Below are 72,089 nucleotides of genomic sequence, written 5' to 3'. Positions count from 1 at the left end.
CGTTCGCATTTGGGTAAATTGTGTGTTTGTGTGAATCCGGCATCTGAGTCGCTCCGAGTGCCGAGTCCATATTGTGAACGTGTGTTGCCGAACGAGCTAAAGTTGCCGACCGGCTGTGTGTTTCTGCACGTTGAGGTTAGTTATGTCGTCTCAACATTCTTCAAATAGGATAGTGAATATAGAGTCATCTGGGAGTGAGGACTCTTCGTCCGGGAGTGGTGAGAGTACAAGTGGGTCGAGGGGTCCAACATATGATTGGGTGGATATTAGTGTTAAGAACTTCCCTACAATTTTTAGAAAACCGGACGACCTAGATAAGGTGATAGCAAGGGCGCCGGTTGTGCGGTCGGGTTTATCCTTAGATATTTTAATAGCTGAAATATGTGGGTATACCGACCGGGTTTGCCATGGGAGGGAGAATGCGCCGGTAGATTTCTTCTATGTGTATACAACTTTATTTACTGATTTGAGAGTGACCTTGCCGTTTGATGATTTTACCATGGACGTGCTACGAATCCTTAACTTAGCTCCGACGCAACTTCACCCGAATTCATGGGCGTGTTTACAAGCCTTCCGAATGGTGTGTCAACTTTTTGAGTTGACACCCATGGCGGAAGTGTTTTTGTTTTATTATAGTACGTATCCGGTTAGTCTGGTAAGTTGGATTTCCTTGGTGAGCCGCCCGGGGAATGTGCGATTTGCGGCATTTACCACCTCTTACAAGAATTTCAAAGAGAGGTATTTTAAGATATTCGTGGAACCGGACGACTGGGATTATTTTTATACTGCTAAGGGTGGAACGAGGTTCCCATTTCATTGGATGCAGAATCCCGTTGCCCTTAATTCTAATTTTCGTCCGGCCGTGTCGGTGCTGGGTAAGGCTGTAATGGCGATATTCGACCAGCTCCCACATAAATTGCCAACAAGGGAAATAATTGCCTTATATGCGTCGTCCGATCCCTGGGCGGATTTTATTGGTATGTGATTGCAAATTTGTTGTGATTGAATAACTTCATTAATAGTGTTTAATTCTTGTGTGTTTTGCAGAAATCATGACACGGACGGACGCATCCTTGAATGAGTACATGAACAACTTGCGCCAATAGAGGAACCGACAGGGGGGTTCGCTCGAGACAAGTGGGGCGTTGGCCGCCCGATCGACTTCAATGGTGCCTGCTGCGGGGGCCACGGCTGCGGCCGCAGCGAAGAAAAGGGGTCGACCCCCTAAGGGAAATCAAGAAGGCCGACCGGGGCCCTCTCGAACGGTTGCTGAACCGTCTCTGCTGACGGCCTGCCTGGAAATAGCGGCCCATTTACAAACAGAGCTGACGGTCGAGGAGAACGAAGTGCTCTCCACCATCCCTACGACAAAGTTGATGGTGGAGACATTAGAATTGCAAAGCCGGGCGCTCGTGGCGAGCCGAACGGTGATTGAAGAGCTCGAAAGGGTTACGACCGTCACCGTTCCTCGTTTGAAGAAGGAAGTAACTGAGGCCAATCAAGCTGCAAAGGCGTCGGCCGAGATGGTCGAAAAGTTGAAGGCCCAACTGGAGGAGAAACAGGCGGCCGTGAGAGCGCAAGAGGGACTGACGAAGAACCTCGAGGCGCAACTAAAGGAGGGTGCCGACCGGGAGGAGGCGTTGAAAGCGGAAGTGGCTAAGTGCCAAGATTTCATGCTTCGCATTAGTGAAGAATATTTTCGGTTAGGCATCGGTCAAGCGGCCTGCCTGCATGGAGCACCCTTGGAGGACGACCGGTACGATATAGAGAAAATAGTAGTTGATGGAAAGTTGGTGCCGGCCAACCCCGATGAAAATTTAGATGAGGAGGCCGAGGCGGAGATCCCCGGCCCACAGCCGGACGCCTCTTTTGAAGAGTTGATGAACAATGTGCCATAAAAATTGTTGGGCCCGGCATGTGGGCAATACACACTTGCATTTTGAATATTTAATATTTTCAGCTAGTATGTATAGTGCGTATGCCGAACGATTATTTATAATTTCTATACGTGGTTTGGTTTATATAAGTAATGATGTATGAATGCGGGTGCCGAACGAGACATAGGTAATTTCGGTTTTCGAAGGAATAAGGTAATTCGAATACCGAACGAGACATAAATGATTTGGATTACGCGAATGTTAATTCAGATGCCGAACGAGGCATAAATAATTTCGATTACGTTAATTCTGATGCCGGACGAGGCATAAATAAATTCGATTACATTAAAGTAATAAGTTAATTCTGATGCCGAACGAGGCATAAATAATTCTGATTACATTAATGTTAATTCTGATGTCGGACGAGGCATAAATAAATTCGATTACATTAAAGTAATAAGTTAATGATGCCGAACGAGGCATAAATAATTCTGATTACGTTAATGTTAATTCTGATGCTGGACGAGGCATAAATAAATTCGATTACATTAAAGTAATAAGTTAATTCTGATGCCGAACGAGGCATAAATAATTCTGATTACGTTAGAGTAATAAGTTAATTCAGATGCCGAACGAGGCATAGATAATTTTGATTAAGATAATTCTGATGCCGAACGAGGCATAAATAATTCCGATTACGTTAAAGTAATGATAATTCGGATGTCGAACGAGGCATAAATAATTCTGATTACGTAAGTAATAATGTAACGAGGCATAGATTGAGAGTAATAAAAGGAATAGGGGACTTGGGTTTTAATTTATAGTGCCTCGTTAAAATCTTCTCGGTCGTAAACCCTCCTTAGGGAAAAACCGACCGAGCGAGGAAAGAGTACACTTTTATTAAGTTCAACTGTAATAAAATTTGAGATGCGTGGCATTCCACGTTCTCGGTATGTCCTTCCCAGATAAATGTTCTAAGTAATAGGCTCCACCAGCTGCCATATCTGCTATGCGGAACGGTCCTTCCCAATTGCTAGAGAACTTGCCTCATTCCTTCCTGGCGCTACTCCGCATTCGTCATACTAAGTCGCCTTTGTGGAACAGTCTCGGTTTGACCTTGGAGTTGTATCGTCTTGCCGCCCGAATTTTGCATGCTTCTTCTCTAATTCTACACTTGTCCCGAAGTTCGTTGATGAGATCGAGGCCGACCGAGAGACTTTCCTTGTTTAGATCAAGATCAAGGGTTTGTCGGCGGAGAGAAGGTTCTCCAATCTCAACGGGAATCATAGCTTCAGTACCATACGTCAGGCTGTACGGCGTTTCTTGTGTAGTCGTCTGAGGAGTACAACAATATGCCCATAAGACCTCTAAGAGTTCTTCCGTCTAGTTACCCTTTGCCGGGCCGAGACGTTTCTTCAGTTCGTTCAGGATGACCTTGTTTGCAGCTTCTGCTTGTCCATTTGTTTGCGGATGTTCGACTGAACTGGCGATGTGTTTGATGTGGAGCTTCTCGTAAAATTCAGCTAACGTCCGGTCGGTGAATTGCCGACCGTTATCGGTGATGATGATCTGTGGAAGCCCGAAGCGGCAAACGATATTTTTCCATACGAAATTTTGAACATTATTTTTCCATACGAAATTTTGAACATTGCGGGCGGTGATCGCAGTCAGAGGCTCGGCTTCGATCCACTTGGTGAAGTAATCAATGCCGACCAGTAAGAATTTACACTGGCCTTTACTGGGGGCGAAAGGGCCAATGATATCCATACCCCATTGGACGAACGACCAAAGTGATAGCATAAAATGGAGTTCCTCAGGTTTTTTATGGGACAAAGTGCCAAACTCTTGGCATTTAAGACATTTTTGGACGAAACTGGTGCAGTCGCCTTGGACGGTCGGCCAGTAGTATCCGGCTCGGAATACTTTGGCTACCATTGTTCGTGCGCCAGAGTGAGTTGCGCAAATTCCTTCGTGCAACTCTCGGACGACATAGGAAGCTTGGTCGGGTGTCAAACATTTAAGGAGTGGTCGGGTATAACCTCGACGGTAAAGGTCGTCGCCAATTAAGATAAAACGGGCGGCCTGCAGCTTCATGGTTTTTTCGCCGAGAGGACTACATGTGCCGTCGAGTAAATATTACTTAATTGGGGTAATCCAAGTAGATTCCGCGTCGGTCGTTAGGCATTCCTGTAGGTCGATGCTTGGGCGTGCAAGCGTAACATGGATGACCGACCTATGCATTCCTTTACACTTCGTGGTTGCTAACCGGGACAAGGCGTCCGCGCGAGTATTGTGATCGCGTTGAACGTGCTGCATGGAAATTTCAGAAAAGGTGCTCATCGACTGTTTGACTAAGTGATAGTATCGATGTAGGAAGCTTTCTCGGACTTCATATTCGTCATTAAGCTGGCCGATGACAAGCCTGTAATCACTTTTACAGATTAACTTTGTGATTTCCAATTCTTGAGCGAGGCGTAGACCGGCTAAAATGGCTTCATATTCGGCTTGATTGTTTGAAGCTTTGAAGTCGAATTTGAGGGCTAGCTCGATGAAAATCTCGCCGGGGCCTTCCTTCCAAAACGACTCCAGCGCCGCACGACCTTTCGTTGGAGGAGCCGTCCACGTATAAGATCCACGATGAGTGTTCAGTTTCGGTTGAGGAAGGAGTGAGTTTAGCTGCGAAATCGGCAAGAGCTTGCGACTTGATGGCTCCTCGTGGTTGATACTGAATATGGAATTCGGATAATTCTATCGTCCATCCGATCATTCGTCCGGCTAGATCTGGTTTAGTGAGAATCTTTACAATGGGATAATTTGTCCGAACAATAATACGGTGATTTTGAAAATACATACGCATTCGTCGGGCGGTAATGATGAGAGCCATAGCCACCTTTTCGATCGTTTGGTATCGGATTTCGGCGCCATGGAGGGCGTGGCTAACAAAATAAACTGGTCGTTCGTCAAAATTAATTTCTTGCACTAAGACTGAACTAACGGCTTCGTGTGAAACGGCGAGGTAGACTATGATGGGTTCTCGGGCGTCCGATTTCTGGATAACCGGCGGGGAAGATAGAAAAGTTTTCAATTGGAGGAAAATTTCTCGCATTCGGCCGACCACTCAAAGCGAGACGCTTTTTTCAATAATCGGACGATGGGTCTTGTTCGTTCTGCAAGTTTAGGAACAAATTTGGATAAGGCGGTGAGCCGGCCGATGAGTCTCTGAATTTCCTGAATGGAGTTGGGGCTTCTCATTTCGGAAATAGCTTTACATTTCTCAGGGTTCGTTTTTATGCCTCTGTGGGTAAGCATAAAACCTAAGAACTTCCCCCCCTCGACGCCAAACGCACATTTGTCAGGATTGAGTCGCATCTGGTGCTGGCGGAGGGCCTGAAAAACTTCTTTTAAGTCAGCAATATGTTGCTTACATGAATCGGACTTGACAACAATGTCATCGACATAGACCTCAACATTCCTGCCGATCATGTCGTGGAATACATGGTCCATTAGTCTTTGATAAGTGGCCTCGACATTTTTGAGTCCGAAGGGCATAACTTCATAGTAGAAATTATCGGAATCAATCATGAAGGTTGTCTTCTTTCGGTCGGCCAGGTGCATTTGGATTTGATTATAGCCTGAGTAGGCATCAAGGAAGCTGAGGATGTGATGTCCGGCCGCCCCATCAACGAGACGATCAATGGTAGGCAGAGGGTAAGAGTGTTTTGGGCATGCCTTATTGAGGTCCGTGTAGTCAACGCACATTCGCCATTTTCCGTTGGCTTTCTTTACCATAACCACGTTGGCTAGCCATGTGGTGTAATGGGCGTTCCGAATGAATCCAACTTGTAACAATTTATCGGCTTCGTCACGTGCGGCTTGGCGTCGTTCCTCGCCCAGATGTCTTTTCTTTTGAGCTATTGGCCTAGCCTCTTTATACAGTGATAATCGGTGAGTGATGACCTGTGGGTCTACACCAGGCATGTCAGCGGCCGTCCATGCGAACAGATCGGCATTTTTGACAAGTGTCGTGCCGATGGCCATTCGGTCGTCCGACTTCAGTGAAGTGTCGATATGTGTAGCGTGGCGATCGTCGCGAAGTGGGAACAGATGCAAGTCTTCTCCTGCCTCCATACGGGGATCGTCCATACGAGGGTCGAGATCAACAAGGGCTATCATTTGTCGACGGGATATGCGCCGTCCGGAATGTCGGGTCGGGGATCGTCCTCTTTTTTGCGGGGGTCGGTCGTCCGGATTGATCGTGTAGAGCCGTCGAGTTGGCTCACTTTTCAAACTTGCGACATAACATTCTCTAGCGGTTTTTTGATCGACATGGATTGTTGCAATGTCGTTATTTGCCGAAGGGAATTTCATGGCTAAGTGTGGGGTGGAAACAATGGCTTTCAATCTGTTGATGGACGGACGACCGAGCAGGATGTTGTAGGAAGTTTGGGCGTTCACCAGAAGATATCGTACATTTATTGTTTTGTGGAGACCGTCTTCCTCACCAAAGGTTGTATATAAGTCTATATACCCCTTAGTGTCGACCCGTTCACCTGAGAACCCTACAATTTGTTCGTTATAGGGTTTAATATCTGATTCTGGGATGCGCATTTTCTTGAAGATTTCCCAGTATAATATGTCGACCGAGCTACCTTGGTCGACCAAAGTCTTGGCAATTGCGAACTTGTCAATTTCCACGGTGATTACCATAGGGTCGTCCTGGGCTGGATCTATGGCTGTGAAGTCGTCGTCAGTGAAAGTGATCGGAGGTATGTGTGGACGCCTCCGCGTGGTAGCATGAGCGGACTGGATGTTCCGGAGATGTTTCTTTCGGGCGGAATTTGAGCACCCGCCACCGGCTATGTAATTTACTTCGTGGTTCGGTTCGCCAAAGGTAACGGGTCCAGCAATCATGTTGATGACTTCGCGGACTCGTTGGCGAGGGCGGGCGTTTCGGTCGGGACTTGTGCTGTGGGCGCGTGTACGCCGAACGGGGCTTTCACTTCGTTTCCGCGAAGCCTGGCTATGGTCAGTTCGGCGTTTGTAATCGTTACGGTATGACCGGTCGACACCACGGATGGACAGTTGGTATCCCGTGGTGGGGATCTTGAATTTCTTGTCCTCTTGACGAACTGCCGCAAATGGCCAGCCTGGATGAGCTCTTCGATTTTGTCCTTCAACGCTTGACATCCTTCGGTCGTGTGACCGAAATTCCGATGGTACTGACAACGCTTAACAGTATCTGCATTCGGTGGTGTTTGATACTGTTTTAGTGTCGGAATTAAATCCTTTTGCAGTGCTTCATCTAGGGCTCGTCCCCTCGGAACAGTTAAAAGGGTGTAACTGTTAAACCTGGGGATTCGGCCTCCTCTGTTCCGGTCGGACCTTGGGGTGGTTCGAACGGTCCGTTCGGTCTCGAATTCCCTTTCTTTGCTCGGGGTTTGATCTTTGAGAACTCCGGATCCAACGGCTTTGAACCGTTGGTGATAGTCAATGTGTTCCTCAATTTGCATGAATTTGGTTGCCCGAGTTCGAAGATCTTCCATGTCTTGAGGCGGCTTTTTGATGAGACTTTCGGTAAAACGGCTCGGCCGGATGGCCGAAACTAAATGGTGTAACGCGACTTCCTGTTTGAGCCCTCGGATATTCATGCATGCCTTGTTGAATCTATCTAAAAAGGTTCTGAGAGATTCACCTTTTTCTTGTTGTACCGCTAGGAGAGACATGGAGGACATGTGATGCGGTCGGCTGGTGGCATATTGAGTGGAGAATTTTGCGGCTAGGATGTCAAAGTCGTCAATGGAGTTCGGAGGTAGCTCTGTAAACCAGGTAAGAGGTTCTCCCTGAAGCGACGTGGGGAATACTTTACACCACACATCATTATCTGTGGTATACAAAGTCATTTGCGTCTTGTAAACATTTAAATGCTCGTCCGGGTCGGTCGAGCCGTCATAGAGTTTAATGGCGAGGCCTCTCCATTTGTCAGGAAGTGGTGTGGTGATGATTTCGTCTGTAAAAGGATGACCCCTTTTACTTGACTTTCTTTCGACTGTTTCAGTTCTGGAAGCAGGATTGGTGTCGGCCGGTGTAGGTATGCGAGAGGCAGTTCGGTCGGCCATATGGGATTGGCCTTCTCGTTCGGGATTATCGACCTGTCGCTGGAGTCGTGCATTCTGCTCTCTCAATAAGGTGATCTCTTCCTCTTGGCGGCGTCTATTCTCTTCGTGTTGACGACGGTCTTCCATCCCCTTCTGCCGCAGTTCCTCCATCTGAGTTTGGAGGGTTTGAATCATAGTCATATGTTCTGCCATAGCGTCGTTGTTGTTCCTTGTCGCAACCATTATAGCTTTAAAATTTGAAATTTTGCCTTGGCCCCACGGTGGGCGCCAATTGTACCTGAACGGAGAGATGGGGCCCAGGCATGGTCGGTTGACGTGGTGTAATTGCTGACGTGTCGATCTTCTTCTCCTTCGGTCGGTCGTTCCTTCTTGGTGTCTCCTTCGGTCGGGCGGGGAGGGTACCTGCGAAGGCACTCCGACGCTCAAGTAAGTATGAGATTCCAAGTGTGGTTTAGTAAGTGAATGAAAACGTACCTTTCTCTGGCTTGAGCACAGTATTTATAGGATTGCCTAATGGACTTTCTATCCCTTGGGCTCAGGGTGGTTGTGGATAGGTCTTGCCAGTCGTGCTCCGGAATGCCCGAGAACATATCTTCTCTAAGCGCGTTCTCCTTATTTTTCGAGGTGTATCTTAACTACTTTGGTTTGTTACATAAATGCCCTTACATTTATTATACATTCGGTCGGTTGGCCACGTCCGTCCGATGTCTACCGGTACAATAATAATAGTAATATAACTACTATTTAACCTATTCAATTATTCTATTACCCAAATCTATATTTTTAGAATATTAAATTATTCAATTCTTTTCAAATATGAGATAATATAGTCTCTTAAAAAAATCTTAAATATAAAAAAAGTATTTTAAAATTATAAATTTTTAAAAAAATTAGAAAATTCACTTCCTCCGACGCAAATTCACTTTTTTCTCGAATTTCGTATCACTTTTGTGATGGAAAAAAAGTAAAAGAAACTTTACCCAGTGAAACATGGCGATGATCATCACCAAGAAGACCACATCATTGAATATCATGAACATGGGAGGGACACAAAAACACAGCAACAGCTTTTTTTTTTCATACAGAAAAATATTTCAAAGCAACTTTAATCTTTTGGCTTTACCCTTAAACCTTTTCTTCAAGTTTATCTCATCACAAATCAAAACTCAAAACCCTCATGATCATGATCCAAGTAATAGTAATGTTCCAAATTTGGTCATGAGTTTTTCAAAAATTTGACATCCTTCTACGATTTTCTTTTCATCAATCTGCTTAACTTGTTTGAATAAAATTTCAATGAGAACACTTTTAGCATTCGAAATCAACCAAGCTTACAATAACATTTTCTTTCCCATAAAACTCAGATCATCTTAGAACATTTTCTGTATATATCCAAAAGCAATGAATGGAAAAAGGTGTTCATTTTCATTCACAATGCTGAAATTACATAACCCAAGAACTGCACCACACTATATTATAAAACATCAACACTCACCATGAAAAGAGAAACGTTGACTTTCACTAAAGGTGGGGCAACAAGAAAATGTTAACTTTTCTTTCCTTTCAGTTTCCCTTTACCGGTGGTGGTGGCGGCGGAGGTTTCCGTCGTTGAGGATCAACGGCATGTCTTCGTTGGCCTCATCGACATCTTCTTGGGTGGCAATTCTGATGCAGCAATATTCCAAGGAAGCAAAGAAAGCTGTGGTGACACCATCGATGAACCACATGGCCACCCCATCAGGTTTTCCGCAACCTCTGCCCTTGTTTTCACCACCATTTTCGGTGCTATTTGTTGATTGGAGAGAGAAGAAGTTGGTGGTGGCTGCCATGGTTACGGTTGAAATGGCCACAGCCAGAATAAGATGGTGAAGGTTTTGGTAGGTAATGAACTATTGCTAGGTTTAGCTATAACCATGTAATTTGATTATATATATGAACATTCACAAAATTAAAAATAAATAATCTTAATTGCAATCTTAAATAGTCTTTTTCATTCCCCCAATTTTAGGTTTCATTTAACACTTCATTTATATTTATTTTCTGTTGATATTTAATGTTAGTTAGATTTTACCATAAGTTTTTGTTTCATCTAAATATCACAATTCTATGAATTTAGTTCCTCAATCACTTTGAATTTGTTGATGTGACATTGATTAAGAGACCACAAAAAATATACATGTTCTCTTAAAAATAAAAAATAAAATGGGTGTCAATGACATTTATTTATTATTTTATTGTAGTGATGGTTATATATTAAAATAGAAACAAACAAGGCAGTTTCTTCCTGCACCCTTACATTTTTCTTGCTGCACCCCCACAATGTAATGCAAAGATCAAATTATCCCTATTATTTTTTAAAAACTCTAAATTATACTTGAATTCTACTTATTTTTTTGCATTCTGGATCATGGAATCCGGAAAAATTTCAGATTGACACTTCCAATAAAATTTTAGATCCACCAATCTGTAATTCAAAATATGCATTTCCCATTCAAAAATCCATCATTAGAAAAAAAACATTCTAGATATATCAATCCGTAACAGAAATATGCATTTTGGATTAAGAAATTCATAATTAAAAAAAAAACATTCTGGATCCACCAATCCGTAACAGAATTAGGCTTCCGTATTCAACAATCTAGAAATCAATAATTTATACAAAATTTGCTTTTGGAACACCCCTTCATCCAGAAAAAAGATTCAGTTCCGGATTGATGATCTGTAGCACACTTCCAATCCCGATTTTCTGTAACCATGATGCTCTTTTTTCAAATAAAAGATCAAGGTCATTTTCAGGATTTAGAAAATTGTGGGAATGCAAGAAGAAAAACGTAAGGGTGCAGGAAGAAAGAAGCCAACAAACAATAGTGTTAATTGAAGTAATGGGTCTGCAAGCCATAGTAAGGGCCCAGTAATAATTGGTTCAGAATATTGATTGCAGAAGTGATGGCAAAAGAAAAAGCCACCATTTTTACATTTTAATAATCGCTAAACAAAAGATAAAAACAGTGTGAAGGATAAGGCTTCATGAGATTACGTTGGATTCTATTTAGAAAAAATCCTAAATTCAATTAAATGATCAAGTTTGTGTATATTTCAACAAAATATTCACTTGAACAACTCAATCTAAAATGATAAGTTTGATTTTTTTTTATAAAACTGACTTTAGGCTGTTATAGTGTATGACTCAAATCAGTTCAAATCATGATGTATGACTCATACGTTATTTATACTGTTATAGTGATACACAATCAACCAAAAGAAAGAGAAATTGAAAAGATAGAAAAAGACACTAAAATTAATACTCATGACATGTCTGCAAAATTCGATTTAAGTTGATAGGGAACATACTTATATTTAACAATATGAATAATTTGAAAACTTCATTGATTAATTAACTGTTGTAACCTTTGTGATGCAAGTTTTCCAACTAAAGCAAATGTTGTTGATACACACTTGACAACATTAGACGATTCTAACTCCGATTAATTGTAGGTTGCTGAATTTTTCTCAGTAATAGACCATTACCGTCCATCATCCAACTGCCCTCACTTGAACTGAAGCCACTTCCAAATCATCTTTAAGTATGCCTATTTGGAAAAAAAAGGAGCAACTTCCAGTGATTATCTCCACTGCTCTATCTGATGAACAAGAGCAAAAATTGTTACAGGTGATTAAAAAGCACAAGAAAGCCATTGGTTGGACGATGGCAGATATTCCAGGTATCAGCCTTGCTATTTGTATGCAGAGAATTCTACTAGAAGAAGGGACAAAACCTATGAGACAACCTCAACGTTGGCTTAATTCCCAGATTCTTGATGTGGTGAAGAAAGAGATCACCAAGATGCTACAAGCTGGTATCATATACCCTATCTCTGACAACACTTGGGTGAGTCCAATTCAAGTTGTTCCTAAGAAATATGGGATAAGAGTGATAAAGAATGAGCGTAATGAACTTATTCCCACTAGAGCGCAGAACAGCTGGAGAGTCTGTATTGATTATATACGCTTGAATCAAGCCACACGGAAGGACCACTTTTCCCTTCCTTTCATCGATCAAATGCTTGAGCGCTTAGCTGGTAAGACATACTACTGTTTCTTGGATGGTTTTTCTGGCTATTTCCATATTTGTATTGCACCAAAAGATTAACACAAGAATACCTTTACCTGCCCCTTTGGAACCTTTGCTTATAGAAGGATGCCTTTTGGTTTGTGCAATGCCCCTGGAACCTTCCAACGTTGTATGATGAGCATATTTTCTGACTTGATTGAACATTGCATTGAAGTTTTTATGGATGGTTTCAAAATTTATGGTTCTTCGTTTAATGATTGTTTGACTAACCTTAGTAAGGTACTTGATAGGTGCGTAGAAAATAATCTTGTTTTAAGCTATGAAAAATGTCATTTTATAGTGTCACAAGGCATAGTCCAAGACCATCTAATTTTTGAAAAAGGCATTCAGGTAGACCCTGCTAAATTGAATGTTATTTCACAGTTACCTTACCCCTCTTCTGTTAGAGAGGTTAGATCTTTTCTAGGATATGCAAGGTTCTATAGGCGGTTCATCAAGAATTTCAGCACGATAGCACTACCTTTATCTAACTTGCCGCAGAAGGATGTATCGTTTGATTTTGGAGAAGGATGCAAAGAGGCATTTGATTCCCTTAAAGCATCACTTGTGACACTGCCAATATAAAACCCCCTGGACACTCCCTTCTGAAATCACGTGTGATGCCTCAAATTATGCACTTGGAGTCGTTCTTGCACAACGAGTAGATGGTCTGTCACATGTGATCTACTATGCCTCTAAAACGTTAGACGATGCTCAATCTAACTACATCACCACGGAAAAGGATTTGTTGGCCATTGTGTTTTCCCTGGATAAGTTCAGATCATATCTCCTGAATCCAAGGTGGTTGTTTTTACTGATCATGCTGCCTTGAAATACCTGCTAAAGAAGACTGACTCAAAACCCAGGTTGATTAGGTGGATGTTGTTGCTCCAAGAATTTGATTTGGATATTAAGGATATTTTGTTAGACTTAAGAGTGAGTCGAAGTACTATGTTTGGGATGATCCTTACTTATGGCGTTTTTGTAGTGATCAAATCATATGTAAATGTATTCGTGACCATGAGATCCCATCTGTGCTGAATTTTTGTCATGCCTCACCCTTTGGAGGACACTTAACTGCACAACGTACTGCAAGAAAAGTATTGGACTGTGGTTTCTTTTGGCCAACCATTTTTAGAGATGCATGGACCGTCTCATCGACGTGTGAGAGATGTTAAAGAGCAAGCGCTGCTATCTCCAAAAGACAACATATGCCCCAACAACCCATGCTCTTTTGTGAAGTCTTTGATGTGTGGAGTATTGATTTCATGGGTCCCTTTCCTGTCTCTTTTGGATTCACTTATATCTTACTTGTTGTGGACTATGTATCCAAATGGGTGGAGGCAATAGCCACAAGAACTAATGATTCTCATGTTGTTGCGGCTTTTATTTGCTCTAACCTCTTTTGCATATTTGGGATTCCTAAAGCTATCATCAGCAACCAAGGCACACATTTTTGTAACAGGTTACTAGATGGTCTATTTAGGAAATAGGGGTGATCCATAGAGCATCCACACCATATCATCCACAAACAAATGGCCAAGTTGAGGTCTCCAACAGAGAAATAAAGCGCATTCGGGAAAAGATGGTTAACCCAACAAGGAAGGATAGGAGTAAACGTCTTGACGATGCCCTTTGGGCCCATCGTACAACCTATAAAGCACCTATTGGGATGTCTCCCTTTAGGATCGTCTTTGGAAAAGCTTGTCATCTACCTGTGGAGATCGAGCACAAAGCTTATTGGGCAATAAAGGCAAGCAACATGGATTATGACAAGGCAGGAGAGAAGGGAAAACTCCAGCTGCAAGAGATGGATGAGATCCGTTTGGAGGCATATGAGAACTCAAAATTTACAAGGAGAGGACCAAACATCTCCATGACCACTTCATCACTGGCAAGGAGTTTGTTGCAGGCCAACGTGTGTTAATGTTCAACTCCAGATTAAAGCTTATGCCTGGAAAGTTGCGCTCAAGATGGATTGGTCCATTTTTTTATCACCCATGTCCATCCTCATGGTGCTGTAGAATTACAGACTCTAACGTGTACGAAGACATTTAAGGTGAATGGACATCGTCTAAAGCTCTTTCATGAGATTCCTCAAGAAGAGACGGTGGAAGAGATACCTTGCAAGGCCCCAATTACCGTCAAGCTTGAAGAGGGAGTATTCCTTCTCTTACTTTTATCGTACACATCTATTTATTGTTTTTACATTGAAGAAAATGTTTGATTTAAGTGTGGGGGAGGAGAATTATATTTTAGGATTTATTTTTGTCTCTTGCTTTTTGTTTGCTTTGTTTGAGTTTCATTTTCTGCCTAAATAAAATAAATTAGCTTTTTAGGATTGTCTAATGACTGACATGTTTTATAATTCTTGCAAATCTTGCTTTCTTGATATTTGTTTTTTCAGTCGTTTTTCTATCAAATTAATATGAATCCAGCTTAGACTTGTCCAATGCTAGAAAGATGATAGTATAACAGTGGTCAGATGACCCCAAGTCGTCTCCCAAAGAATCAAATAGTGAGTCCAGTGAACAAACCTTCATAGCTAATTAGATATCAATTTAGAAACTATTTAACAATAATAGAAACTAATATAGAAACTGAATTTTTTAAGTCTCTGGTCTCTAATTTATTAACTATAGCAACTAATTAATTTTTTGTCTCTAAAATTAGTTTTTATTAGTAGTGATGTTTCACAAAAACTAGTTAGAAATTGAAACTTGAAAGTAATTAGCTTATAAATTTTACGTTTTGAGATGTTTATAGTTTTGGTTTTTAAAAATATATATTTTAAATCTCTAAATTTTTATTAGTAGATGAATTATTTTAATTGTAATTTTTTAGTTTCAATTACTGCTTTTATTTTATATTATATTATTAATCTTATACTATTTCATAACATATTTTTAATCAAAATTTTCAAAATAATATTAATAATACTATATCAATTAGTGTATTAGAGTAATAAATTAAATATTATAATAAAGTCAAAATAAGTACGTATAAATGGAGGGGAATAAGTTAAATAAATAATAACTCGCTCTAGTTGAAAAAAACCCAGAAGATTTAATAAATATTTAAAAAATAATAATAGAATAAATATAAAAAATTAGAAGTTAATATTTTAAAGATCTACTTCAAATAAAAATTGATTTGCAGGTTCTAATCAGGTTAAACAAGCTTCTTAAATAATATAAGTTAGAAACTATCTTGGTAAAAATATTATATCTAAATTAAGTTTTACAAAAATAATGAAAAAGTTAGGTAAACTTTAATTTTTCAATTAACATTTAAAACTTCCACGTTAATACTCTAAACTTATTCTATATATTTATACATAAATCTTTGTTAATAACAGGACTCTAAAAAGTATAAATGATAATATTTAAGTTTTTTCATTAAATATAGGTAAGAATTGATATTCAATTATATATATTATAATCTATTATGAAAATTATATATTAAAATTATTTTATTCATTAAACCTCTACCTGATTCATGTCAAACTCTCAACCAGTTGACTACCTCTCTTATCATAAAGTCATTGACATTAACATCACAATGCCATAGATTTATTACACCTATGAGACTACTTTCCCTAAGTTGTCTCACAATAATACTACATAATGATAATAGGAAGAATTTACTTGTGTGACAAAAAATATTCATGAGGCCTACCATACACAATTCTTTTCTCACACCACCACATAAACATTTCCTTCTACTTTTAACGTCTGTTTGCTTCTGTGAATGAATGTACTATTTACAAACAAATAAGTGAGAGGATAATAGCTATTTGGATTCAAAATTTTGCGGGAAAAAGAAGGAGAAGATGTACCACTAAACAGTAAATATCATTTTCTCAAAAAAAATGAATAGATGTAGAGGAAAAGTCACTCCAACATATATTATTTCTGAATTCAAACTCATTTATTCTCCTGTTGTAGTATTTTTTTTATTTATTTTCCATTATGGTAAGGTTTTCTAATATTAAAAAATATTATTTTTTATTTATATAAAATGTGTATATTTTTTAATTTTATAATATATGTTTAATATTTTAAAAAACTACTTAGAATCTTTGTTTTTATTTAATTTGTTGTTGTGTTTATATTAATATATTTCTGTCTATAATTATTATGTTTATAAGTTATAATTTATTTAATTATAATGTTTTATGAATTTTTTTATTGTTAATTATGTTATATTTTTTCTTGTAATATATTTTATTTTTCATTATTACAGGATTTTTAATGTTAAAAAAATAATATATTTATTTATATAATATCTTATTTATTTAATTATTTATTTTTTAATTTTATAATACATTATAATATTTTAAGAAATTACATGAAGTCTTGTTTTTATTTAATTTGTTGAATATATATTTCTTTTAATTATAATTTTTAAATTATACCTATTTACATTTAATACATATTTATTTATTTTTAATTATAATTTTTAAATTTATGAATATGCTAAATTTATTTATTTTAAACAAAAACAAACCAAACTCATTTCATTATTACCTTTTTTAATAAGGGTAAATTTGTAAAGTAACATTTTACACCTTTAAAATAATTCAAAATTCCGTCACAAACATCACATTACTCAAAAACTCGAATAAACTTTCCTCATAGATCCACTTTAACATATCTCAATCCAAACATTTCACACTTCCCTCTCACATCTTCATAAATCTACTCCCTCAAATCCCCACAAATTCTCTCTTTAATCCAAGCACACCCTTAGCACATAATATATTTTTTTTTCTATATGAATTCAATATCAAGGGAGGATCATCTCCTTCATAATTTCAATTTTAATACTGAACCTAAACATTCTTATATAGTGTTCTTCTTTGAAAATAAATATATAATAAATTATAAACTTACCAATCATTCCCTTGTAATAATATTAAGCATAATATATTAATAAAATATAATAAATATAATAATAATATAGTGAAAAAGATAAACAAATTATAACACTTATAAACATAAGCATAATAATTGAGGTGTCAGTCTACCTGAGATGTCAAGTTGCATAGTAATACCTAACATAAAAACTTTTTATATAAAAAAAAACATAAACATAGTAAGACATGTTTTTATTCTATGATTTTTTTAATTATAACTCTCATTAATCTCCATTTCATTGTACTATTGTTTTCTTTTTTATTTAAAAATTTTCAAACTTTCAGAATCTATAATATTAAAAAATTAGTATAATAAGTGTTACTTATTATATTGGTAATAAGTGTTATTGGGTAGTGTTAAAGAAATGCTTGTAAAACATTTCTCTCTTCACTGTTTTTCTACAACCAACTAATTAAAAATAAATAAAACTTACAAATATTTTTAGGATGATATCAAATTGATAATTTATATTCCTAATTTTCTCTTGATATACACAAAATCCATAATAGAAACATCTATAATACTTTCTTTTTTATAAAATTTTTTCATATTAAGTATAACTATGCAACTTGACATCTCAGCTAGAATGACACCTCAAACAACCACAATCATCTATCATCATATGAAAAAAAAATATATTATTAAAATAGAAAAAAATACAAAAAAATTAAAGAAGGACTAATAAAAAATTTCATATGTTAAAAAAAAATATACATTGATAGATTATATCTATTTCCTATTTATAAATATTAAAATGAAATTTTGTTCTTTATACAGTAATAATTAGCTTTTAAAGGATATATTGAATTTTATAAAATCAATGAAAGTCCTGTTAATTTTTATTTTCTAATTAATATTTAAATATCACGCATTAATAGTTCATATATAAACTTATTTTATATAATGACGCGTAACTCTTCATTAATTACAATATCTTAAAAAGATATAGAATCTTTAAAATATACACTGAATTTATAAAATTAATAATTAATAAAATTGATATAAATTTTTATTTTTCAATCAATATTTAAAAGCTACACATTAATAATCTCTAAATTAACATAAAATTTATAAATTAATTTTTAAATTGATATATAACTAATTACCAATGTTTTAACTACAAACTTTAGGATTTAAATTAATTGCTAGCTATCAATTTAGAGAGTAGTTTATAGATAATAAAAATTACTTTATATACCAATAAATTCTTTTAGTCTCTAAAATAATATCTAATTTAATCAAATAACTAATTATTATTTTTCTCTGAAATCAATTTCTATTTAATGATTTTTTAATGGAAATTAAAGAAAATCATGTAAATTTATTTTTTAATTAATATTTAAAACTTACACATTAATACTCATAATTATTCAATTATATTATAGTATTATGAAAATAAAGTTTAAAGTTGAGTATTAGAATACGTTGAATTCATGTATATAAAGGCAAATAATGTATATTGACAAATCATATAAAACATATTGAGGGAAAAACAGAAAAATTGTAAGAATGGCTGGTTATTCGGTAATGTGGATGATTTTGTTCAAAGTTCTCCTTGCAGCAACAATTGTTCTTGTCATTTCATCTGGTATGTATAAATTATTATATTATATTTAGAACATATGTTTGTGAAACATGTGTGTCTTTGAGTTTTGGTTTTGGTGAATTGTTCCTAATTTTAGTTTTGAAAATCCATAATGTAGGTGTGAGGAGTCAAGATCCGCCGAAGTGTCCTGGAACATGTTCTCAATTTCCTGACTGTGATGCTCAGTGCAGGTTCATAGGTTACGGTGCAGGAAAATGCACCGGCAAATTGTGTTGTTGCTCCTTTGATCTTCAACAATTCTCTTAGTCCAGATCTTACTAGATCTGGTTGCAACCAAACAATCTATTATGTCAATAATATTGCAACACCATATTTATAATTATCCTTGTTTACAACTAAACACTCTCTCTATATATAATATTAAATATACTCTTATTTTATCTAATAATAAATTAACAATGAAATTACATATTGTTAAAAATAGAGAAAAAAAAGATATACCATTTACGAAAGATAACTTTTAACTTTCAAATTATTCTAAACTTGTTAGTTGTTATTGTTAAAAATAGAGAATAAAAAAGACCATTTACTAAAGAAACTTTTAACTTTCAAAGTTATTCTAAACTTGTTAGATCCAACATTTTTTATCTGCAAATTTAATTTATAACGTACGATGTTTCAATATTGTCGATAAAATTTTATATATCAATTAGTGTATTGAAGTAATAAATTAAATATTATAATAAAGTCAAAATAAGTACGTATAAATGGAGGGGTTTAAGTTAAATAAATAATAACTCGCTCTAGTTGAAAAAACCCCGAAAGATTTAACAAATATTTAAAAAATAATAGTAAAATAATTATAAAAAATTAGAATTTAATATTTTAAAAAGCTTCTTCAAATAAAAATTGATTTGCAAACAGGTTCTAATAAGATTAAACAAGCTTCTTCTTAAATAATATAAGATAGAAACTATCTAAATAACATGGTAAAAATATTATATCTAAATTGAATTTTACAAAAATTAATGAAAACGTCATGTAAACTTTATTTTTTCAATTAACATTTAAAACTTCCACGTTCCACGTTAATACTCTAGAAATGAACTTATTCTATATATTTATACCTAAAATCTTTGTTAATAACAACACTCTAAAAAGTATAAATGATAATATTTAAGTTTTTTCATGTAAAATTTGATATTCCATTATATATATTAATCTATTATGAAAATTATATATTAAAATTATTTTATTCATTAAACTTCTATTAGATTCACGTCAAATGGACCTACCATACACAATTCTAGTAAATAAATTTTTTTCTCAAAATGAATAGATGTAGAGGAAAATCATGCCGACATATATTATTTTTGAATTCACACTCATTTATTCTCCTTTTATAGTGTTTTTCATTTTCCATTCCCGTAAGATTTTCTAATATTAAAAAATATTATTTTTTATTTATATAAGATTTGATTTATTTTTTAATTTTATAATATATTTTTAATATTTTAAAAAATTACTTAGAATTTTTTTTATTTAATTTATTGTTGTGTTTATATTAATATATTTCTAGGTATGATTATTATGTTTATGAGTTATAATTTACTTAATTATAATGTTTTATGATTTTTTTTTATCGTTAATTATGTTATACTTTTTCTTGTAATATATTTTATTTTCATTATTACAGGGTTTTTAATGTTAAAAAAATAATATATTTATATAATATCTTATTTATTTAATGATTTATTTTTTAATTTTATAATACATTTTAATATTTTAAGAAATTACATTAAGTCTTGTTTTTATTTAATTTGTTGAATACATACTTCTTTTAATTATAATTTTTAAATTATACCTATTTACATTTAATACATATTTTTTTATTTTTAATTATAAATTTTAAATTTATGAATATGTGAAAGTTATTTATTTTTAAACAAAAATAAACTTATTTCATTATTAATTTTTTAATTGGTAAGGGTAAATTTGTAAAGTAACATTTTACACCTTTAAAATAATTCAAAATTTCCTCACAAACATCACATTAATCAGAAACTCCAATAAACTTTCCTCATAGATCTACTCTAACATATCTCAATCCAAACATTTCACACTTCTCTCTCACATCCTCATAAATCCACTACCTCAAATCCCCACAAATTCTCTCTTTAATCGAAACACACCTGTTCTTACAACAAGGACCAAGAACACTTGAAATGGGTTAATCAAGACTAATCCTTCAATCTTGGGCTGAATACTATCTTGGGCCGGGTACTTCTCTCCTTGATGAAAACTCTTGGCTTCTCCTCTCGGCTGGTGCTCTCGGCTTCTCCTCTCGGCTGGTGCTCTCGGCTTCTCCTCTCGGCTGGTGCTCTCGGCTTCTCCTCACAACAGGTGGGGGGTACCTGCAAGTCGCTCCGATGCCAAAGTCAGAAAAGGTTTAACGTTCATCAGATAAAATCACTCTTACCTTTTTCTTGTGCTGACCTCCTATTTATAGGGTTTCGTTGATGGGCCTTCTACAGTACTTTTGGACTTTCTTCTCACACCTTTTTATTACTTTTACACCCCCTTGTGCAAGTTCCTTATTTAAATTGGGCTTTATTATGATTTTTATTATCCTTTCAGGTTTCGGTTTAAACCTCTCGGTTTCAACCTTTTTCCCTTGTTTACTCAATGTTGTTCTCGGCCTAAACCTCTCGGTTTTAGCCTACCAGTACACTAGCCCCCGAGACAAAAATATTTTTATTTCAAGTTTAAAGAAATATTTGTGTCTTAATATAATATAATAATGTTTGACGTTTGATTTGATTTGATATGGAACGCTTTGATTTCTGCGCTTTATTTTGCTCAGTTTTCATGACTTGACAGGAACTTGCTATTTTGACCGTTAGATGACATATGTTTGAATGGTGCCACATGGTTTATATCGTTTGAAATTCTAGGGTTTTGCCTGGGTTATAAATAGGTTTGCCATTGGGTTTTTTATGATTGTGTGAGCTTTGCTGCTGTTTAGAAGGAAGTATATTGTCAATCTTCGTTCAATTCTTGCGAAGGTAATGTCTCTTTCAAGTTCTTCTGCTACTGATGAATTTTCAAGCGCGGGTGGTGAATCAACTGGCCGAGTGGTTCGAGAAGAAGTTCCTCCTGAGTCAAAATCTTCTTCTGCTACTCCATCTTGTATGAATGATTCAAGTGGAGCTCCTGCTGTTGATGTTCCTCAAGAATTTGGATTTATCATACCCCAGAAAAACCTTCGTCCTGGTTATCAATGGGTCAATCCTAAAGTCCGAGAGTATTTCTCGAAGTATCGTTCTGCTAACGAACTTCGGAGTTTTCTTTCCCGTTCTCAAATTTATTATTCTGATATTGAAAATGATATCATTTCATTTCGGCGTGTTGGTGATGTTGATAATGTGTGTCATGGCCGAGAAGGTGATAGCTATGAATTTTTTTATTTTTATGCTTGTTTTTTCAGAGATCTTCATATTCGATTGCCTTTGAACAATTTTCAAATGGGCGTTCTTAATTTTCTTAATGTTGCTCCTACTCAGCTTCATCCTAATGGTTGGGCTGCGATGCAAGCATTCATTATTTTGTGTAAATTATTGTCACTTTCTCCTAGTCCTTCTGCGTTTTTATACAATTATAGTTCTCGGCCTGGTAAACGGCCAGGGTGGTTGTCCCTTATTAGCAAGTCCAATGTGTGTTTTCTTAAGCCTTTTACGTCGTCGTATAAGGATTTTAAAGGAAGTTTTTTCAAAATTCTAATAGAGCCACTAGGAAGAGAATATTTCTTTAATGGAAATTCTCCAAAATTTCCTCTGTATTGGACGAAAGATCCTGTGAAGTTTAACTCAATATCCTTTCATTCGATGGGTGTGGCCGATCGTCATGTTATTAAAGTTTTTAGTCGTTTCTCGTATCAAGTTCCCACTCGTGCTTTGCTTCAGTTGTATACTTCATCACATCCTCGAGAAGATCTTACTGGTACGTGGTTATTCCGCATTTTCTTGCTTTTTAGGATAAGTTTTTTAACTTTGCTAAATTTTTTGTTGATTTTCAGCTCTGATGGCAAGTACTAATCCGAAAGCTCGATCTTACTTTTCGAAACTGCTTAACAAAGTGGGTGATGTTACTCCCCGACGCGAGAATGTGGTAAATCCTGTTGTGGAAGTAGAAAACGTGGAGCCAGTTGCTAATGTTGACGTGGTGGAACCGACAAGTAATGTTGATGTTGCTGGTCCTTCGAAGAAATCAAAGAAATGGGATAGGAGCAGCAAGAAGTCACATTCATCTTCTCGGCGCCATCGCCATAGTGGGAATGTTTCATGTGAACCTCTTCCCGAAACGATTTTTAGTGCTACGAATAAATATGCAAAATTCGTTCAAACATCTTTTAGTGAATCAACTTACAATATGCTGAAAAATATGGATGCTGCTTCATTAGCGGATTCTGTTATTGAATTATCAAGTAGAAATCTTTTGATTGGAAAAATGATGAAAGAGAAGAATGGAAACTGCGTGTCGTTGTCCGAATTTGAGAAGCTGAAGAATGATCTTGCTGAGTATAAGGATAGAATGAACTCTTTATCATTAGAGTTAGAGAAGGTGGTAGAACAGAAAGAACAACAAGAAATCGAAAATGAAGGTCTTGGAAAAGAAATTTCTGATTTGAAGAATGAAAACCTGAAATGTATTACGGAGAATGCTCAATTGTGCAAGGAGAATCAACTTTTGACTGAGAAGGTATCGGCGCTATCTTCTGCTAATGAATCTGACAAGAACACCATCAAACTTATGGATGAGGAGATTAATCAGCTAAAGACCAATGTTTTTGAAGCCGAAAGTTTTATATTTGAACAACACAAACTTGGCTTTGAGAAGGCTCTTCAACAAGCAAAATACTTTTATAAAATTCCTATTGATGAAGGTAATTTTGATGTTAAGAAGGACTTTTATAATGGTGAGCTAGTTCCTGCTAATGAGATTCCAGATAATGATGCTGAAGATATTAATATTGAAAATTAGGTATAGGGTTTTAAGGTTTAGTTTGTCGGATACTTCTCGGTTACTTGTGGAGAAGTATAATTGTTTTGGAATGCTAAGCTTTGTTGGATATTTGCATTCGTGATGTAATTCCTTTTTTTTTTTTGGGAACTTTTGTTAATATAAATGTTTAAGCTTTTGTGGTTATTATCGTAATTTTATTCTGTTATGTTCTGATAATTCTGTTATAATCGTTGAGGCTTGCTAATTTTCAGTTCTTTTGTTGAAAGCGTTAGAAATGTTAGAATTATTTGAGTTTACCTCTCGGTTTCTATTATTAGTTTAAAGACAACATTTTGTTGGAGCATGAAGATATTAACTGTTATGACTTGGACCTTTCGGTGTGTTTTTTTTTTTTTATTTGTCAAAAAATTGCGAAGTATAAAATTATTAATCAAAAACCTTTAATTTATTAAGGTTGATTCGTAATTGATATATTATTGACTGGAATATGCAACTGTCGGTTTAGTAATGTAAGTTGTACGAGTGACTTTCGGTTTTTAGAATTGTGTTTTAGCTCTGATCTTTCGGTTTTGAGATAAAATGTTTTAAGATTTGACAAATTTTAAAGGAAGATTCTGATAGCAGGGATTTTCAAAAAACGAAAGCTAATTCTGATCTTTCGGTTTTCGTGTGTTTTGAAGATTTTCAAGAATGAGCATTATATTTGTTTGTTCGGGAGGGATTTCACCTGAAATGAAAGCATCCAAGCCCGAAAAAGCTATGTAAATCGATTCTCGGGTGGGATTTCACCTGGAATGAAAGCATCCAAACCCAAAAAAAACTATGTAAATCTATTCTCGGGTGGGATTTCACCTGAAGTGAAAGCATCCAAAGCCGAGAGTTTATGTAAATCTATTCTCGGGTGGGATTTCACCTGAAGTGAAAGCATCCAAGGCCGAGAGACGAAGAATGTATATGTACATAATGAAAGATAACAAAACGGATTGTTTCTTGAGAATTCCTCTTCATTATATGATAAGTAATTTACATCTATTCTAACTGAAATAAAATTTTAGATGACTTGCATTCCAGGTTCTCGGTATCATTTTCTCTTCCAAAGTTTCTAACCTATAAGCTCCATTTTGTAAGTTTTCTAGCACTCTAAAAGGTCCTTCCCAATTGGATGCCAATTTTCCATGTCGTGGATCCTTTCGAGCATCAGTTCGCATTCTTCACACCAGATCCCCTTCTTTAAAAGCCCTAAATCTGACTTTTGCATTAAATCTCTTCATTGCTCTTCGTTTGACTGCCGTCTCTTTTATTTTTGCTTTTTCTCTAAGTTCTTCAATAAGATCAAGATCGGTTCTCAAACACTCATTGTTGATATTCCAGTCTTCCATTTGTCTTCTTAATGTGGGTTCATTAACTTCTACTGGTAACATTGCGTCTGTTCCATAAGTGAGATTGAACGGTGTTTCTCCAGTTGATGTTTGCGGTGTGCAACGATATGCCCATAAAATCTCCGGTAATTTCTCTGCCCATAATCCTTTAGCAGTCCCCAACCTCTTTTTTAATTGTCCAAGAATAACCTTGTTTGCGGCTTCAGCTTGTCCATTCGTTTGTGGATGTTCGACCGAAGTGGTTGTGGGCTTGATTCCCAAATCTGCATAAAATTCCATAAGTTTTTTGTCAATGAATTGTCGGCCATTGTCACTTACAATAGTATGTGGGATTCCGAATCGACATATTATATTTTTCCATATAAACGTTTGGACTTGCTGTGCCGTTATCTTTGTCAATGCTTCTGCTTCTATCCATTTTGTAAAGTAGTCTACAGCTACTATCATGAATTTTGTTTGGCCTCGTCCAAGTGCGAATGGGCCAAGTATATCAATTCCCCATTTTGCAAATGGCCATGGAGATATGATTTCTTGCAACTCCTGCGCTGGGATATGATTTAAGCTCCCAAACTCTTGGCATTTTCTACATGTTTTGACATAAACTTCACAGTCCTCTCGGATTGTTGGCCAATAATAACCAGCTCTACAAACCTTTGTTGCCATTGTTCGAGCTCCACAATGCAGTCCACAAATTCCTTCATGAAGTTCTTTGACCACATATTCTGCTTGTTCTTTGGTCAAACATTTTAACAAGGGCGTAGAGTATCCCCTTTTATATAGCTCATCACCGATTAGAATGAAATTAGCGACTTTCTTTGCTATTTTGACATCCGGCTGAACACCTTGCTCCTGGGTTTTTATGATTTCGATGTATGTGTTTATCCAGTCATCTTTGGCTGTTACAATATTGAAGCATTCGTCGAGACTAACTGTCGGATGACTGAGGGTTTGTTGTATGATGGAATTGTGTTGCACTTGTCTTTGTTGGCTTGCTAACTTAGACAATGAATCTGCTTTCATATTTAATTCTCTTGGAATGTATTTCATCTCGGCCTTGTTAAAACATTGCATAATATTTAAGACTTTATGATAATATTTCGTTAACAAAGGGTCTTTTACCTGATACTCCCCGTGCACTTGTCCCACCGACAGCTGTGAATCCGTTTTGCAAAGGACATTTTCCACTCCCATGTCTCTGGCTAATAATAATCCTGCAACAAGAGCTTCATATTCGTTCTGATTGTTGGATGTTTTGAACTCGAATTTGAGCGCCATTTCGACTTGGAAGTTATCGGGTCCTTCAAGTACTATTCCTGCTCCGCTTCCTCTTTTGCTTGACGCGCCATCTACATACAAAGTCCACTGGTCCTGTTGTGCTGATGTTGGCATCTGAATGATAAAATCTGCAAGAGATTGGGCTTTGATTGGTCCTCTTGGTTCGTATTTGATTCCATATTCCGAAAGCTCCATTGACCATGTCACCATTCGACCTGCAAGCTCTGGTTTTTTTAAAATTTTATATATTGGAAAATCTGTTCTCACTATTACCTGATGATTCTGAAAGTATGGTCGAAGGCGTCTTGCAGCATACACTAATGTTAGGGCAACTCTCTCAACTTTGGGATATCTGGTTTCGACATTTTGTAGGGTTCTACTCACAAAATATATCGGTTTCTGCTCTAGGTTTTCTTGGATTAAAGCGGCTCCTATTGCTTCATTTGAAGTAGCTAAGTAGACTATGATGGGTTGATTGGGTACAGGTTTTACTAAAATTGGAGGTTCAGCCACCATGCTCTTTATTTGAGATAAAGCTTGCTCACATTGTTCACTCCACACAAAATTTTCAGATTTTTTCAACAAGTTTATAATCGGTTTAGTTTTCTCAGCCAATATTGGCAAAAATCTTGATAGTGAATTCAACTTCCCTACTAGCCTTTGCACTTCTTTTAGGTTTTTTGGTCTTCCCATCTGCATGATTGCCTCACATTTGTCAGGATTAGCTTCAATTCCTCTGTTTGTCAACATAAATCCCAAAAATTTTCCTCCTCTGACGCCGAAAACGCATTTTTCTGGATTAAGTCGAATATTGTATTTCCTTATTTGAGCAAACACTTCTTCAAGGTCTTCCAGGTGTTTCTGTATCTCATTTGATTTAACAACCATGTCATCAACATACACTTCTAGGTTCTTTCCAATCTGTTCTTTAAACACTTTGTCCATCAATCTTTGGTATGTTGCCCCAGCATTCTTCAAGCCGAAAGGCATGACTTTATAACAATAATTTGCAACATCAGTGGTGAAAGCTGTTTTCGGGATATCAGGTGCATACATCTGTATTTGATTATACCCCGAATAAGCATCAAGGAAACTCATCATCTCTTGGCCAGATGCCCCATCAACTAGTCGGTCTATGTTAGGTAATGGATATGTGTCTTTCGGACAAGCTTTGTTCAAATCAGTGTAATCTATACACATTCTCCATTGTCCACTTGGTTTTTTGACGAGTACCACATTAGACAACCACGTGGTATACTTAGCTTCTCGGATAAAACCAGCTTGTATTAACTTTTGAGTTTCTTCAATTGCTGCTTGTCGTCGTTCTTCTCCTAACTTTCTTCGTTTTTGAGATACTGGCTTTGCTTCCCGGCAAACAGATAATTTGTGACACATTACCTCTGGATCAATTCCAGGGATATCAGACGGCCGCCAGGCAAATAAATCCTTATTACTACGCAACAGTGTGATAAGTTTGCTAAGCAATTCATCAGGCATACTTCCACTTACATAAGTGCATTGTCTGTCGTCTTGGCCTAACAGTACTGCTGTCGTTTCTTCTTTCGGTTCCAGCCTTTCCTCATTCAATCTGGGATCCAAGTCCACCATGGCTACTATTTTTTCAGCCTCTTTATCCACCTTCAAATTCATTTTTAAACTTGCTGCATAACATTCTCGAGCATCTCTTTGATTGACATAAACTGTAGCTATCTCTCCTTTTTCTGTTGGGAATTTCATGGCCAAATGTGGTGTTGACACGATTGCTCCTAACTTATTTAAGGAAGATCGTCCTAGCAACACATTGTATGAGGTGGATGCATCCACCACCAGATATCGGATTTTAATTTTTCTAACTTTGCTACCTCTTCCAAATGTTGTCACCAAATCAACATATCCCTTTGTGTTAACTCTTTCGCCTGAAAAGCCAATGATTTGCTCTCGAAAAGGCACTATGTCTTCTTCTCTCAAATGTAACCTTTTGAACGTATCCCAGAACAAGATATCGACCGAACTCCCTTGATCAACCAGGGTCTTCATGACAGCATATTCGGCTATTTCAACCGTGATTACCATAGGATCATCATGATCTGGATCAATTTCTTGGAAGTCTTCGTCTGTGAAAAGCATTGGTGGTAAAGTTCTTCTTTTGAAAACATGATTAACAGACCTGATATTTCTCCAATGTTGCTTTCGTGCAGATGAGGATTCCTTCCCAGAAAAACCTCCTGAGATCGTATTTATAAACCCCCTAACCGGTCTTCCCAAACTTCGCTCTCTGCTTCGTCTTACTGATTGAGTGTTTTGATAGATTCTATCTCTTCTTTCGTCTGGCCTTCCAACCCTTCTTTCGTCTCTTTTTTCCACTTGTTTTTCTCTCCTTTCCAACCTTTCAACCCTTCTTTCACCCAGCTCTCGCCCCCTCGTATCTCTCTCTGGACTCAACCATACTCTTGGATTTCCCCTTTGAACAAAACGTTTTAACTGTCCGGCATGAATCAACTCTTCTATTTTATCTTTCAACCCAATACATTCTTCTGTATGATGACCATGATTTTTATGATATTCACAATGTTTGGTGCGGTCTGCCCTTTCTGGTGTTCTTGCTTTTCTTGGTGATGGTATTATTTCGGCTGCCATGGCTTCCTGTAAAATTCTTGCTCTGTTCGTATTTAGAGGTGTGTATTGCTGGAACTTTCGAGCTCTGAATTCTTCTCGGGCTCTTCTTGCAACAGGCGGGTGTTCTCTTTCTGTCACCCTCTTCTCGCCTCCATCAACCCTTACTTGGTTTCGAAACTCCCTTAATTCTTCCATTTGCATAAATTTTGATGCCCGTTGCCTTAGTTCATCCAGATTGATCGCAGGTTTCTTGCAAAGACTATCGGCAAATGGTCCCGGTTTTAATGTCGTTATCATATGATGCATGGTGACCTCTGGACTAAGATTTCGGATTCCCAAAGCAACCTTTCCAAAACGTTCCATGAACATTCTTAAAGACTCTCCTTTCTCTTGTCTTATGTTCACTAAGGCGATTGACGTTAAATGATGGGGACGACTAGTTGCAAATTGAGCACCGAACTTTTCTATCAACGTATCAAAACAATCTATACTCAAAGGTGGGAGGCGTGTAAACCAGCTTAATGCTGCCCCTTTCAGAGTTGTAGGAAATACTCTGCACATAACAGCATCATTCCATGTATACAAGCTGATTTGAGTAGTGTATATTGCAATATGCTCATCAGGATCCGTACTTCCATCATATTTGTCAATGGTTAAGTTCTTCCAATTGTCAGGCAACGGAGTATCGACTATAACATCATAAAACGGATGTTTTATGGAAGATGTTCCTGCACAAACCCCAGAGTTTTCAAGCCATCTTCTTCTGGTTTGAGAATTTTCATTATATATCCTCTCGGTTTTAGCCTACCAGTACAACACCCTTAACACATAATATTTTTTCTATATGAATTCAATATAATGGGAGGATCATCTCCTTCATAATCTCAAATTTACAACTGAACCTAAACATTCCTATATAGTGTTTTTTTAAAAATAAATATATAATAAATTATAAACTTACCAATAATTCCCCTATAATAATATTAAGCATAATATATTAATAACTTATAATAAATATAATAACAATATAGTGATAAAGATAAACAAATTATAACACTTATAAACATAAACATAGTAATTGCGGTGTCAGTCTAACTGAGATGTCTAGTTGCATAGTGATGCCTAACATGAAAACTTTTTATAAAAAAAAAACATAAACATAGTAAAACATGTTTTTATTCTATGATTTTTTTAATTATAACTCTCATTAAACACTCTAGAAAATACATCTAACTATTTTAAAACACGTTCTACATATTTCTATACAAACTTAAAGTTTTTCAAAATATTTCTATTAAAAGATTATGACTTATAGAAATACAAATATTTACATATCCACAGCTCAAAATAAAACTCTGAAACCTTTAAGGCTCTCCTGCACCTGTATGGTCACCTACTCGTGTACATAGTACAATCATTGCAGTTCAAACACAACACGAAAAACAAGGGTAAACTTGTGAAAATAAAATTTTATAATATACACAATTAAATTAAAAGAGAAAATCAAATTGCATGGTCAATTTCTCAATTATTCAATCTTCTTCAAATTCCAACATATAACAATCACATAGATCTCACATGGATCTACACATTTTGAATATTCAACAAACAACGTCTTCCGGAAGACCCGTATTAAGTAAGTCCTACCAGAGACTAACACCTGATCCGAAGATTACTAGCGAATCTAACAGAAAGGATCAGGGTAAGTTCAATACAACCCAAGCCGTGCATCTCATATGTCACCGTGTTCATGAACTCCCTTATCAGCTTCTCACTACCTGATATCTTAGTCTATGTGACTTAGATCATCAGTGAAGCTCGGAGATCTCTGTTACCACATAGGCATCAATACTTAATACACAACAAACATTAGTCCATACATTATCCCAAATGTATGAATTCAATTCCACACCATTTCATCATACAATATCATTCCAAACACGATCCACAACATTCAAAACCTTAATTAACATAAAAAACAACACTTAAATATTAAACCATCAAAATCTAATATTTTTTATAAATTTTAAATAATATATAAACAAACAACACAATATATAAACACACAATATATCCCTACAAGAGAAATTGAATATTGGGACCACGTCCCTTCCACATTCAGATCTTCTATCCTAGGGTGCTATTAAAAATTAAATTTCGCTTCCCTTATCTTAGTTGCTTGCTTTCCAAGCAACCTCTAGAATTTTATTCTCCATAGTCTGGATAAGCTTCAAGATTTACGAGCCTAATCCAAGTTATCCAAATAGAACAAAAATTCAGTATATAGTAGAATAAGTTGAGAGGATTAAACTTCTCAATTGACCCCACCAAGATTGATGACTAAATCCTAAGAAAAAACAGAGAACAAATGATCTTTAGAGCAAAAATGAACTTACTCTATTTAAAAATCTGATCGGGTAGAAATGTTTCGTAACTCCTCAGCTACAGCGTGGTATGATCAAATTCTAAAATAGATGAGGTATGAAGTGAGAAATTAAGAGAGAAGATAGAAGGGATAGATGGAAAAAAAATAAGAAGGAGAAAAAGAAGACTGTGGTGCAGTGGGGGCTTCCCTGCTTTTGTACCACGCTGTTACATTATCTCCAACTACAAAAATTTTTGTCCTCGAAAATGAACTTACCAAGAAAGAGATTAGGGTATGATGCTTGTATCCCCTCTTCAATTTCCCAAGTGGAATCTATAGAGAAGGGATCCCACAATACTTTCACCATGGGAATACTTCTTTCCCGAAGTTGTTTCACTTGTGAATCTAAAATTCTTATTAACTTCACTTCAACTGACATATTTTCTTTCACTTGGATGGAATGAAACTCTAGAATGTGGCTGGGATCAGGTACAAATTTTCTTAGCTGGGATACATGGAAAATATTGTGAATGTTAGCTAAAGGAGGAGACAAAGCAATTTCATAAGCCACATGGCCTATTCTTCTAAGAATTTGATAAGGTCCTATGAACTTAGGAGTTAATTTCTTGGATTTGAGTGGTCTTCCTACACCAGTGAACGGTGTAACTCTAAAAAAGACATGATCACCTGCAGAGAATTCTAAAGGTCTTCTTCTTTGATCCGCATAAGATATTTGCCTGCTAAGAGATGTTTTCTATCTTTCTTGAATCATTTTGACTTTCTCATTGGTTTCTTGTATTAATTCTTGTGCAATTAACACACTCTCACCATCCTGAAACCAACACAGAGGTGTCCTACACTTTCTTCCATACAATGCCTCGAAAGGAGCCATTCCTATGCTAGCTTGGTAACTGTTATTGTAAGTGAACTCTACCAAAGGTAGAATTTTATCCCAACTGCCCAAATGATCTAACACATAAGTCCTAAGCAAATCCTCTAAGGACTGGATAGTTCTCTCTAATTGTCCATCAGTCTGAGGATGATATGTTGAACTAAGTCTGAGTTTAGTCCCCGAAGCTTTTTGAAGTGTTTGCCAGAATCTGGAGGTGACTCTAGGATCTCTATTTGAAACTATGCTGGAGGGTACACCATGCAATATGACTATTTCATCTATGTAAATCTGGGCCAACTTTCACATAAAGATTCTCAAATCTATAGGTAAGAAGTGTGCCGACTTTGTCAACCTATCCACTATGACCCAAATAGAGTCATGCTTCCTCAAAGTACGTGGTAAGTGGGTAACAAAATCCATTGAGATACTATCCCACTTCCACACTGGAATGTCTAACTGAATTAACATGCCTCCAGGTCGTTGATGTTCAATCTTTGATTTCTGACAAGTCAAGCAAGCAACTACAAAGTTAGCTACATCATTATTCATGCCATGCCACCAATAGGACTTCTTGAGATCTTGATACATCTTCGTCATTTTTTGATGTAAACTGGGTTTGATTTTATGACCTTCAGATAGCAATATTTTCTTTATTTCATTATCCTGGTATGCATATTCTATTCTTAAATCTCAAAATACCATCCATTCCTAAAGAGAAGTCTTTAGCTTTGTCAGTATTTAATAAGCCCATGAAGTTCTTCAATTTTGAATCTTCCAACTGCTTCTCCTTCACCTTCTCCAGAAATTCATTAGTTATAACAAGTGTATTACAACTAATGCATTTTGAAGACATGGAAACCTCCAAATTCATACTCTTGAAATCTTCAATCAATGCTAGCTCTCTAATCATAAGCGAAGATATTTGTATCTTTTTACGACTCAACGCATCTGCAACAACATTTGCCTTCCCAGGATGGTATATTAGCTAGAAATCATAGTCCTTTAAAAATTCGATCCACCTCATCTGCTTCATATTAAGCTCCTTCTGATCAAACAAATACTTCAAGCTTTTATAATCACTGAACACGTTAAAACTAACTCTGTAAATAAAATGTCTCCATATTTTTAAAGCAAAGACAACTCCTGCCAATTCTAGATCATGAGTTGGATAATTTCTTTCATGCATCTTTAATTGACGAGAAGCATAGGCAACAATTTTCTTATTCTGCATTAGAATACAACCCAATCCCTGATAGGAAGCATAACAGAAAAAATCCAAAAGACTAATTGGTATCAGGGATTGTCAATACAGAAGCATTAGTCAACCTTCTTTTCAACTCTTCAAAGCTTCTCTCACATTGCTCAGTCCATGCAAAAGGATGATCCTTTCTAGTCAATTGGGTCAAAGGAGCCACTATTTTAGAAAAGCCTTCTATAAATCTCCTGTAATTTCCTGCTAACCCGACAAAGCTTCTAATTTCTGTAACTATTTTAGGACGTTCCCACTGAAGTACAACCTCCACTTTAGAAGGATCTACTGATATTCCCTGTGCAGAGATGACATGTCCTAAAAATTATATTTCTGACATTCAGAAGTCACATTTTGAAAGTTTAGCATATAGTTGTTTTTCTCTCAAAATGTTCAGGATAGTTCTAAGATGTTCTGCATGTTTTTCCCTTGTACGAGAATAGATCAAGATATCATCTATGAACACTACCTTTCGTGGCATTGGTGGAAGTTGCTACAGCTTTAGATACAACCGTCTTAGAGGTTCCATGGGATGCCAATGTTTTTGGAAGGCATAGTAATCTACCGTTGTACGTTCACATGTCTGATTTGTTGGACCTTGCATCTGGAGATCAAGAGATTAACATAACAGTTCTGCAATTATGGATGATGTAAGTTCAAATATTAAAATCTTTATACGTTTGATTTATTAAATATATTAGTACTAACTTATTGAAATTTAGGTATCTTTTTGGATTATGCTTGGATGAGGGGAAACACAATATATATGGGTTTTTAGACCCTCAAGTCATTCAATTAATTGGAAACAAGAAGTCGGAAACACAAACATACATCACCACTGCCTTAAAGAATGGTGGAAAATAAATTTATTTTGCTTCGTACATCCATGAGTAAGTCCTTATTTATTAAATAAGTTATAATAAATTATTGAAATAAGAGAAACTAATTAACTGATTTGTTATATAGGCGTCATTGGCAACTATTTATCATATATGTTCAAGATCATACCGCTGCATGGTTTTGCTCCTTGCATAAAACCCCCTACCTATTTTAAAAACATTATAGATAGGTACGAAAGTTTCATTTAACATATATTATTACTTATACATTATATAATGTTATGTATTCTAACATGCAATCTTATTATTTTAGTGCTTACTCTGGACATAATTTGTTGTTCACTCAATTTAATGTGTTTCACTCATTCATTTAATACATTTATTTTCACATGCAGTCCAACAGGCAATCTGGAAATTATGAGTGCGGTTACTATGTTATGCAGTGGATGTTGACTATTTTGCAAGCTGCAATTAATAAAGGATGGGATCAGGTAATACCTCAATACAATAAACACTTTAAAGATTATTTTCTCGATCCTTACATTCTCCCTAACAAGAAAAATTTTAGTCCTCGAAAATTGACTTATAAGAAAAGGGACGAGGATGACAGGGATAGGCTTCTCTCATGGTTTTTTTCTATTTCTCTAGATGAATCACCAAATCTATCAACCCACACTACCTTGACCATACTAATGGTCTTCAATCTAAACTAATTTTACTTTGAAATACATGTTATCCTTGATTTGCACATTATGCATTTCCAATGCGTGACTATATTCTTGGATATACTTTTCTTAGTTGAGACACACAAAAGACATTATGCAGGCTTAGGATTTGATAGGGTCCAACAAACTTTAGGAATAACTTCTTCTTGATAGCTCGTCCTTACACTCTTGGTAAGTGATACTCTCGGGAACACATGGTCTTTAACCGTAAACTCCAAAGGTTTCTTCCTCTGATTTGCATATGATTTCTACCTATTATGAGAAATTTTCATTTTGTCATGTATCTGTTCCACCTTCTCAGTGATCTATTAAATTAATTCTATCCCAACCAATATTGTCTCACCATTCTGATACCAACATAAAAGAGTTTTGCACTTCCTCCCATACAAACTCCACCAAAGGCATAATCTCATTCTAACTTCCCAGATGATCCAATACACATGTCCTCAACAAATCTTCTAAAGACTGGATCGTTCTCTCAGACTTCCCATTTGTTTGAGGATGATATGCATAGTTCATTCCCAATCTAGTTCCCAAAGAATCTTGTAGAATCTGCCAAAACTATGAAGTAAATATGAGATCTCTATCAGAAACAATATGTGAAGGCATTCCATGCAATCTCACAATCCCTCTGATGTACATCTGTGCTAACTTGGCCATATTATTCTCAAATTAATTGGAAGAAAATAAGCGCTCTTCGTCCGTTGATCATCTATCACCTAGACTGCATCATGATCTCTTACTATTCTTGGCAAATAGGTAATAAAATCCATAACAATGTTATCCCATTTACACTCGGGAATATCCAATTGCTGCAATAATCATTAGGTGATGTGAGTTGATTTTAGATGTTTTCATTTTAGGTGATACTTTACTTAAGATTGAGATTTTAGCAGAATTATGATGAGAGTAACTTTTCTTAGAATTGTGCAGAGTAACTTTTCTATTCAAATTCAACATGTAAAATACAGTAGGTAGGCTTCCTATTTATAGGTGAAGGAGCCTTGGAGAACAAGCTAAAGAGGTAGGATGGGAAAAGAGAAAAAATAGGCATCCTTAGGGTTTGACAGTCAAACCCGCATCCTAGACTTGTCCTTCAAGAAACTAGATCAAAATGCCTTCCAAAAAGGCCAAGAACAAGCTAAAATGCTAACTACACCCCCTATTATGCTAAAGGTACCTTATTCTAGCCTATCTTTGCTATTTGGAACCCTAAAGTGAGCCCAAATTATTTACAAACATATTCTATTTTTTTTAAGAAGACCAAAAGGAAGAACTTCTGGTATTCTGGTTTATAGCTTCTTCTTTTGTTGATTCTTTCTCGAGGCTTGATGGGGTCTGACTTTGTATCTTGAGATGAATGACCCTTTTGGGAAGTTCTTGTTGTGTCCTTAGTCATCTGTCGGTTTGTATCATTAGGTCTCTAATGTTCTACCTTTTCCTTTTGACATGTCATACTTGTCACAACATACTAAGCTATTTTTTTTCGCATGCCTAACCACCAAAAGGATTCCTTCAAACCTTGGTACATCTTATTCATACTAGGACATAGACTTATATAACCCTTATAACCGTTTTCTAGAATCATTCTCTTCAGTCCTTCATTTGTAGATATGCAAACATTGCCTAATCTCAAGATCTCATCTTCTCCCATCACAAAGTCCTTAGCTTGATATATACTTAGAAAATCCACAATACACTTCAGACTAGGATTCTCTTAATTGCTTTTCCTTAATCATTCCAAGGAAATCATTAGTTATAGCTAACTTACTAAAACTAATATGATTAACATGGAATTGTATTGTACTCCCAAATTTAGATTTCTGAACTGCTCAATCAACTTCTGCTCTTCAATCATCATGGCTGACACTTGTACTGACTTCTTGCTAAGAGCATGTGCTGTTAGAATAGATGGCTTTAAACAAGATGGGGGGATGAATTGTTTAAAACAGATTTTCGCAAAATTTGAAGGTAAAATGAACTTCAATGCAGAAATACAGAGAAAGGAATCAAGGAATCATAGAAACAAATCTGTTTAAGATGATATACAGAAAAACAATTGTTTGTTTCTTCGGTTCAATCAGTTGTTTTTATTAGCAGTATTAAAAACAAATTAAAATCAGAATGTATATGAGTTAAGGGCAAGAGAAAAGCACACAAATAATTTATACTGGTTCACTCTTATCCCAAGAGCTACATCCAGTCCCCAGAAACCCCTGAGTATCTACTATGCAATCAAAATTCAGATTACAACAACAACCACCAAAGAAGTGACCTTGAACACCTCAAGCTACACACTTCCTTTGGCACCCAACACCACAGAAATCAGAATACCCTTTGATTCTGCACTTACACAACAATTACAGAAATACAAGAGATTGAGAAAGGATTACACCTGATAAAATATCCAAAACTGAAAGATTATAGCAATCCTATTCCACTCACTTCTTGAAAATCCAAAAGCTTGATGCAAATCTTGAAAATTCAAATATGTTTTCTCACTTTCAAAATGTCTAAAATTGTTATGATTCCTTTATGAGCGTAAAACAACCTTTATATACTCCAAAGGTTTGTTAAAAACATTTAAAGCAGGAGCCTATTCAGTTAGAAAACATTTAAAGCTGATTTACAAAGCATAACAGAATTTTGTTAGGATTTTCAAAGAAACAATCGGTTGAAATCACGAAACAACCGATTGAATTGGTTTAACAACAAAGTCAACCAAGTCAAACAACTTCAAACCCTTTTAAAAAACCACTAAGTGTCAAACAACTGGTTGAAACGAAAAAACAACAGGTTGTTTTTCCACTTGTTTGGAAAACACTCTTTTTCAAAAGGGTTTTGATTCAAATCAGTTCTAGATTCAAACAAGGAGTGGATTACACTTTAATCTACCCAGAACCCACCCTCACAAGCAGCAACTCCAGCCTTCCATCAAACACCATGGATTGGGAGACATCAAAGCTCAAGATGGTTGTCTATAAAGACCACAACAACTTATCTAAAAAATAATAGAAAATTCTATTCATGTAATCCATGAATAGAGCTGGAGTGTTTGTTACTTCAAACAACATCACTACATACTCACAAATTCCATACTGAGACCTAAAGGTCGTCTTCTACATATCTTCAGCCTTTACCAAAATCTGATGCTATCAGATCCCAAATCAAACTTTGAGAATTGTGGCTCCATGTCACTGATCCATCAAATCATCAATTATGAGTAGAGGATACTTGTTCTTGAGGTCAACTTATTCAACTGCCTGTAGTCCATACACAACCGAGATCATCCATCTTTCTTTTAAACCCACAACATTGGAAACCCCATGAAAATATATTGAGTTTGATTAACTACTTCTTTAACAACTTTTCCATTTGTTAATTTAATTAACTCAGCTGAAGTCATTCTGTAAGGTCCAATTAACACTGGTCCAACTCTAGGTACCAGATCAATGGAGAATTTCACTTCTTTCTTGGGAGGTAATCCAGGTATTCCTTCTGGAATTACATCCACAAATTCCTTCATCATAGGTATACCACTCATCTCAGCTTCATTCTTAACTTCCATCTGAGCTAAGATTATAAAACAACTTGATCCTTTCTTTAATTCAGACCACCCTTGTTGAGTAGATATAGATTCTGACTCATTGGAATTTGGAATCACTATCTTTTGTTGAGCACAACCTTTGAGAATGTGATTGGCATATAGTCAATCCATTCCTGGAATAACATTCAAATTCATCTCCTACATACTTGACATAAAGGAGTGTATCGATTCTGAATCACACAATGCTTTCAAATCCATATCAAAATAAACAACATCCATTCTGCGTGAAACTTTTTCTCCTATCCAAGTAATTTCTCTACCTGCTGCTTTTTCAACATTTTCTTTGTCTAACTGTAACCTAAACACAATTAAGATATCTCATCTTTCTTATTTCTCAATATCATTAATACTTCTCAAGATGATATAATCAACTTGTAAACTTCTTTCTTCACCAAATCTCAACTTTCCTTTTAAGCTTTGTTGTTCAGCTAGAGCCATCTTATGCTATGTTTTTGACATTAACATCTTCCAAGCTCCGGATCAAAGAAAATTCATATCTTCATCTTGGAACTTAACTTTGGTACATCCCATGGAAACACGTGCTTAAATCTTTAAACCCTCAACATACTGCTTATTTACTCTTCATAACACACACACACACACACACACACACACACACGCACACACACACACACACACATATATATATATATATATATCTGAAACTAAACCTTGGTACAACTAAATCTAACTTGCACTTGCTCTACACTTATTAGGTAACTATCCATTTTTACTTTATAGAGATTTTGAAACTATTGTTTTCTATTCCTATTCCTATAAAATGAAATTGATAAAGAATCAATTCATTTTGAAGACAACATCTAGATCTTACAAAGGCAAGCGTCTCAAAATCATTTAGAATTTGAGTTTATCAACAAAATCATAATACTTATAATATAAAGTATTACACCAAAATAATTATTGATGTAAAACTGTTAATCTAAAAGACAACTTTCAATCAAATACAAAAACACTTAATAAAATGAAATAAATCACACAAGAATTTAATATATGCTAAGCATCAAACTTTTAGAATTAAGATAGAGAATCATCTCGATTCAGTTATGAGTGTGCACCTCACTACTTTATCAAGATCCTTTCATTCTTAATACTAAAATTTTCATTTAGAACATACATTTACTAGAGCACAGAAAAGATTTCAAAAACCTTTAAAAAAACATTTGAAAACCTTTCACTATAGCTTTAATTAAGACTCCAATAATTATTTATAAGCAGAAGAAACACAATGAACCCACTACCCTCAGGTCATCCTAAGGATAAACTACTCTGATACCAAATGTAACATCCCTAATTTTTTTACCCATATCTAATAACCAAAATGTGCTTGAAATATCAAAATAAATATATAAACATAATACAAATATATCTACAATTCTTTCATATAATGTTTCAAAATATCTAAATTTCTAAATGAAGCCTGAATAACTAAATTTCTATTTATATAACTTTTTCACTTTAATAATAAAATATTCAGGTGTCATTTTAATTGTACCATTTATACTCTAAGACTATTTTCTCGGTCCTTACATTTTTTAGCTCATATCTACATGAAATTGTCCTCTTCATGCAACATCATTTGCTCCGGTGTAACGTACAATCATCACAATTAATAAAAGTACAATCACACAAAACAAGGTAAGCTAGAGTTTTAAAAAACCTTCTTACATGTGTATATTAAATTATACACACAAGTTACATTTACATCTCATTCATTTTCTCTAATGAATACAATCTCAAATAAATAATTTAATCAATATATTTTTCTATTCATGTGTTAGGTTAAATCTCTATGACCTACTAAACATAGTTTTTTTATATTGCAAATTAGGTCATATGTACTTTCTTTTAACTCTCACCACCTGATATTCCTTTATGTGATTCAAATATCATTAGAGTTAAGATAACTTCTTAACAAGTCCCTAATTCAATACATCACTTACATCTCAACAATATCAATTCTCTAAAAATAACTATGATTGCACACATTACATGTCATATCACAACCATACCATCGTAGATTTTCACTCATACATATACATCCAACTCAATTTAAATGTTAATAAAAATTACAATTAATTAATTATCCATTACATTATAACAATATTCAAATAAAAATAGATCAAATATAACAATATAGTGAAAGATAAACAGATTTTAGCATTTAGAAACATTTAAAAATTTATTTTTTTTTCAAAAGTTTTGAAAATATTGCTCAACTAGCATTTTACTTGCCCAACAAATTGAGCACATTGCAATTTTTTCAGTCACCATTCTACTCGTCCAGCCAAAGGCGCTATTAGCTTGCCTAACAAATTTTAATCACCTAATAAAAAATTTGCTCATCTAGCTACCAAAGTAATTGTCCATTAACTACATCAAGAGTTTGCATAAAAACATCTTGCTTAGCAAGAATTTACTCGTCCAACAATCAAAAGTTAGATTTTTAATTAATTGAATTTTGTCCAGCGAGATTAGACTTGCTCAATGACTTTGCCTAATTTAAAATTCTGCAGAATACAACAAGTAATCCAAGTTGAGTTTTTTCTACTTATACCTAAAATAAAATATTTGATTCATAAATAACAACAATTTGAACAATTTCACTCAATTGAAATATTTGACTTTTCATTACTCAACATATATACAAGAAATAACTCATTTTGTTCATTCATTTAGATAAAACAATTTTTCTCAAACTCAAATATTTGAAGTATATTCAAACAACACATAAATATTATGTAAAATCAATTATTTTAATCATGTCACCTTCACATAGATCAATTATACAAGACTAAAGTATTATAAAAAAAATAATTAATTTTCTTTACATATTGAAACTTGTTTATTTTAAAGTCAAACTTTTCCTGTCACAAGAAAAAGCTAAATTTATAAATAAAAAAATTATAATCAATAATCTAAATATACTCTTATGGACTAAGAAAATATTTGCTTTAAAAGGATGTTATGATTATGGACTAAGAAAATATTTGCTTTAGAAGGATCATATACAAGACTCTTTGTTCCATATATCATTTATTATATTTAGAGAAAAAAAATCATTTATTTGTTACAGTGTAAAATATTTTAAATATCTAATTACAAAACCATTATACATAATAAATTTATGAACTTCTAACATTATTACTTCAATATAGTAACTCTTACGTTTATACTTTTCTTTGTCTTAAGAACTTATGGGTCTGCACTTTAAAAATATCTTCATATAATTAATACTTAAACTTAATTAAAGTGTACAGAAGCTTGTAACCTAAAACAGCACTCTTAACAGACACATGTTTGAGTTTGATGAGGAATTTGTTGTGTTGAATTCTTGAACACATTTGACGAGGTTAGATTAATGGGGAAATTGTGAATGACCGAATAGGAGGGTGTTGGGGAGAGACGTGGCGAAAATGCAGCATGAAGATATTGCAAGAAGCTCAAAGCTGAAGAGTGAAACGCAGTAAGAAAGTAAGTACAGTAGTATATGGTAGTAATGTTTTTTGTAACAGGGGTATAGTAATAAGAGAAGAGAAGAAATTAGTGATGCATGAGTTGAAAAGAGTGAATAACATTTACTGTCTTTTCTTGAGATTGATTTCATGGTGATGAGTTGGCGGCCAATAGTGAGTCTCCAATGAGAGTGAATGTCATTGATTGTATGCAATGGGAAAGGGTGGAAGAGACATGTGTAAAACCAACAAATGTAACCGACTGAAAAGGGGACCAAACCAATCCTCATAGGTGTTTTCATGGGGAATTTTATCAAAATGGTGTAGGTTTTTTTAGATTTAAGTAAATGGCCAGTTTTCAGAAAAAATTACAGTGATTTTTTTTTTGTTAAAGTTGTTAGTTGTTGTAGACATCATAAATTAAATTCATTAATATAAGTATACTTATCTTTTTAATTAAAATTGATAACGGATTGACAGCTTCAGTTTAAATAAAATTGAATACTGAATTGACAATTTTAGTGTATTTTATCTCAATTAAAATTGTCAATTCAATTGGCAAAGTTCACTTGATTTTATTTTTTTTAAACAAATGATAATTAATATTTTTAAAAATAAAAATATACAATTAAAAAAAGTATTTTATAAATAATACCAAAATTTAATTTTGTTTATTTAAGAAAATGATATATAAAGTTGAATAATTAAAATGAATATTTTTTACAATAATTTTAAATAAATTAGGTTAAAAATGATTTGTTTGATAAATTAAAAATATTTAGTATTTTTTAAAAATATTGTTAAAGTTAAAAATACACTTATAAAAATGTGATATAATTTATGTATAAATTTTTAGATTATATAATGTATGAAAGTATAAATTATATAATATGTAAAAAGTAATAATATACATGTATTTTTGTAAAATAAATGTATTAAAAATAAAATAAATTATTGAATATAAGTCATTTAAAGAAGATGATATTAAAATATTTGATGAGAACAACATTACAAAGGATGACTCTACTGTCTAAATGGACAATTTCCTCTGTTGTGACCTTCATTGCTACAATAAGAACATTTTTTTTGTCTTGTTCTGAATTGATTGATCCATTTCATTATGCAAACGAGTTGTAATTGGTCGTCCCGAGTTTTTACGTCGCATGTGGGGTTCTGGTATGAAATTTGGCTCGATATAAGTAGACCAATAATTCTCGTTTCGAACGGGGTGAAATTCAACTTGATATGCCTTTCTAATCGTGTGGAGGTTGTAAACTGGATCAATGAATGTCGCCATTTGTAAATGATAAGAGGAACAAACGACAATAACATGACGACAGGGAAGTCGAAGAGCTTGGAAGTGGCCACAATCTCACCACCAATCATTTAATCTAACTGTATATGATTGAGGTCGTCGACCATGTTGGGGGGTGGCTAATTCTTGGACGTCAAATTCAGAATTTTTTGCACTAAACCTTTCCACAAAACACATAGTCGAATCTTGTTGATTTTTTCTAAGTAAGGTTGTGATATCTTCTGAATAATAATGACCTGTGCGTAACATGGTGTCTATTTTGAAGACTCGTTCAACAAACCATGTTTTTGTTTTTTCGAAAGTTGCCTTAACCAAAGCAGGAATCGGCAAGGAACGAGCTCCCTTAAGCACGAAGTTAATGCATTCCGCTAGATTTGTGGTCATATAACCATAATTCTTTCCCCCATCATATGCTTGATTCTATTTCTCTAATGATATGCGATATATCCAGGAAAATGCTTGTTTGAACCCAAATCGCATAATTGATAACTTTGCCTGTACTATGGGTTGTTTCATCTCATAAGCTGTCATAAAGAAGTAAATGAAATTAGTTAAATGGTAAAAGGTCGTAATTATTTGTGAGAGAAGGTAAGGAATGTCATTACCCATGTTAATCAACTATCGTTTGAGCTCAGGAATTTTGAATTTTTTGTTGAAATTCGATGCAATATGGCGTATGCAATACACAGAAATGAGGTCGTCTCCTTCCCATCCAACTTCTTTGGATTGTAATGCTGAAATTATACCGGTTTCTCTATCAGTAATCATGCACAAATTTGGTTGAGGTGTCACATATTGTCGCAATAATTGGAAGAACCAAATTAAAGTCTCCTGAGTCTCGCCTTCAACAATCGCAAACGCCAATGGAAATATGTTTCGATTCTCATCTTAAGCGATTGCGTCAACAATGTTCCATGGTATCTTCCGGTTAGAAATGTCCCATCAACTTGTACAATAGGCTTGAAAAAATTGAAATCATCGATACAAGGCTTGAAAGACCAAAACACACGATCCAACATGTAACAAGAATTGTCTTGAACACCATCAACCATATAAGGAGAAGCAATATACTGCACAATTTTCCCTAAATTGCTCTCTTTTACTGCTTCCAACCATCTAGGAAGATCATTGTAGGATTATTCCAATCGCCAAATGCCAAAGCAAGAGCTTTTTGTTTTCCCAACCAAGCTTTTCTATATGTGATAGTATAGTCATACATATTTTTTATTTCTGCAATTAAGCTTTTAATTGGGACCGAAGGGTTTGCTTTTACTGAAGTTAGCACCATGGACGCAATATGGGTTGAGTCCAAATTAACATGGTCTGTCGAAAGATTTGTTGACAAAGAACTATGTTTTGCATCAATTTTCTTTATCTCCCATTGACTTCAGATTTTACTAAAAGTGCACGTAATCTCCATCGACACCCTCCCTCATAATGTATGCATCGAGCCACATATTTGTCTGGCTTTGATTCCACGACAAGAAATTTGTAACCGTTATCTATGTGGTATTGTTTTATGGCATTCAATGTCGCTTCCTTTGACATGAAAGACATGTGTTCATTGAAGTCGTGGTCAATGTTATGTTCGGATTGACTGCCAGACGAAATATACCGTGAAGAAGATCCGTTGAACTGATCTTCATCATCCAAATCAAAGTCGTAGTTCTCTCCTTCTTCACTTATTTCGTCCATGATGTCTCTAATTATTGGTTCTTCATGTTGGCTTAGTGACGTTCCACCGACATTCCACGTGTCCATCTGCATTTTAAAAGAAATAAAATTACCTTATACAAATATATATATATATATATTATGTGTGTGTTGCCTAAATAGGAGGAAATAAGATGATAAACAAGAATATTACCTTGACGATTTTGTTTGAACTTTACACTAGAAGGAGAAAATAATGTGTCCCACAAACTTTCTCCTCAATTTTTTTTACTTGGATACAAGAATTAAGACAAGAAAATGTGTAGAACAAAGGATGAATGCATTTGTGTACAAGACTCCATTGTTGTTCCATTATATAGCAAATGTTGTGTCTGAATTAAATATAAGTTTAACATAATTATTAAAATTTGTACTGAGAAGTCAAATCCTTAACAATCAAAGTCGTAGTTCTCTCCTTCTTCACTTATGTCGTCCACGATGTCTCTAATTATTGGTTCTTCATGTTGGCTTAGTGACGTTCCACCGACATTCCACGTGTCCATCTGCATTTTAAAAGAAATAAAATTACCTTATACAAATATATATATATATATATTATGTGTGTGTTGCCTAAATAGGAGGAAATAAGATGATAAACAAGAATATTACCTTGACGATTTTGTTTGAACTTTACACTAGAAGGAGAAAATAATGTGTCCCACAAACTTTCTCCTCAATTTTTTTTACTTGGATACAAGAATTAAGACAAGAAAATGTGTAGAACAAAGGATGAATGCATTTGTGTACAAGACTCTATTGTTGTTCCATTATATAGCAAATGTTGTGTCTGAATTAAATATAAGTTTAACATAATTATTAAAATTTGTACTGAGAAGTCAAATCCTTAACAATCTTTGTGACATTTGTGTATAGAATATCATCACGCATGTATATAAAACCATCACGCCACACTACATTTTGTTTCATTTATTTTTTTCCAATTTCATAACAAAGAAGTTGCTTTCACCATTGGCAACTTGGAAGCTGCATTCACCATTGACAACTTCTATTCAAAGTTTCCTTCGTGGTTGACAACTTTGCATAGGCACAAAATGAGAAAAAGTTACTCACACTATTGCAACTTTAATTGCAAGGCTGTGTAACAACAACTTGATTTTCTCACCAACATTGTTTTTCTTCCTCAAAACACATGCCAAGCGTACACTTTGCTGAGAACTTTATGTCCACATGGCTACATAGATTCCTTTTGGGTACAATAATGACAATGTCACAAAGATTCTTTTGGCAATGAAGTTCCAATTCAAACTTATGTTCATTGGTTGGGTGAATTTAAACTTTCAAGAACTCTATTTAATAGAGTCCTATCTCCTATCCAATTCACACTGAACCATCCATGCTCATTTCCTATATTTCTTTAGCTTTGCATTGTGTTGGAACTCTCTAGGTGTGTCAAGTTATCTTCAAAGGTAATTTTTTGTCTAAAACTTTAATTATTTAATTAATTATAGTAGTAAACACATGCTAATAAAGATTATGATATATCATACAATATATTTTAATTCTGAAAAATCGTTTTGTATTTTCTGTTGATGGATTTGTATGTATTCTTATTGGACAGTGACAGAAATTAATATGATTGAAATTTATTTATGTTTAAATAGTACGCAAATAAGTCTTTTTTAACCGTATGTGCATATAAAAGAAACTGATTTACAAATTGTTGAATAGATACACTCACAATTTTAATCACAATTTTAAATAAGGAAAAGAATAAGAGATGGTTGGAAGTCAGTTTTTGTAGATAATGTTGATTTTCTAAAGGAGTTGGAATAGAGTATTCTTTGAAGGAAAATATTTCCATCACATGTATCATATTCAAATCAGATTTTGTAGATAATGTAATAATGACACAATAGCACCGACCCCTGTAAGCTGTAGCAGATGTCTTTGTCTAAATACAATGAAGAAAGCTTTAGAAACACGTCATGGTGATTTTGGCAGTAGCACAAACTTTTCCATTCGTTGTTCACTCCCAATATTTCAGAAGGATCATCACTCTTCTATAAATTTTGGACACCGGTGTTAGCCAATTAAATTATATCACTTTATAAAAAAAATATAGTATATTTACAGAAGTAAATAACTTAAATAAATTTAAATATTCTTTATTCTACCTCCAATTCCTCCTACTTTCCATCCGAATAACAATCACAACAACGATAACGAAGAAAACCAAATCTGACTCGGTTCTGAATTAAATGTTAGATGGAGGTTTTAGGTTCTGGGTTCGGATAAAATCCCTATAATTCTATTTTTTTAAAACAAGAAACTTAATAATCTGGTGGAATATGCTTAAAAATCTAGTGCTCGTACTTCAATTATAAATCTAATAGCGACAAAGTATTTCCTAATTTAATTGTAATCGATTGTATGACATAAATGGAAGGAAAGTAAATAATAATAATAATAATAATAATAATAATAATAATAATAATCTATATCTATATATAAAGGGATTCCCTCTTTAACTGCTCTAAAATTTTTTCCTATTTTATCCTTAGATTAGTATTTGGTTTTATTTCATTATTTTGGTTATTGCGTCATTTTTTACTTTTTAAAAATATTTGAAATAGATTATCGATTTTGAATTAAAAGATATGATTTATTTTAAAATTATGAGAGAGAAACAAATATTAGGAAACGTGAGTAGTGACTAAAGTAGTGGCAACAATTTTGAAATGTAGCATCTTCTTTTTAACTTCTTTCCTACTCCCCACTTCTTGGGTTAACCTCCACGATTCCCCTTAACTCCTTATTTTAAGTCCTTTAATAATGCTCCCCTTTAACTCCTTATTACTTTTACTTTTGGATAATAAGAAGAAGGCGAAAGAAAGAAAAGTGTTCTTCTATATGTTCCTTCTTTTTGTTAGTATGTTTCCTCTTAAAGAAGAGTGACGAAGACGAAGAATGGTTCCGATGGAGTTATTGCAAAGAAGGCTTAACATATGCAATTCAGAGGTACCATCACTGAGTCAAACACCTAATTGAAAGGGAGACGGGCGCAACTCAATGACTCGATCATTGGTGCACGCTACTCCTCTCCAATCGGTGCACGCTACTCGGTGCACGTTACTGCCGCTTACTAATGCCATAACAACTCCCCTTTCTATTTTTTTTTTGTTTCGGTTCTTTCTTTTATAATAATTTATTATTTACATCTTTGTCTCCTCTTCCCTTTCTATCTTTTTTTTTTCGGTTCGTTCTTCTATAATAATGTTCTTCTATAATAATTTATTATTTACGTCTCTCCCTTCTTTTCCTTTTTTATCTTTTTTGTCTTTCTGTTGTTGGTTCTTCTATAATAATTTATTATTTAGTATCTCTCCTCTTCCCTTTTTATCTTTTTTTGTTCGTTCTTTTATAATAATTTATTATTTACGTCTCTCTCATTTTCCGTAACTATACCAACATTTTTTAAAAATACCATTATCTTTGAGTTGATTTGAGTTCTAACGGGATCATTCATTTTTTAAATTGTTTTTGTTCAATACTTCTGTAATATAAAAATGTGTATATTTAATTGTTGTGTAATAACAGAAATGGTAAGTAGATTTTATTTTTTTTAAACAAAAAGAATTTAACAAAATAAAATAAAATCAATAGATACAAGTTTATTATTTGTTTTTTTTAATTTTTTTTATTCGCTGTTAGTTTGGGATTTTATAGAAAAAGGGTGTTGATTATTAAGGTAGTGTTAAAAGGGGTGTTGATTATTAATGTTTTAAAATAAATAATTAATATTATTTAGAAAAATTAATATATTTTGATGTCATAGGTGAAAATCTTTTATTGTTAAAATCCTTTTTTTTTGTGAGTATCATTTAGAAGTACAATATTTTATTTGTTCTCACCTAATGGAAAGATTGGTACATTAATTTTGACAACAGAGTGGAGAGATTGGTTACTTTTCTGTTTTAAATTGATATTCTTATTTATTAAATAAGCATATTTTTATTTTTAAAATTTTATTTTATTTGTTCTCACTTAAGTGTCAGGAAAGTGGAGAGATTGGTGTCTTTTATTAGGGAAGAGTGGAGAGAGAGGGGTGAAATGTGGATTTATGGACGATTACTCTTTTTTATTAAAATTGTAGAATTTTAAAATTGATTTAAGAAACCGATTTTATGATTATCTACTACACATAACCCACGTATCCTACTTCCCACTTTCTCTCTCCTATATAGGTACCTACTTCCCACTTTCTCTCTCCACTACACATAACACATTCTTTTTTTGTGCCAAAGAATTTGTGCACAACAACTTCCTGCAGCTATGTACTCAGCCTCTGCAGTGGAAAGAGCCACACAAGCTTGCTTCTTGCTATGCCAAGAAATAAGACTTGAACGAAGAAGATGGCAAGTTCCACTTGTGCTTTTTGTATCCAACTTGCATCTTGCAAAATCAGAGTCAGAATAACCAATTAAGTGAATAGGGGAATGAAAAGGATACCATAGGCCCACGTTGATTGTTCCCTTGAGATACTTAAGAATGCGTTTTGCAACCTTGAGATGAGATTCTTTAGGATTTGCTTGAAATGTTGCACATAGACATACAACAAACATGATATCCGGTCTGCTTGCAGTGAGATAGAGTAAAGAACCAATCAACCCTCTATATTTGGCGTGATCAACCTCTTTCCCAGCTAGGTCAGCATCCATGTAGCAACTTGTTGGCATGGGTGTGCTAGCTTCCTTGCAATTCTCCATCTCAAACTTCTTGAGAATTTCTCCGCAGTACTTTGCTTGGCTAAGAAAGATTCCATCTTTGGATTGCTTGACCTGCAGTCAAAGAAAGAAAGAAAGCCCCCCATCATTGACATTTCAAATTCTCCTTGCATGGCAGCCACAAATTCTTCACAAAGACTATCATTGGTAGCACCAAATATTATGTCATCAACATATATTTGGACCAAGATAATTTCAGAATTTGACTTCTTGATAAAGAGAGTCTTGTCAATCTTTCCTCTTTCATATCCATTAGACAAGAGAAAGTTGCTTAGCCTTTCACACCACTGCCTTGGAGATTGCTTTAAACCATACAAAGCCTTTTTAAGCTTGTATACATGGTTAGGATGTAGATGATCCTCAAAACCGGGTGGTTGAGAAACAAAGACTTCCTCATTGATAATTCCATTGAGGAAAACACTTTTAACATCCATTTGGAACAGTTTAAACCCACTCATACAAGCAAAGGCAAGCAACAATCTTACAACTTCCAATCTGGCCACAGGAGTAAAGGTTTCATCATAATCAATCCCTTCTTCTTGATTGTAACCTTTGGCAACAAGTCTTTCCCTGTTTCTTGTTATCACTCCAGATTCATCCAGTTTGTTTCTGAAAACCCATTTGGTTCTAATGATGTTCATCTAGTCTGACTTAGAAACAAGAAACCATACATCATTTCTTGTGAATTGATTCAGCTCCTCATGCATGGCAGCAATCCACTTATCATCATTTAAAGCTTCTTCAATTGACTTTGGTTCAATTTGGGAGACAAACATCGTGTGCCTACAGTAGTTTCAGACAGTACTGCGTGTTGAAACACCCTTCTGGATCTGCCCTATGATGTTATCCATCGAAAGATCTCTTGGAATCCTCCATTCTTTGGGCAACTCATCCTGCTGCAGAATTTCAACCGGTTGTTTTGAAGAATCAATCATTGTTTTTCTGGATAAGATTCCAGCTTCTGCAAAATGATGCTCTGTTCATCTTCTTCTGCGTGGTTCTTTTAGGAAACCTGGTCTGCATGATCAACTTCATCAAACACCACATGAACAAACTCCTTCACAATCATGAGTCTCTTGTTGTAGATCCTATAGGCTTGACTAGTTGAAGAATAGCCAATGAAGATGTCATTGTCATCTTTCTCATCAAACTTGCCCATATTTTCTTTCCCATTATTCATAATGAAACATCTGCAACCAAACACTTTTAGGTGGCTAATGTTTGGCTTTCTTCCATTGAAGAGTTCATATGTAGTCTTTTTCAAGATTGGCCTTATAAGCACTCTATTCATCACATAATAAGAAGTGCTTAATGCATCAGCCCAAAAGTACTTGGGTAAGGAAGATTCACTTAGCATGGTTCTTGCAAGTTCTTCAAGGGATATGTTCTTCCTTTCCACCACTCCATTCTATTGAGGAGTTCTTGGTGCAAAGAAGTTGTGAAAGATTCCCATCTTTTCATAAAAGGTGCTAAATTTTTCATTTTGAAACTCCCCTTCGTGATCACTTCTAATGGAACCAAGGTTGCTGCAACATGTGTTCTACAATCTTCTAGCAAGCTTCTTGAATGCAGAAAAACATCACTCTTTGACTCTAAGAAGGGTGTCCACGTATACCTGGAAAAATAATCAACAACAAGAGCATAATAGTTTCCACCAAGGCTCATGGTACTTAAAGGACCAAACAAATCCATGTGCAATAGCTCAAGGGGTTTTGAGGTTGAAACAACATTTTTCAGTTTGAAAGAATGTTTAATCCGTTTCCCTTTTTGGCATGCTACACATATGTGGTCTTTCTCAAACTTGAATTTGGGTAACCCTATCACAAGATCTTTTGAAATCAATTTATTCAAATGATTCATGTGAATATGGGCTATTCTTCTATGCCATAACCAAGATTCATCATGTTTGGAAAGAAGACATCCAATAGATGTAGGAGAAGAGATATCTAAAAGATAAACATTGTTGATTCTTTTACCAATCAACACTACTTCCTTTGAGTTGGGTAGACAAATCTCACATAGTTTGTTAATGCTAAGAAGGTTGTGCTTTAATTAAATGTTATATTGTTACATTTTTCTCATTTTTGGTTGACCTTATCATCTAATTGAAAATCTTGAAAAATAAAATGAGTAAAGTTATCATCTTGTTCTTTAAAAAATATATACAACTATAAAATCATTTAATAGAAATTAATTTCAAAAATAAAGAATAATTAATTACTATATTAATTAAATTAAATATTATCTTATAAATTAAAAATTATTAATATTTAAAATAGTTTCTAAATTTATAAATTGGTTTTTAAATTCATATATAATTAATTAATTGATATCTAAACTATCAAAATTTTAGCTATCAATTTTAAAATTTAAAGTAATTAATAACTAAAATCTTGATAATTAGTTAAATACTAATTTATAAACTAATTTATAAATTTATTAATAATATAAATTATTTTAAATATTAATAATTTTTTTAATTTTTAAATAATATCTAATTTAATTAATATAGTGACTAATTATTTTTTATTTTTAAAATTAATTTTTATTTGATATTTTTTTTAATTGACTTTAATCTTTTAAGTTGTTGTTGGTATATTCGACTTTTTGTCATTTTTCGTTGATAAGTTGTAGAATGCAAATTATTTCTAAGTAGTATATGGAAGCTTTAAAACTACAAACTTTAATAAATTATGAATTATTAAAAAATATACTAAAAATAAGAATGAATGCTAACTGATTTTAAGAAATTTTCTATGACAATATAACATTATTAGTTAATGTATTGGTAAGGATTGAACGACTGCTGACGTGTTTCGGTCCCATCTATGGGCCAACTGATATCTATGTCCAGTCAGTTAAGCCGACGGAGTCTTCGTAACCAATTATGTTTAAATCAAGTCAGTGAAGCTAATATGTGATTAAGAGCTAAGCAATGTAGCTCTAAACACAGTCCAACTCCCTAATTTGGCCCAATAAGGAAGGTCCACTAAGGTAATATAAATAAAATGCATTTTAAAAACCAGGTACGTCATAATCTACAGTACTTTGTCAACCGAGTGTCGAATACCTTTATTAACTTGAGCGTCGGAGTGCCTTCTACAGGTACCAGGAGTTAGAGCGCAACACGATTGACCAACACAAGAAGAAGAAGAAGAAGAAGAAGAGCAATCTCAATAGTTCTCTAGACCCCAACCCCGGAATGAGAACAAAAATTATTAAATAAATTTATCTAATATTTAATTTTGTATATTGTATATTGTATATTGTATATATATATATATAATTATATTCATAATTATAATATTTATATTTATGAAATGACCAATATCATTTCATGCACTGTTGCAAAGTTATATTTTAAGGGTATTAACGTAAAATACTCATTTTCTACGTGGACATCCTCCTTATCTTTGCATATGTGAGAGGAAAGAAAAAATAATGTAATCCTCTCCCTGCACCCTCACCTCTAAACATGTTGATCCAAACAAATTTTATGTGACAGTTCTACTCGCATTGTCCTCGCTATATGTAATAAAGAAAAAAAGTTGTATAATAAAATATAAAAAGTGAGACAAATATAGTAGAAAATTATGAAATAAAACAAACATGTTAAATCAATACAAAAACTAAATCAATTAGTCACATTAAATGTATATTTTTTTTATAATAATTAACTTATTTATTTTCAAATTTACCATCAGTTTGGTTTTATTGATGCTTTAATTACTGTATGCAGACATCAATTTCTTCATACACCTCTACACTTTCTTCTTGCACCTCCTCCAGAGAAGACATGAAATGATAACTTCCTTTTCTTCATTTTTTTTATTGACACCCCTCTTTTCCTTTTTTAATTCTAAAATTATGAACTTTAGAATTCATATTCTGAATTTTAGAGTTTGGAAGATATTTTTGGGTTCGAAAATGTATTTTTGATTTATAGAATTCGGAATACAAATTTGTATTCCAAATTTTAGAGTTCGAAATGTATTTGATACATTCCGAATTTTATAATTCGAAATGTATTTGAACTCTAAAATTTAGAATACAAAATTGCACTACAAAAAAAATCAATATTATCTACAGATTTTTACCCACGGATCTGAATCCGTAGGTAAATTTAGCATTATCTACGGACATTACCTACGAACATTACCCACAGATTCTGAATCCATAGGTAAATTCAGCATTACCGACCAACTATTACCCACGAATCTTATTACCTACCAACTTTTACCTATGGATATCTATTACCTACCAACTATTACCACAAATCTCTATTACCTACGAGCTATCACCCATGGATCTCTATTAGCTACCAACTATTATCATAATAATTATATACATAATATTAAAAATATTAATATCATATGAAGAATTATAAAATCATAATTAATATTCATAAATAATAATATTTAATAATATTAATAATAATAATGATATTAAATATATGAAAAACGTTATTAATTTTTATTTTATTAGTTATATTAATATTGATAATCATAATCATAAATATAATAATAATCATAATATGACATCAAAACTTGACTGGTGTAATGGTTAAAGCTTCTATGGACATTCCTCAAGGGACTTGGCTTTGAGTTCCACCTGCTGCACTTTAGTTCTAACATTAATTATGATTGTCATAGCAAAAAATAATATTTGTAAATAATAATTGATAATAAAAAAATATTCCAATAATAATTAAAATTTTAAAAATAAAGTATGTTGATTTACCTACGGATTTTTTCCGTAAATAAATGCGATTTTTCTTGTAGTGTTGTATTATGAATTTTAGAGTTTGAAAGGTTTACGAATTATACATTTGGAAATGAAAAAAAAAATCTTGCACCTTTTGTCCAAGGTAATTTTGGAATTGAAAGATTTATGGAGGTGCAGAAAGAAAATGTGGACATGGAGGAAGATATTGACGTGTTCATAAACATATGGTATGGATGGATACTATGGATTTTTATGCTTGGAATTTATCCACATGGTATTGGCTTAATCATGCATTATTGGTACTAAACAAGGTTGGGTTATGTAAAGGGTGTTTCTTAATGACTATAATTAGGTAAGATGTTGGTCATTATTTGTATACCAATGTTTTAGGTACTGATTACTTTAGATTATAAATTAGTCACTAATTTAATTAAAGGCTAATTTAGAATCTAAAGTAGTTAGTAGTAGCTAAAACTTTGGTAGCTAATATTAGATACCCAATTAGAAACTACTTTATAAATTTTTATTAATAATAAAAATTACTTTAGGTACCAATAATATTTTAGTTTATAAAATAATGTCTAACTTAATCAATACAGTGATTAATTATTTTTTGTCTCTAAATTAGTTGTTATTTAATGATTTTCTTGTAGTGTTATAAAATAGTATCTAAGTTATTCAATATAAAGACTAATTATTTTTTTGTCTCTAAATTATTAAATATTTAATAATTTTCTTGTAATGATAAGAATACAAATAGTTTGAATCACTAGCGCAGAAATGCTAATCAAATGCGGCTATTTTACATTTACAAATGCGGCTATAGAGCCGCATTTGATAAGCACGCAGTCGTAAATCAGAGAAATACAAATGCGGTTATAGAGCCGCATTTGTAAATGCGATTTACGAATGCGGTTATTTCAAATAACCGCATTTGTATATTCTTCTGAATTAGCAAAAGGGTTTTAGGGGTTTTAGGGGTTTTAGGGTTTTAGGGGTTTTAGGGTTTTAGGGGTTTTAGTATATGATTTAAGAAGAGTGGAAGAGGACAAAGAGGAACAACGGCAGCGGCGACGACAGCGGCGGCGGAAGCAATGGCGGAGCGGCGAGCCAATGGAAAGTACCTTCGATATGCAGCAATGGAAACCGAAACCCATTAAAAACGAAAGCAATAGGGAAAGCGAAAGTCATTAAAAGCAATGAAGTTCAATGCAGTTGCAATGGAAACGAAATACCTTCGAGTGCAGCAATGAGTTCGAAAACGAGAGAAAACGAAGAAGAGAGATGAGCGCAAAGAGAAAGAAACTACAAAACTGTTGAGGCGCGTAAAATTTTTAGGGTAAATTTGATTTACAAATGCGGTTATTTGAATAATCGCATTTGTAAATCAATCGCTTCAATTTACAAATGCGGTTATTCAAATAACCGCATTTGTAAATCAAGCGCTTCAATTTACAAATGCGGCTAAAAATAATAACCGCATTTGTAAATCAAATTAATTTCAAAAATGCCACCGCGTTTTTTACGAATGCGTTTAAGTGCTGAGCCGCATTAAATAAGGAGCGCTCTTTTCTTATTTTTGTGCTAGTGAATGTATGACAATTAATTAAGATCGCATAGTTCAAATTGTATAAAAGAAAAAACACATTGGCAACAAAAATGAGAAGTATGGTCGGGAAATGAAGAGTGATAGTCATTCAACAATTTAAAAATTCACAACATAAATAAAAATCTCAAATGTAAAAGTAAAATTAAACAATGAATGGAATGAATAAAGCTCAATTCTCTTTTGTGATAGTCCACTCTTATTTTGCAAACCAAACAATAAAATTTTATCAAAACACTAAGAGTGTAGTGTACAACCATTTCAAGCATAACTTCTAAGATCATTTCAACGCATACTTTATAAGACCAGGAATGTGTGTGTTCACCATGTAGTCTTCCCAATCGATGCTATTAGGGTCAATGTTCAATCCAGCAACCTCAATGTTATTACTTGTTGCTCTTCGTAAATTTTGAGTGTTTGAATCATCAAAGCTATAATCAAAAGTAATTTGTATGAGAATGATGGTTATGAATCAAAGTAGTTCATGTACCATTTCTAGTACTTATAGACAAAGAAAAACACGTACATGCCCTTAAAAAACAGGTATGGTTTGTATACTTCAACTAGTCGTGTCACCCTTTTGAATTTTTTGTAGCTATCATCGTAAACATCTTGAGAGCATTGACAAAATGCTTTGTTCACCACATTTAGGACCTAAATATATCAAACCCATGCACAAGGATCAACATGAAACCTTAAAAGATTAGCGAAATATATTATTATAGTTTTGCTTCATTATTTAGTTATTATACTTGGTATTTGACAAACCTTTAGAGGAAAAACATATCGAAGTGTCATGTAAATGTCAAAAACAGCCCTACTTGATATCAAAGTTGGCTTGGGCACTATTATTGGCTTTCCATTTTTGTTTTCGAGCGCAAATTTAATGAAATAATAATAGCTGTAATCACGAGCATCAACAATTCTGAATGGATTTCTTAATGATGATGAGATGTGGTAGATGAAATTCTCAGGAGTTTGATTTGAACAAGCAACAATTGTTGTCATCATACAATTGATAACCATGTCCGCAGGTATCTGCATATTACACGGTAGTTAGTATATACACACATAAATGAATTAGTAATTTTTTTTCCAACAAAATCATGTTCTAAGGTAAATATTTTTATAACAAAAAAAAATCACTGAGTTATTCTTTAGACATTCAAAAATGTTTTGCAAAACAAACTAATGCTTTTGTAGATATATAAAAGAACACCTTAAATGATAAGTAGTTTAAACTTTTAATGTTTTATTTTTCACATAATTATTTAAGTATCAATTAATACATATAATCAAAACTAAATTTATATATTTAACTTACTATATCCAAAATTGTCTTGGGATGACCAAGAAAGCTTGTTATTTTCCCTTGACCAATGCTACATATTATGCTGTCGAGAGTTCTGTAAATACAAAACAAACAAATAAATTTATAGTTCCTCCCTAGGAAAATCTTGGACATAATCCAATAAACTCTAAAAGTTTAACTTTAAGTGGAACTGATAAACTAAGAGTTTATTTTTTTGTCCAGGAAGTTGAATAATTGGGATGAAATACACATTTGAGATAATATTGAAAATATATACCTCAAGCCTTCAATCCAACCAGGAAATGGGTCCTTAAGAGTACTAGTAACCATGGTGGGACGTATAATGATTAGTGGAACATTCTCTTTATGATGAACCAATTGCATCTCTCCCATTGCTTTTGTGAATGTGTATGTGTTTGGCCAACCATACAACTTTGCTCTGATACATCACAAAAATAATGCCATTTATAGATTAATGAATATCAATGCTATAACAAAATAAGAATTTGATGTACCTCTCAATTCCATAATCTTTCAATGCATGTTTGATTGTGTTTTCAGTAGCATTCTTTGATCGAAGTTCATCTATCTTTTTCTTCAACAGATTCATTTCTGTAGTTATGTCTAATTTCGAGGTCTCTTTCAAGGTCTGACCCATCTCAAAGGGTTTCTCTAGCATAATTGTCTTTTCATCCTTAATCTCTCCACACACATATGCTAACATTCATTCATACCAAAAAATGTGTTATGAATGGAAATTGGCTTAATGGTAACTGAATGATGTTTTGGTAAATATAATAATCTATATTACATTATTGTCAAGTTATAATCAACTACAATTACCAGTTGATATCTGCACAAAAATCTTTATCTCAGGACAATGCTTTGCGAAGTTTAAGACATGTAAGACACCCATTGTATTTACCTCCATTGAGATGTCAAATCTGTAGAAAAATAATAATGAATCCAAATATGAAGAAGCAAAAACTGTAGGTTCCTACTAGATAATTTACCTCTCGTCAAATTTGGTTGTTGCTGCAAAATTCATAAAAATGTTGATCTCTTCAATCATCTTAATCTTGAGTTGTTCATCTTCCATACCAAAATTATGGAGAGAAACATCTCCTGATATGACCACAATCTTCTTGGAAATGAAAGAATCAAAATCTTTGCCCCATTGGTCTCGTAACACTCTAAATAAATCAGTGTGAATGACCTGTAATATGATCATTAAAGGAATGCATGAATGCCACAATTCAATATGTACAGTTGAAAATGAATCAGTGATCAAATTTAGTAAGAAAATTGATTTTTCATTATCCCAAGGTTAAAAGGTGATGAGTGAAAGAGGGGGAGATAGAAGATTAGGATCATGCGAGAAGCGCAAGACATCTTCTTCTTCTCGCACTTCCCAATTATTTTGGAGGGAAAGATATGGGAAGAAATTTTTAAAGGTGGGATAGACTATAAGAGATCTTTAGATATCCCGAAAAGCTTAACATGAAAGGAGAAAAGTTTGGTTTGATCAAGTTTTATTGATGTTTGATGTTGCAAACATCAATAAACCTGAGAGGAGACTTGACAATATATGGATTGAGAATAGGAAGATACACCTCAATCGACTAAGATATTGTATGTATGGAGATTCAACCCGAGATAGTTGGAGAATGGCACAAAATGGTAAAAGACAGCAAGAAGGGTATAAGTTTGGAAGAGAAAGCAAGGGAAAATATGTATGTACAAGGTGTAATACTATGTTTGTTTATGGATAAATATTGTTTACACAGATGAATTTGAGGAATGTCACATATTTGTATCAGTTGATTAACAAGGAAATACGAGTGTGGATGTGAGAGGAAAGGGTAAAGGGAGTGTCACCCTCAAGTGTGAAGAAATAGAGGGAAAGTCAAGTGGACATGCATGAGAAGACCAAAGTGCCCTTCACTTTTACATTGTGTATGATAGAGATTCATATGGTCTACACATTGACCATGCATGCAAAGACTCCTGAACGAGGCAAATAATCCTTTGATAATTGAAGTTGAGCGTTTTAAAACTCCATTAAATACTCGTGAATGGATTTGGTAGAACTTCTCACTTTCGTTTTTCTTTGGAAAAGTTGGTGATTGTTCGTGTGAGATGAGTTTGTGGAGTGTGTGAACTACATGTGAGTTGAGGTGGTGGAGTTTTGTTTGAAGGAAGTTATTGTTCGTGGAGGTGTTTTTCATGTGGAAGGGTGGTTGCTAGAGTTCGTTGGAAGTATAAAGATAAGGTATTATGGCTGAAAAAAATGATAATAGAAATTTAAAAGGGAAAGATAATCAATTATATGGATGATAATCGACTATGCTTCAAAATGTAGCACATAAAATAGTTGGATTGGTGTGGTTGATCTCTAAGGTAATTTTGTTGGGAGAATTATTATTCATGAAAGTTAATTTTGTAGTAATATATTCATATAGCAAGCACATGTATAATATTATAGTATTGATTAACCTCATTTTGAAAGCGCTGTGCAGCCAAATCACTGGTCTGTGCTCGTACGAGAAGATACAATTTGTGTATTTGGGGTTGGGTTCTCAAAATCTTTTCCAAGAAAACTGCACATGTAATAGACAAATTCAGTGGCAAGTGCAAAACTTCAAATTATTTGTTATAGATGCATTGTGTATTTACTAGTACCTTTTGCTAAGAAGCCCGTTGTGCCTGTCATTAAAATGGTCTTTCCCTTGAAGAACTCATGCATTCTTTCCAACTCCATTTCAATAACTGCTATAAATAGAAATTATGAAAGAAATCTAAGAATAAGAGAACCATAATATAGAATAATACTATCATTCTTAAAACTTGTCTCTTTCATTTCAGTTACTTACCTTTTATTAACAGTTACTTACATTTTATTAAGTAATTAAAAACTAATTCAATATTATAAAACTATTTATATATAAATTTTGGAAAGAAGATTCACATTTATTCATATAATATGAATTTTTCGTTTATATGAAATCTTCCACTAACATCAATTTTTTTACTTGTCTTTTATATCATATAAATATAAAAAAATTCATTTTATCTTTCATTCTATTTTTTTAAGCTATAAAATTTAAAACTAAAAAAATATATCAGATTACATAGTTCAAAATAATAATTAAAAAATCAATTTTCACTTTTAGATTATAACTTACATTTTTTTCAATAAAAAAAAAAATACTTTGGAATTGTTATAGATTTCTGATATTAGAAGGTAATGCAGGTGGACATATATGTTTTTGGGATGCAGTTGGAAGATAAACAGCTTAAATTGAACATATTATTGTAAATGGAACAAACTTGCAAACCTTTTAAAGCCTTGTTTTCCCTTTGTTGCCAGAGATTTGGAGAAGATAGGATGCTCAAATTAAGTAGATTAAGTACCTATATATAGAGAGAATAAGAACCCTTAATGCCACCTACCAGTGCCACCCCAATAAATGATGGAGCAATTTTAAAAGTTTATAAGTGAGTAGGAATGTTTAAGATGCACTGAAAGAAAAAAAAAAAATGGTCATTTATTAATTATAATTATAGAAAAATGTTACTTTTGACAATTTATAAAATATTAAAATATTAATTAATAAAAATATATTTTTATAATAAATTTATGAAAGAGATATAAGATTGGTTATTTTTTTATATAATTTTGGATTTTAAAAAAAATACCTTTTATAAAATATATTCTCTATTTTATTAATATTTTGTATTTATTTAATATCAGATTTTGTTTCCATCTTTAGTAGCGTGTGAAGTTGGACTGTACAAAATTGGTTCCCATAGTATGCATTTTATTTGGATTTTAATTGTTGTAAACGGTATGGTTCCATTTGGTTTTCTTGCACCTGTACAGATATACTGAGTTGTTTTAATATTTATTTATATAATAATAATTTAATCTATTAATTAAATAATGGTTAATCAGTATAGTAAGAAAAACTAAATTTTAAGATAAATTAGTGAAAGTTGCAAATACTTTGTAAATATAATTGGTTTAACCCTAACTATATCTAAAAGATATTTATTAATGTTTTGTTGAATTAAATAGTGAATTTGAGGAGAAGAATTTTAGTGGAAAGTAAAGTTAGATTATTTGTATTAAGATATATTTAACGAATAATGAAGAAAATTTTTATTAAAAATTGTGAATGATGTGAGATGTGCAGTTGATAATTTTTTTTAATTGATAAAAAATTAACATTACAAATTTATTTTTATATAAAAAATAATAAAAATAAAATATAATTAATATATTTATGAATTTAATTTTTTGTAATTAAAATATTGTTCTTAATAATGTGTAAGAATTAACTTTAGAAAAAACACGAATCATGCGAAATTATTAAAACATTAAAATTTTTTCAGAAAATTATTTTGTTTCAACTAAAAATATAATTTTAATTACGTTATTGTAAAAAAGTCCATCAAAACTTAAAAATGCAGTAAAACATTGTTTCTAATGCTATCTAATAACTCACTTCGAGCAAAATACTAATTTGAAATTCACGGAACATGAAAAATTATCTGAAAAGTTATTTGCTTCAATTAAAAATACAATTTTTATATTTATTTTTTTATAATTAATATTATTATATAAAATATTTTTATTTTTATTATTTTGTAGTTATATTTTTATTGTTATAGTTAATTATTATTATTATTATATTATTAAATATTTTATTTTAAAAATATTATTTAATATATATTTTATTTTTAATTATGTTATATATTTATATAATCGATTATATATATATATATATTTTTATATTTCATTCATTGTTAATTTTTATTGTGTTAGGTTTTAAATAGTGAAGGTCAACAAAGTAAATTTGACATGGTCTGTGTTTTTATTTTTTACTTCTCTTTAAGTACGTGTGAGGAAGATAGTTTCATACATCACTGCCTTTACAAGTTTTTAAGGTTGTATTTGGATCGAAAATGGAATTTTTAAAGATTTGAGGGAGTGAATATCTAATAATTTGAGTGGAATATGTGAAGAAACTCAATGTGTTTGGATTTAGGTACGTGACTTTAGATTTGTAAGGAAAATTTATTGAGATTTGTGACTACTATGATGGTTGTGATTTTTTTTTTAAATTTTCTTAAAAGGTGTAAAATATAAGTTTACAAATCTACTATTGTATTTAAAAATACTAAATAATAAAATATAAGATATTTCTGTGTAGATTTGAGTTAATTAAAATATTAAAAATTATTTTCGGTACCGTTGAATAATTTCTTTTGGTACATTGAATAATTATTTTCGAAAAAAATACGAGTTACTTGATATTGTCGAAACATGAAAAAAATCATAAAAATAATAATATCTAAGTATATACAACTTTACCATTATGTGTACATTTGAAAGTTTTTTGTATTCATTAAATTAAATTGTACGTAGATACATAACCATCTAAATATTTTAGAGGACATTTTATGATAAAAAATGTTATTGTAGAGTGAATTGTACAACAAATTTATTTATAAAGAAGAGAAAATATATAAAACAAAATATGAAATATCATACAATATAATAAAAAAATAATATAAATAAAATGCATTATTATTTATATTATTGTATGAATGACACATCTATTTTATAATAACCCTTCATTCTAGTTGTATTTGTGTCATCCAAACCTAATATATTATTATATTAGTTATTAATAATTAATACAACTTTTTTTTAACCTTTTAGTTAATTAAAAATTTTCCTTCTCGGACCTCAAATCACTCCCTCTCATCTAACGGCTCAAAATCACCCAAGACCCAAATTTACTCTCTAAACTTGTTTCATGCTGAGTAAAAGTCAAGAGCAAAACAAGATCCATTCTCCTCATTTCCTACTTATCCCTTAATCCAAACCATGTATATTTTCTGTAAATCCTTTCTCTTTAACACTGAAATCCTCACAACAAATAAAACCTAAATTCTAGATGATTATTGGATCCAAACATAGATGGCACTACCTCTTGGATCTGCATAAACAGTTAATCGGTAGAAACAAAAGAGGTTAAAAGTTTAAAAATTTATTGAAAAATACAAAATTGTACGTACTCCTCAAACTTTTTTCTAAATACCTAATTGTTATCATCCTAGAAAAATGGATACGTCAATGGTAGGTAGTCTGTCAAATGGTCATTAGTACAGAAATGTTGTACTCTCAATTATAGAAGTGAAGATTGAATTGAATGCTTGTTTTTTTTAAATATTTATCTATAGTTATTAAAATTCATTAAGAAGTCATCTTATATACGGCTGTTTCTTCCTGTCATTTTTCATAAATTTTTATATTTTTAAAAATTTCCATTTGTAATATTTTGAATTATTCAAAAATCTTTTTTCAAATTTATAATTAATTTCTAGATTACATTATCCGGAAACTTCTTTTCATATGCATGATTAGTTTCTGAATTATGTAATTTGGAAGACTTTTTTAATTTCTGGATTACATAATTCAAAAGTCTTTTTTCAAATGTGTGTCTAGATTATAATCCAGACACTACTCTATAGAGGTGACACAAGAAGAATAAAAAAATATTTTTATGTTTTATATGGGGTGGCAGAAGAAACTTATATACTCTTCAAAAGCAAAACGATCATTATATACGTCCAAGATGCCTAAATTGTGGGTATGAAGTTGGAAATTTATAGATATATTATATATGGCCTAAATTGGAACTAAACATATTCATTAATTAATTACTTAAGATTGGGTAAGATGCTTAGGTCATGGGTAACCATTTCTTATTTATAAATTAATTTCTTAAACATGATTTTATTAATTTTCTATATTTTCTTTTCTTTTTTATAAATTAATTATAAGTTACAATTTTTTTTTTATTTTTACGAACCCATAGATTTGATTTGTCCACACATATAGTATACCTATACCCATGACAAGACCTTTCAATCCATTTTAATGCCATTAACTATCCTTTTCCAAGTCATATACATGTCCAAGATGTACAAAAAAAGGTTTCAATACCCTTTACTACCGCAACTAATAAAAATATTTTTTCTTTTTTATATAAAGAAATTAATAATATGTGATTGATATTTTTTTAGACAGTACCGACACTTATTTAGTAAAAGAAAAAAAAAACATAGCAACCAATTTGATTACATTATAAGTAATTCAATTCACTTTAGACACGCCCTATTTTCTGCCACTACGCAAATTTTATTAGAAAAGTAGATTTAAACTATACTTAATGAGAATTGAACTTCTAATATATTAAATGAACCGAATTACATTAAATATATTTTATAACTTTTTTATGGAAATGAAGTATATATAAGTTAAATAAACTATACTTATTTTATTATTGATAAATAATAAATAATAAAATTATATATTATTATATAGAATTTTTTAATATATATATATATATATATTAATATTTGTATATAGGTTCATCTCGTTGTGCAATCGTGGAGTGACAGATTCAGCATCTTATCTCTCAGAAGAAGAAAAAGTTTTTTCATATTTGGTTGCATTCTCACTCGGTAACTTCTCCACAACAACTGCAATACCACACATGTAAACAGAACATAGTCAATTGAAGGAGAATTTATTAAATGGTAATTTTTGTTACATTTTACTAAATAGACAATTTTTAAAAAAATTACCGTAGAAAGAAGAAATCATGCTTAGAAACACAATTTCTAAGATGATAAAAAAAAATTATGTAGAAAAACATGATTTTTATTTATTGTTGGAGAACCACATTATGACTATTAGATTTAAAAACATTTTATAATATATAAGTAGGTGGAAACCTCATCATATAAATGTTGATTTAAATTTAAAAGTTCCCTTTTTAATATGGTATCATAATCATTTAGAACTTATCATAGCAAAAATTTGTTGGGCTTACTAGGTCACCCGCAATCAGGTCACTATCAGTCACCCATAAATATATAGTCTCACACACGAGTTAGAGAGTATCGATGTGAATGAGTAATCACACATCAACTAAAGATAAAGACATTTCATAGTATATTAGCAAGTGCAAACCTTACTTTATAATCCAGTTTTGTAAGGTTGAATTATACTTAAAATTCACTTATTAATATTTCATTTTTAAAGATTGTGCATAGGATGACAATTTCACCTTAATCATCCATTATGATTCTTTACTCTTTTTTTTTATCAATAACAAATAAAATAAATATAATTGAGTTATTTGAGGATGATGAACCGTGTACATTATGACTCTGTTATATTTGACTCAGCATTCAATATGGCAGTGGAGAAAAAAATTGATCATGGTTCCACTTATATACAAAGTAGTTGGTGGTTGCTCAAATAGTTAATGATCTTTGTGGGACAGTTCTTTCAGCATAGGTTTGTGTACCGGTAGGCACCGAACGTATGCACTTGACCGACCGACCGAATGCACAATAAATGTAAGGGCATTTATGTGACAAGCTAAGGTGGTTAAGATACACCTCCGAAGAATAAGGAATATGCGTTTAAAGAAGATGTGGTTAAGATACACCTCCGAAAAATAAGGAATATGCGTTTAAAGAAGATATGTTCCCCGGGTATTCCGGAGCACGACTGGCAAGACATATCCATAACCACCATGAGCCCAAGGGACAGAAAGCCCATTAGACAATCCTATAAATACTGTGCTCAAGCCAGAGAAAGGTACGTTTTCATTCACTTACGAAACCGCGCTTAGAATCTGATCCTGCCTGTTGACCGGAGCGCTGGAGAATGCCTCGTCAAAGGATCGACGTGCGCGCCGCTTCTCACTTCCGTTCCTCCTCTGGATCTATCTCAAGAACCTGCAAAGAAACGATGCGGCGCCGCTGCGGCCGATCGCACTCCGACGCTCAAGTCAGTGACGGTATCACCAAATACTAAGAACGAGAACCGTGCAAATCCTCTCTCACTCGCAAGCGTAAAGTGTATGAACTGAACGTGCGTACCTCAGAAAGTCTGTTAAGAACTCTTATATACCTAGTGGTTTTCTCTCTCCTGGCAGTTACAGACTTGGACACGTGGCTCGCATCCGACTGTACACGTGCCATCATCTGGAGGCTCCCTGACTTGGCGCTGCTTCTACTCTTATTTTGGCTAAGTTATTTATGCATGGTACTGCCCAGTGCATAGCTAACTTAGGAGTGCGATCTCTACTGAAACTGGCGAGTTAGGGCCTTCATACACCTTCCCTGTGGTCTCGCCGGCCGCCTTCATAATCTGCTTCTCCTTCGCCTTCGGCGATGTGCTTATTCTGGCGATCTCCGACTGCTTGATCGCCTGAGTCTACATCTGGCGACTTCATCTTCAACCTGGCGATCGCCTATTCTGGTAAACTGGAAATCGGAACACGCCAACTTAACAATCGGCGACCACACGTGCCTTCCGACTTCCTTCCTATCTGCCAACCTGGCGCCTTGTCAACATGCCTACACTATAGCAGGATGCCACGTCATCACACCCGTCCACCAGGGCGGTACACAAGCCCCCCAGTCTTAAGCGAAGATTTGTCTAGCGAAAAGACTGAAAGAGCCCTCGTCAACACCGATCTACGTGGCACTGACGCAGAATTCCAAGCGATCGTACTTTCTGCTGCTCTGACGCTCCACCAAACCCTTCACCGATCGCTCGACACGTGGCTTCATCAACGGCTCTCTTCATCTGCCGTTAGCGCTTCCAAAACTTATTTCGAAAACCCTTAAACCCCTTACGCTCCTACTGTTCCATCACCTTCTTCACACTTGCATACGCTCTCATTTCCTTCTGCGAAAGCTCTCGACGTTCCTCGACGCTCTAGATCACCACCTCCCTTCAACGTTCTCCTGATCATCGAAAGGTAACTACTTTCCTTCATCTGCCGGGTTTCCTTGCATTTTCACCGATTTGCATCATCCTGTAACTGTCTGGTGCATACGCTGTGGGCTGTTTTTCCATTTCTCCTTCTGCGTAACTTAGGGCTTTGTCGATCGTCGCAACGAACTCACATTCGTTCGTCTTTCACCTTCCTTCTGTGATCGAGTCAGCCTTTGTAACCCTCCTGATTATTATTTTTTTTCTCTTTCTTCTTCCTTTGCAGTTGCTACCATGACTCGCACCAAGATTACCCCGAACCCCCCTCCATCAGCGCGAAACCCTCCTTCACAAGCACATGACTCAACACAAGTTCGTGGTGCTCCCTCTTCGCAGGCTGTGAGGCCTGCATCTTCCCAAACTCCCCTGGCTCAGGCGACTCCATCTAACGCTGGAGGAGCCCCCATCCCTCTGCCAGACTTCAAGACTTTATACCCATGGGCTAACCCAACCCTTCTAAAGGAGACCTCGTCGGTGAACACTGCGGGAGCGGTTCTGCGGTTGACCAATGGGGACGAGGCCCACCAATCGTTTCACAAGGAGCACGACGAGAGAATGATGGTGCTGCCTTGCCCCGCCGCTCTGCCAGTGTGTGCCGATGACAAAGTGAGCGCCGACGGGCCCTTCTGCTTCGTCTACACCACTTTCTTCAAGAAGGTCAGGCTCAGGTTCCCTCTCACTCGATTTGAGAGGGAACTCCTGACCGAGCTCAACATCGCTGCCGCCCAGCTTCACCCCAACAGCTGGGCGTTTGTCCGAGCCTTCGAAATAACGTGCGCCCACCTGGGGTTGCCCGCGTCGGTGGACGTGTTTTTGTTCCTGTTTGAGGCCAAGCACCCAGGAGACCGCCTGTGGGTCAGCCTGAATGCCATTGCTGGGAGATCCATTTTCACCATCTTCCAGCAGTCGTACAAGGATTGGAAGGGGAAGTTCATCCAAGTACGCGCAAATGATAAAGACACTTCCCTTCTCGACGGCTTCCCCTTGTACTGGGTGGACAAGGGGAAAAAGGAGTCCAAGAGCTGCTTCAGGAGGCCCAGAAGTCCTGATAGCATGGGAGCTTTGGACCGAGACCTTTGCCTATTCTGGAAGAGGGTGGCAGATGCCAACATAACATTCTTGACCCCCACCCTGATCTCCTTCGAGTTCTTTGAGGACCAGCTGGAATTCCAAATAGGTTAGGACGCTACACTCTTGTCTTGATATTGCTTCTGATACTGTTTCTGGGCGTCTTGTGCGACACGCACAAGACTTTGGTTTTATCTTTTCCACACATGCCTGTTTTTGCTGTCTCATTGCCTCACACACTTATCCTTTTCTCCTTTGAGCTAACTCATGCACTTTCGTTTCATGCAGATACCATGTTGGGTAAGAACATGCTCGCCGATTTAAAGGCGCTCGCCCGAAACCACGGGTTGGCGACCGGTTCCCAGACGGTGCCAAACTCGGCGGTCGAGAAGGCCATCATTCATGGGCGATCACCGCCCAAGGAGCCCACCCAACGCAAGAAGCTGGTCCTTAAGAGGCCTAAGCGGAAAGCCCCCCAAGTCGTCCAAGAGGAAGAAGAGGACGACGAGGTCACAGAGGATGGCCTTGTCACGAAAAGGAAGAGGGTGGCACCATCTTCTCCACCTGCTCAACCCCCTCTTCCAACCTCACCACCCCCATCAACGCCTGCTCCTCCTCCCTCATCGCCAACACCACAAGCCCCTTCACCACCAGTCCAAGCAGTTCCATTGGCCACTGCGCCACCTGCAACTGAGGCCCAAGAGCCAAATTTCTTGGAGGACCCCCCGAGCGCCTCTACACCACATATATCAGCAGGAGGGGGCCCTCCTTCCAACACTTCAGCTGCAGGAATCGTTCCAATCGGGGATGAGGTCGCTCACACCTCTCCAATCCTAATCACCGAGTCCCCGATTGCGTCGCCACGCCAGGAAGCAACCACTGAAAATATTGCTAAGGAAGGTGGCGACAAGAACCCTCAACAAGCCCCCCTGGCGCCTCTCCAAGCCGCAAACCTTTCCCTCGAGGTCACAAGGATGTGGGAACCTCTGACTGCTAAACTGAAAACCATCGCAGAGGATATCCCATCGATTATAACGAGGGCTATGGAGAGCTCCACCAAGAGGCTTCAAGATGATCTCTTCAACCTCAGGACTGACAACAGCACCATGAGGCTCGAGGTGGAGAAATTATCTGCCAATCTGACGCTCGCGGAAATGGAGCATTCCCGAGTAGAAGACGCGATGAGCACCGAGCTCAGATTGGCGCGTCAAGAGGCCACTGACCTCCGCCGCAAAGTTCATGACCTTGCCCAAGAGAAAGTTGAGCTAGAAAGCAAAATTGTGCCTTTGCGCACCAAGGCGAGCGACCTGGAGGCTCACATTCAAGCTAGTGCCGATAAGGTACAAAAACTGGAGCAAAGGTCGATTGACCGCGAAAAACTACTCGGGCAAGTAGAAAAAGCAAGGGATGACGCCATGGCTGATCTCACCGAGGCGATCAAGGAAAAAGGAAAGATGGCTGCCGAGTTGACCCAAGCTCAAGCGGAATCCAAGAAGGTTGCTGACGACCTTCTTCATGCTCGAGAGACCAACGAACAACTCCGAAAACAGGTCGAAGAGCTGGAGCAGCAGAACAAGGAGCTCAAGCAACAGGTTGAAGAATTTCAAAGGCAAATTGAAGAACTTAAGCTAAGCTCCGCTCAGATTCTGGTTGCTGGATTTGAAGCCGCTCGGGAACAATTCGCATGCCTATTCCCCGATCTCGACCTCAGCATGGTGTCAATAAACAACGAAGTAGTAGATGGAAAGGTCGTTCCCGCCGAAGACTCAACCAACTCCACCTCATCTGCTACTTTATAATTCTGCTTGTATACATCTTGTAACTAAACTCGCGCATATGTGTTTTGAACAGTTACTTATTTCAATCGCGAAACTTGGATATTCTTTCTTCTGACTCCTTTCGAGCGCTTTCACCTTCTTTGTATGCTTAACTTTGCCGAGTTTAACTTAGCGATTTTGCAAACACGATCTTTGGCGTAACTGCCTCGAGCCGATTCAAACTCAAGCAATAATCGCTTTAAACAACGTGTACTCTTGAAGCGCTAACCTGATCATAAGAAAAGCTTTCAAGCAACGAACTGTAACTCAATCATTGGCTCAAACAACATCCCACTCGACCTGCTTTATCAAACAAGTCTTTCAACCTTCTCGCCGTGTTTGAACTTTTCGCGATCGCCTAGACCTCTTGGTAACACCAGCTTTTCCTAGCCTCATGCTTTGGCAGTCATTTCTTTATCTGGGGCAGAAATGCCCTTGGGATCTTCCTTTACCCCCTGAACTTCAGAGCTAAAGACCGGCTGGCTAGGCGTTCTCTTCGAACCTACCTTAGCCACCTTTCAAGCTTCTTCCACCCTCTTCGCCATACCTGAACTCGTTCAAGACGAGAAGGATTTTATCTTGCCTATACTCGCGCATAAGCGAGAAGGTCTTTAACTCGCCTGAACTCGCACAACGGCAAGAAGGACTTTATCTGATGCCTCAACTTGCCCAGGGTGTACATCTCCTCCCCCCTGGATGCACTGAGGACTTTTCTTTCTCTCGCCTGCACTCGCTCAACGGCGAGGAGGTCTTTAATTGGCCTTGGCTCGCACAACGGCGATAAGGACTTTATCCGGTGCCTCAACTTGCCCAGGGTGTACATCTCCCCCCCCTGGATGCACTGAGGACCTTTCCTCGCCTGCACTCGCTCAACGGCGAGGAGGTCTTTAACTTGCCTCTACGTTGCCCCGGGAGTTACATCTTCTCGCTCCCAGAAACACGGAGGACTTTTCCTCTTTCTCGCCTGCACTCGCTCGACGGCGAGGAGGTCTTTTACTTGCCTCAAGACGCGCGAGGGCGTTGAGGTCTTTCATCTGGGCCTCCGATCGCCGAAAAACGATGAGGACTTAAAACTTAACTGGTGCCTCTAATCGCCGAAAAACGATGAGGACTTTAAAACTTACTGGTGCCTCTAATCGCCGAAAAACGATGAGGACTTTAAAACTTAACTGGTGCCTCTAATCGCGAAAAACGATGAGGGCTTAAACCTTTTAGAAAACACGCGACATATCTTTTCTTGCCTTAAATCATGTACAAATGACAAGGTCTTTCTTCAAAACTTTTGAAAATAGCACACATGCAATCTGAAAACACCTTATACTTCGAAAACTCTTCTTTTATTGGGTGGCCTCATTAAAAACCCTCCTTAGGGAAAAAAGAGCGCCCCCTTCAAACTGTTTTAACAGAGACATTGTAATATAACATTGTGTTTGTCTTTACTTACAAAGCTCTTAACTATAGTACAACTTCAGGTGTGTGGCGTTCCAGGTCAGGAATCGCCCCTCCTTCCAGCGTCTCTAAGCGGTAGGCTCCGTTCCCGAGCGCCTCGGTTATTCTGAACGGTCCAGTCCACTTGGGTGATAGTTTATTCTCCATTTCGTACTGGTGGGCCTTCCTCATCACCAGATCGCCTTCTCTAAACTGCCTTGGCACCACCTTTGAGTTGTATCTTCGCTCGATCCTCCTCTTCACCGCCTCAGCCTTCAGCCTCGCTTCTTCCCTGACCTCATCCAGCAGATCCAGGTTCAGCCTTCTCTCTTTATTCGAGTCTTCCTCTACAAAGTTCTGGAATCTCGGCGAGCTCTCCTGGATCTCCACTGGAATCATGGCGTCACACCCGTAGACCAAGCTAAACGGGGTCTCGTGGGTTCCTGACTGCTCGGTGGTGTGGTACGCCCAAACTATA

General features: G+C 34.7%; 3 protein-coding genes across 5 annotated transcripts; all 3 read right to left on the bottom strand.

The window, feature by feature from the left end:
- Positions 1 to 6,784: 6,784 nt before the first annotated feature.
- LOC137839203 (uncharacterized) lies at positions 6,785 to 8,215 on the bottom strand. The gene has a single exon (XM_068648329.1). The coding sequence runs from the start codon at positions 8,213 to 8,215 to the stop codon at positions 6,785 to 6,787; it is 1,431 nt and encodes a 476-aa protein (XP_068504430.1).
- A 16,587-nt stretch (positions 8,216 to 24,802) lies between these two features.
- LOC137839197 (uncharacterized) lies at positions 24,803 to 32,715 on the bottom strand. The gene is made up of 4 exons (XM_068648323.1): positions 32,471 to 32,715; positions 32,055 to 32,362; positions 31,503 to 31,871; positions 24,803 to 29,589 (listed from the first exon to the last, which is right to left on the bottom strand). The coding sequence occupies exons 1-4, from the start codon at positions 32,713 to 32,715 to the stop codon at positions 24,803 to 24,805; spliced, it is 5,709 nt and encodes a 1,902-aa protein (XP_068504424.1).
- A 23,545-nt stretch (positions 32,716 to 56,260) lies between these two features.
- Positions 56,261 to 60,815, bottom strand: LOC137832175 (fatty acyl-CoA reductase 1-like). Of its 3 annotated transcripts, none has more exons than XM_068640207.1 (11): positions 60,766 to 60,815; positions 60,110 to 60,196; positions 59,924 to 60,027; positions 58,441 to 58,643; positions 58,271 to 58,371; positions 57,943 to 58,144; positions 57,705 to 57,866; positions 57,440 to 57,521; positions 56,884 to 57,153; positions 56,642 to 56,769; positions 56,261 to 56,546 (listed from the first exon to the last, which is right to left on the bottom strand). In XM_068640207.1, the coding sequence occupies exons 2-11, from the start codon at positions 60,186 to 60,188 to the stop codon at positions 56,396 to 56,398; spliced, it is 1,482 nt and encodes a 493-aa protein (XP_068496308.1). In that variant the 5' UTR covers positions 60,189 to 60,196; positions 60,766 to 60,815; the 3' UTR covers positions 56,261 to 56,395. The 3 variants fall into 3 exon arrangements, with proteins under 3 accessions (XP_068496308.1, XP_068496316.1, XP_068496324.1); XM_068640215.1 differs by having other exon boundaries at positions 60,110 to 60,199; positions 60,766 to 60,811; XM_068640223.1 differs by having other exon boundaries at positions 56,407 to 56,546; positions 56,674 to 56,769; positions 60,766 to 60,813.
- Positions 60,816 to 72,089: the final 11,274 nt, after the last annotated feature.

Source organism: Phaseolus vulgaris, chromosome 11 (assembly GCF_000499845.2).
Source record: "Phaseolus vulgaris cultivar G19833 chromosome 11, P. vulgaris v2.0, whole genome shotgun sequence".
Lineage (NCBI taxonomy): Eukaryota > Viridiplantae > Streptophyta > Magnoliopsida > Fabales > Fabaceae > Phaseolus > Phaseolus vulgaris.
This window is presented reverse-complemented; position numbering and strand designations above follow the sequence as displayed.

Coding starts and splice junctions, on each gene's coding strand:
- LOC137839197 (XM_068648323.1), bottom strand. CDS start 32,715: ATGACGAAGATGTATCAAGATCTCAAGAAGTCCTATTGGTGGCATGGC. Junction 32,363..32,470: donor ATTTGGGTCATAGTGGATAG/GTTGACAAAGTC, acceptor TGTACCCTCCAG/CATAGTTTCAAATAGAGATC. Junction 31,872..32,054: donor TCTGTGTTGGTTTCAGGATG/GTGAGAGTGTGT, acceptor TCACTGGTGTAG/GAAGACCACTCAAATCCAAG.
- LOC137832175 (XM_068640207.1), bottom strand. CDS start 60,188: ATGGAGTTGGAAAGAATGCATGAGTTCTTCAAGGGAAAGACCATTTTA. Junction 57,522..57,704: donor GGTTGGATTGAAGGCTTGAG/GTATATATTTTC, acceptor TTGTATTTACAG/AACTCTCGACAGCATAATAT. Junction 56,770..56,883: donor GATATGTTTTTCCTCTAAAG/GTTTGTCAAATA, acceptor TGATATATTTAG/GTCCTAAATGTGGTGAACAA.
- LOC137839203 (XM_068648329.1), bottom strand. CDS start 8,215: ATGGTTGCGACAAGGAACAACAACGACGCTATGGCAGAACATATGACT.